Source organism: Equus przewalskii, chromosome 1 (assembly GCF_037783145.1).
Source record: "Equus przewalskii isolate Varuska chromosome 1, EquPr2, whole genome shotgun sequence".
Lineage (NCBI taxonomy): Eukaryota > Metazoa > Chordata > Mammalia > Perissodactyla > Equidae > Equus > Equus przewalskii.
In genome coordinates, this window is record NC_091831.1 from 131985049 (window position 1) to 132057137 (window position 72089).

At 41.7% G+C, this 72089-nt stretch overlaps 1 long non-coding RNA gene across 10 annotated transcripts; it reads right to left on the bottom strand.

The window, feature by feature from the left end:
* Positions 1-558: 558 nt before the first annotated feature.
* On the bottom strand, positions 559-28965 carry LOC103546757 (uncharacterized). 10 transcript variants are annotated; one of them, XR_011541010.1, is made up of 7 exons: positions 28663-28963; positions 27925-27974; positions 24677-24853; positions 21846-21895; positions 20578-21374; positions 17053-17163; positions 7196-7419 (listed from the first exon to the last, which is right to left on the bottom strand). It is a non-coding gene; the product is annotated as an uncharacterized lncRNA (long non-coding RNA). The 10 variants fall into 10 exon arrangements; XR_011541021.1 differs by lacking the exons at positions 7196-7419; positions 17053-17163 and adding an exon at positions 1016-1986 and having other exon boundaries at positions 28669-28956; XR_011541007.1 differs by lacking the exons at positions 7196-7419; positions 17053-17163 and adding an exon at positions 1511-1986.
* Positions 28966-72089: the final 43124 nt, after the last annotated feature.

The following is a 72089-nucleotide window of genomic DNA, read 5'->3' on the forward strand; positions in this document are numbered from 1 at the left end:
ACATAAGGCTGTTATGTCTCCTTAGGCTTTTTAAATCTAGAACTAAATTATACACGAAAAAGCAAAAACAGAGAATTATGGAACAAGCACTAGGTTAGTGCTAATAGATGAAGTTTTAGCCCTGGCTCTGCCACTGACCAGCTGCCTGACATTGGGCACAGCACCCACCTCTCTGAGCCTGTTTGATCTCCTCTATAGAATTCAGTCACTTACTATTCATTCTTTCATTCAACACATACGTATTGAGTGCTCAGTATAGCCTGGTTCTTGCACTGAGCACTGTTCTAGAAAGAAAGTGAGCTTCCTGAAATTGAGAGAATCCCATAATTCTAATTCTTGTAGATTATCTATGCTAGGATCCATCTCTTTGTTTCCTCTTCATTTTCATGGCACTGATTTACGGAGGATAAAAGACCAGTTGTCCTGTAGAATGTATCACAATTCTCGAGTAATTTGATTTTTTCTCCTTTTGTGATGTCATTTATCTTGTTTTTCTACCTCCTATATTTCCTGTAACTTGGAAGTAGTATCTAAAGACTTGACTAGATTTGGGTGAAATATTTTTGAAGAGAATATTTTATAGGTCATGTTGGGTACTTTATATTGCATCTTGTCAAGAGATATACAATGTCTGGCTGTCCTATTTTTGTAGTGCTAGGACTGATCTTGGGTCTATGTCACATAACCTGATGCCCCACGTTTTCCTCTTGTGACTACTGAGAAATCTGGTGTGGGAGAGCTAGTACTTTGACACCAGGTGAATGTAATTCCCTATCAACATTTCCCCTATTGTCCATAAATGATTCTTGCTTGAATCTACTATTTCTTTAGGGATTGCCAAGTGGTGATTTTCTAATTTTACCATTTCTTCTACATTTACTACTCAGTATTCATCCATAAAGAAGACCATACCTCACCAACTGGAGCTTAATGCCTAAAATAGAGTTATTTACCTATTTTCAGAATAAGGAGTTGGTGTAATGGCAGACTCCAATTATAACAAGTGAGAATCTACTTGCTTGTTTGCTTGCTTTCTCTTTTTGAGTATCATTGTGGACTCATGGATTTTTAGATATTCAATGAGCTTCAATCCTTTACAATCAGTTATTCATTTTGATGCTTAAGCTGTCCCAGCTTTGTGGGTGTCCCTTCAAGTTGGGTCAATATTTGAAGACAAAAAGTGCTGGAAAGACATCCTCAGAAGAAAAGCTACCTAAGAATTTGGCTGTGTCTGGTATTGGGCTAGATGTTGGGCACAAAGGGCCACATTCAGACTTGGGTTCTTCTATTGACACTTAAGACAGAAGTCTTGAAAGTCTTAGTGAATAATCAAGAGCAAACTGCGGAGTGAGCAGGTTTGCCTTTGAGTGTGTCCTCCTTCACCAGGCAAAGGGAGCAAATTGAGTCAGCCACGGCGCCCCGAGGATACAGTCAGGTAGCTGGTTCAGCAGATGGTAGCCAATGACTCAAATCTACAAATAGGTAAATCAGAACCGAGATGTGGGGTGGGTTTCAATTTTTCTGCGTGTGTTCTGTTTCAGCTGTTCTCCTAACTGCAGTTACAAAAACGAAATCAAAATGATTTCCGCATTGGAGGCATCAGAGTTGGGACGAGGTGGGCTGGAGGTGAAGGGGAATTGAGAAACACAGGTGTTGGGGAAAGAATGCTGTGTTCTTCCCTGAGTACTTATAAGCTGTGTGGCTGAGGCAAGGCAGCTGGCTCTCTTCTCTGGGCAGAGCACCAGTTCTCCATCCACAAAATGGGCCTGAGGCCTGCCTGACTGAGGCTGCGGCGATGGCCAATGGCCATATAGCAGATGTGGGAAGCGTTAGACTAATTGGAAGACTCATTATTGTTGGATAATTATCAGTAGGAGGATCCTGGCCAGTTGTCCTGTAGAATGTATCACAATTCTGAAACTGTCTGATGTTTTTCCCCTGTAGTATCATTTATCTTGTTCTTCTAGCCCTTGTATGTTCTGAAACCTGCAAGTAGGAGCAAAAGCTTGGGTAAATTCTGGTGAAGTGTTCTTTTTTGTTGTTTTTTTAAAGATTTTTTTATTTTTTCCTTTTTCTCCCCAAAGTCCCCCAGTACATAGTTGTATATTCTTCGTTGTGGATCCTTCTAGTTGTGGCGTGTGGGACGCTGCCTCAGCGTGGTCTGACGAGCAGTGCCATGTCCGCGCCCAGGATTCGAACCAACGAAACACTGGGCCGCCTGCAGTGGAGCGCGCGAACTTAACCACTCGGCCACGGGGCCAGCCCCTCTTTTTTTTAATTGAGGTTATGATAGTTTACAACACTGTGAAATTTCAGTTGTACATTATTATTTGTCGGTCATCTTACAGGTGCACTCCTTCACCCTTTGTACCCACCCCCATTCCCTTCTCCCTGGTAACCACTGATCTGTTCTCTTTGTCCTTGTGTTTGTTTATCTTCCACATATGAGCAGAATACTACAGAGTTTGTCTTTCTCTATCTGGCTTATTTTGTTAACCTAATACCCTCGAGATCCATCCACGTTGTTGTGAATGGGATGATCATTTATCATTTTTTATGGCTGAGTAGTATTCCATTGTATACATATACCATGTCTTCTTTATCCAGTCATCAGTCGATGGGCACTTAGATTGCTTCTATGTGTTGGCTATTGTGAATAATGCTGCAGTGAACATAGGGGTGCATGACTCTCTTTGAACTGCTGATTTCAAATTCTTTGGACAGATACCCAGTAGTGGGGTACCTGGGTCATATGGTATGTCTATTCTTAATTTTTTGAGAAATCTCCATACTGTTTTCCATAGTGACCGCACCAGTTTGCATTCCCACCAGCAGCGTATGAGGGTTCCTTTTTCTCCATAAGCTCTCCAATACTTGCTATTTTTTGTCTGGTTTATTATTGGTGAAGTGTTTTTGACAAGAATATTTTGAAGGCCTAATTACCTTTCAACTTAAAATAATAACAATAGGTACTATTTCTTCAGTGCTTAACTTATGTAACCCTTTCAACTACCTCTTTAATGTAGATGCTGTCGATATTCCCATTTTACAGATGAGAAAATTGAGGCACAGAAAAGTTAAGTAACTTGCCCAAGATTACACAACTAATAAATGAAAGAAAGAGAATTTGAACCTGAGTTTTCAGGCTCCAAAGTTGGAGCTCTTAACTGCTCTGCTGGGAGAGAATACTTTCTGGAGAAACCTGTAACAGATGTCTGCATCATTTGATTCCTATAGCACAGATTGGAATTTTTAATTTGGGCTTCTACAGAGAAGAAGAACATTGGAGTTGGTGCTTCAGCCAACAAGAGGACCAAAAGCAAATTGTTCCATCCAAGATGAGGCTGTCCATATCTTTTTTTCGCCCTACAGTCACCTTGTCGAGTGGGTACCTGGAAGGTCTTGACTATCTGCCTGGAAAAGCAAAGCTGATGCTTTCTGTCATTTGCTATAATTTGGAAGACCCAAATCCATACTTCAGACAGCTTAGTCTGCCCTCCACAGACAGGAGCATCTCATTTCGGGGCAGTATCGTCCAGTGGTTACACACACAGGCTCTCCACAGAAGGTTTGGGGTTGAATGGGGCTCTGCAGCTTTACTTGTATTTTACGTTAGAAGAACTTGTCTAGGGTAGTGTTAAGTGTGTGAACTTGAGAGCAAGGCTGCCTGCGTTTGCAAGCGACACAAACAAAGCTTGGTGCATGGTAATCACTCAATAAAGGGCTGCTATTGTTACTGGAATGAATGGCTTTCTTAGCTCAAAAGTAGGTTATGAAGAGAATCTTTGGGCTCCTCTCTAGAGATTAAGACCAAGACACACTAGGCCAGAGATTCTCAACGAAGGTTCTAATACCACCTGCTGGGTGCAGCCTAGTTCAGGCGGGATGCAGAGTATTCAGAACAAGGATGAGGAGCTCCCCTCCCTCAGCCCTGCACACGTGTCACACCTGTGTCCTGGGACAAGCTGGTGGTAATCCCCACTCCCCCTGCCAAACAGCGAGTGTCTTTGAAGCACAACTTCCTGTGGATCCTGCCTGCTGTGCCGCTCAGTGTCTTGAAAAGAGCTTTTAGTCCCACTGACCCAGCTTGAATCTCAGTCTCCCCACAGAGTCACTGTGTGACTTTGGGCAACTTATCCAGCTTTTCTGAGCCGCTTCTCCCCATCTGTAAAAGAGAGACAATACCTATCTCATGGGTCATTGTGAGCACCAAGAACTAATAATACATAAAACACAAGAGCTTGGACCTCCAGAGGGTCCCTCCTCGACTATAACCACCTGCCAAGACTGCTGAGAGCATCTGGGAGACACCCAGGAACAAACAAGTCATCTTGAGTGCTATTTTTAGCAGGCAGAGTTGAGATCTTAAAATAGTGAATTTTTTTAACTTACTTTTTTCAGTCTGCTAAGCATTTCCCCCACCAGACACCCTAAACAGAAATGAGATAGTGTGAGAATCGCTAATTTCGGAACCGGAAGATTCCAATAAAGGCACAGTTGATTCTAAAAGAGTAATTTGTTTATCCTTTTAATCTTAAAACATGTAAGGTTGGATTTTTTTTTAAATGCTCAATCTAGAGTAGTCAAATTCCTAAAGACAAAGTAGAAAGGCAGTTGTCAGGAGCTAGGGGTAGAGGAGAAAGGAGAGTTCTTTTTTAACGGGAACGGAGTTTCAGTTTAGCAAGATGAGGAGAGTCTGTGCATGGAAGCTGGTGATGGTTGCACAACAATGTGAATGGACTTAATGCCACCGAACTGGACATTTAAAAATCGTGAAAATGGTAAATTTTATGTTGTGTATTTTGCCACAGTTAAAAAAAAATGTCAAAACATGAGTGGACATAATCTTAGTTCACTAAGCCTCTGAGTCCTGACAAGGCGGCTAGATGGAGGCACATCTGGCTCCGTGTTCTAGATTCTAAAAGCGCCAGTCACAGCCGCTTTTCAGAAGCAGCTTTCCTGTGTGTGGTCCTGGGGCGCCGGCTGCGGCCGGTCTCGGGGCATTCCAGGGATCTGGACACTTTTGTTTCATTTCTAAACCTGAGTCCCGCTGAAAGGAAGAAACCTATTTGTTGAGGACTGTGCTAAAATCAGGTTGGGGAGAATTTTCAGGGAAATAGCTCCATAAATTGTGCGTAGATGCAAAACTAACAGGCACATGAAAGATTTGTATTTTGAAAACAAAACCCCAGTGGGATTCTCTCAGCAGAAAATGAAAAGGTCTTCTTAACATTCAGTTGAACTATTAGAGCCATTTTTGCTGTTGCAAGCACTAATGCAGGTACGGACACTGCCGCGGCCCCAGATTGCAGCGCCGCAAATTAGCAAGGTTTTAACTTGGCTGCAAATATCAAGCTGGCTGCTTGTCATTATGCAAAAAGGGATGGGGGTGGGAGGGGGACCAGCACCTAGCGGCAAAGCACATTATAATTGTTTAAGCAGGCCCCACAAGTCATGCATTTCAATTATTTGTTCAAAGCAGCCTGCAATTAGGAGTTGCAAACAAGGCTTTTGAATGCAAAGTCAGACAATTAAAATGTTTCATGAGTGCATTAGAGAAAGAAGTTCTGAATTAGCACTTTGAATACACAAGACCTCTTTTTCTAATCTCTAGTCTCTTTCACCCTTTGAAGAAAAAAAAAAAAGAGAGAGTGAAAGGGGAAAGAGATGTTTTGGGTTGTGGTGGAGGTGATTTTGGTGTTTACTTATTTATATCAAATGCCTGACTAATCCAGGGAAGATCGAACCATCCTAATCGGCCCCTCCTACATTTCAACGTCTCTTGTTACTTGCCAGATCCCGGTCCCGAGCATAATGGCCCAGGTGCCAAAACCCCTCTCCCAGGGGGGTTGTAAATCACTTTAAGCATCTCTCCTCCCTCTTCCCTCACCACTCCCTACTCTGTTCTTTGAAGAAGCGGGTCTATTTGAAGCAGTGATTTGTGACTTTCCCATATTAAGGGCACAACCCTGGGCTGGTTGCACTGACACACAGGATGGGAGGAATGAGCGCCCCGGACAGTGTTGGGATCAGGGAGGAGAGAGGCCGTGTATCCTGGGGTTGCTGGTGAGCAGAAGCTGGTGGCTCTGGGGAAGCATGAAAAATACACTAACCTGCCTTCCTTCTTTGAAGGAAGACCAGCTGCTAAATTCCTTCCCCTCCCCCACACGCATCTCCACCCACACATCCCCTTCCCCACACCACAAATACCCTACTGATATTTAAATTTTATTTTATGACTTATTGCACTGTAGGGCATCTTTAAATTTTTTTAACCAGAGAGCACACTTTTAGGAGAGGGAGGGTATATCTGACATAGGGAAAAAACGTGAACATTCTTCTTTCAACCCGTTTTCCCATGAAATAGTAAGACTTCCTTGAAAGCAAGCAAGTTATTTGTGCAAGGAATCAACTGCGAGTACAAAGCAAGTGCTTGCAACCCAAAGCACTTTATGCTATTGTTCAACGTGTGAGATTAACCAGGAAAATCCAGACAATTTATGGTGAAAATGGCCAGCATATCAGTAAAATGTGTGTATGTGTCTGTGCATCCAGTTTAAGTCTGGTGAGTGGGAGCCTTAATTTATCATTTCCTCACTGTAGCTGATTTATGAAAACATCCCTTAAATAATCCTACTTATCTTCTTTTATAAAGAAAACTTTTTTTAAAAAAGTTATGTAGTTTGGGTTGGGGACAGTTCTTGAAAAAAGAAAAAGAAAGCGCACTCCCTATATGGATATTTTGAATATTACTTATGTAATTCTTTTTTAATTACTTTGCCTCCAAGCTATGACTGAGGATTCAGAGCACTGTTACAATGGCAGGTTTCTGATAGGCTTGATGAGTCCTTGTATGATCAATACATTCTGTTAGTTGGAAAATTATGTTTTTCCACGGGAAGTATTTCTATTTATGTAGGTCTATGTAAAAATAAGTTGTTTTTTCAATTAGGGCATGCATAACTAAGGATGCTGACATGATAAGTATTAAAATCATGTCATTTTAATATTTGAGATCTTTAGGTACAACAAAATAATTGCTTTGTTTTTTTAGTTGGCACGCTTTCAAATCTCTGGCTGGCTTGCTTTCTTTTTTTTACAGCTCTGACATTTTAAATTATCTTTGAAAACGCTCGGTGATAGATGGAATCATTTCAGATTGATTGGATTTTTGCCAATCTGTTTTTGAAGGAAGTGCCTTAAAAAAAAAAAGTCTTTTATTTTAAAATCAAAATAGCTACAGATCCTTTATCATAAGCTTGTCTCAGGTACTTTACAATAGAAAGGGCAGCGCGGGGCGGGCAGCAGCTGTGGGGAAGCCCTGCATAAAATCATTCTTAGGAGCAAAATGATTCTTCTCCCAAAATGCTCTGAACAACATCTGCCCAGTGGGAATCTTGAATCTGAAGGTGAAATCCGCTGAAATAAATGATAGATGATATGTTAAACTATTGGAAAATAAATTATATCAGATTTGATGATTTCTGTATTATTTCACAACTTTTGGACCTGCTCCTTTGTTTACTCATCAGATTTATGAGTACTACTTCTAGAGCTGGTTCTTCTTCTCTAAAGAGGTAATTCAATCAGATGGGGTCCCTACAAGGTGTACCAAGACAGCTGGAGTTAAACTCTAAGCCTGAAAACCAGCTTTCAGGCGTCCTTGATTTGACTGGAGGTGGGGGGGCGGGGGGGGCAGGGAAGAAAAGAAATGTCCGCCAAAATATTTCCCTCTCAGGCTACTGTCACAAGTAGATAGTCCTCCTGAGGGTGAGCAAAAAATAAAAAGCAGTTGCTACTATGAATAAGGAAGAGAGAGAGAAAAGACTTTCTAGTTTCTGCTTTTCTAGAATTTGTTTGAACTTTGAGCCTGGCAGGTAAGCTGGAGATGCAGCCAAGCCTTTTTCAGGAGGAAGCTAAGGGGAAGCCACCCCCCTGTCCCCGTATTACCGCCATTTACATCGAACGTTTCACTCCAATCCATTTCACCATCAAGAGGTAGTGGGAATCTTGCCACTAAAATGCCACCATCTCTGGAACTCAGGGCTGGAAGCCAACCAGCCCTTTGGATATCTCAGTAGGAGGCAGAGAGAAGTTTCTGTTGAAGGACACCAGTACAAACGCCTTTTATGCAAGGGGACATGGGAATACTTCAAATTATCTACCTTCAAAAGCCGAGTGTTTGAGTCGCTACCCGAGAACGGATTCCTGAGTCTGTGAAATGGAAAAACAAAGGTGTTCAGGGCTGGGTAAAGGGACGAAGGCTTTTCCCAGCTGTAGAATTCAAGGATGATGAAAGAGAGATGCAACAGAATATAAAACAAATTGTGCACTGGAGGGTGGAAAATACAGATTTGAAAGTTAAGTGTCTGGAACAAGAGAGAGATGAGTCACTGGAATTTACAAGTTACTATAGGAAACAAAGATAAAGAGATCATGAGAGGAGTAGTAACGCTGGTAGCAAAATGGCTTTTTGTTAACTGCAAAACTAGATGATGGCAGAACCTGTTCATCAACCAGGAGAGGGGTGGTAATTATGGAAGACAACAGCAGATAATAACATTTACGGAGTGACCTACAGGGACAAAATTGGGTGTTTGGCAATTATGTCAAATGGTAGCACAGATTTTTCTTCCCTTTCAAAATGGTAAATCAGAGAAAATTAGGTCTGGAGGGTGTTGTGTGTCTCGCAGGGGAGACAGCAAAGCTTGGTTTGCTCCAAGGCAATGGTGTTGCAGCCACAGGGAAACTGTTTTTCTCTGTCCCAGATAACATGTTTCTCTTATGTGAAGGTAGAAAACACATCTGGCTTTTTGAACTTGTGTTTGTGGATGTAAAATGTAATACACGGGAGGAAAAGTGCATAAACACCTGTATAAACCACTACTCCGGTTAAGTAACAGAACATTGCCAGTGCCTCAGTGTATCCTTCTCAACCCCAAATGCCTCCTTTCCCCAGAGGTACTATCCCCACTTTTATTCTAAGAATTCTTTTGCTTTTCTTTATATTTTTATTACCTATGTATCCTCCTTAAACAATATATTTTAGGTTTGTCTATTTTTGAACTGCATACATCTATATAGATAGAGATAGAAATGAATCAGGTCTGCGTTCTTTTGTTCACCATTATTTTTGTTAGATTCATTGACATTGTCGTGTGTGGGTGTGCTTTGTTCACTTCTATTGCCAGATCACATCCCGTTGTATGAATGTATCACAATTTATCCATTCTGTTGTTGGTGGACATTTTGGTTTGTAGCAGAGATTAATAGCTAATCAGCACCCCCGTTTTCTCCTGGGGACCTCTTCTTCCTGGGAACATCTGGACTACATTTCCCAGCCTACATTCCAGAAAGGTATGGATGTGGGTTCTGGCCTGGCCAGTAAGAACCTGCCATGTATGATTCTCCATGGTCTTTCCTCACCATCTAGGCTGGAGATGACCTCTGGTTGACCTTGGAAGTGATGTGTGGAAGCCACAAGGTAGAGAAACCCTGGGTTCCTGAATCACCATTAGGATGAGAGCTGCCCAGGAGAGCTCCCTGAATGGGAGCATCCACATTGGGCTATTATGGGAGTAAGAAATAAACTTTTATTGTGTCAAGGCCCTGAGATTTCATGGGTTTATTGTCACAGCAGCCAGCCTCACCTTGCTTCCAGTTTTGGCCATTATAAACAACGCTGCTATGAAGAGTCTTGAACACATATTTTACTGTGCATAGTCTGCATTTCTGCAGTGTATATACTTGGAAGTGGAGCTGCTGGGTCAAAGACTATGCGTATCTCCAACTTTATGAGATAATGCCAAACTCATTCCAAAATCGCTGACCAGTTTACACTCTCATGAGCGGTGTATGAGAGTTCCTGTGCTCTACAACCTTGCCAATGCTTTGTATGGTCAGAATTTTTACCTCCTGCCAAACTAAAAGGAATATAGTAGTATCTCACTGTGGTATAAAATCTGCATTTCCCTAATTACTGAGATTGTCCACATTTTCATGTGTTTATTGGCCATTTGAATTTCCTTTTTCTGTAGTCCCTGTCCAAGTCCCCCCCCCCCCCCCGGCTTTTTCTCCCCCAATCCTCCCAGCACATAGTTGTATATATATATTTTTTAGTTGTGGGTCCTTCTAGTTGTGGCATGTGGGACGCCGCCTCAACGTGGCCTGATGAGCGGTGCCGTGTCTGCGCCCAGGATCCAAACCAGCAAAACCCTGGGCCACCGAAGGCAGAGCGCGCCAACTTAACCACTCAGCCACAGGACCTGCCCCCCATGCAAGTTTTTGCCAAATTTTCTCTTGGGGTGTCTTTTTCCTGTGGTGTGTAGGATTTCTTTATATAGTCTGGATACTAAGTCTTCATTAATTTTACATATTGGTGATTATTGTCACCCATTCTGTGGCAAAAACTGTCTTTTCAGTTTTTTTATGCTGTCTTTGCTAAATATAGTTTCAATGTAGTGGAATTTATGATCTTTTCCTTTATGGTTAGTATTTTTTAAGTATCTTGATTAAGCAATCCTCCTCTATCCTGAGGTCGTAAATATGTTCTCCTATATTATCTTATAAAATCTTTATAGCTTTGTCTTTTACGTTTAGTTTTTTAATCCATCCATAATTATTATTTGCATGTTGTATGAGATAGGGATCCAGTTTCACTTTTTCCCAAATGAATACACAGTTGTTCTAGGATCATTAGTTGAAAAATTCACCCTTTTCCCACTGCTCTGCTTTGCTACCTCTGCCATATTTCGTGTCCATGTATGTAAGGGTCTGTTTTGGAGCTTTCTAATTTGTTACAGTGGTCTCTTTAGCTCTATACCAATTCCACTATATCTCAATTGACATAGCTTTATAATGCCTTAGTGTCTGGTATAGCAAGACGTCCCAAGAATTCTTTTTTTTTTTAATTTTAACTTTCTTTCCTTCTTTTTCTTTTTTTTTTTTTCAGGAAGATTAGCCCTGAGCTAACTACTGCCAGTCCTCCTCTATTTTCGCAGAGGAAGACTGGCCCTGAGCTAACATCCATGCCCATCATCCTCTACTTTATATGTGGGATGTCTACCACAGCATGGCGTGCCAAGCGGTGCCATGTCCGCACCCAGGATCCGAACCAGCGAACACTGGGCCGCCGAGAAGCGGGAAGTGCAAACTTAACCGCTGCACCACTGGGCTGTTCCCCCCAAGAATTCTTTTTTCAAAGGTATCTTGGATTTTTGAAGCCCTTTGTATTTCTATTTGAATTTTATGATCATCTTGAATTATTCAAAAATAACCTGTTGATATGTGAACTGGGATATCATTAAATCTGTAAATAAATTTAGGGAGAATTGACAACATTATGGAGTCCTCCAACTCATGAATATGGCATATTCCTCCCAATTTAGATCATCATTAATGTCTCTCACTTGATTTTTGTGGATTGATTTGTATCTAGAAACTTCCCAAAGTCATGTTAATTCTAATAATTTATCTGTAGCTTAAAAAAAATTTCTACTTAATCATATTATCCACAAATAATGAGCTTTATTTCTTCCTTTCCAATCCTGATAACTTTTTCCTTCTTTTTCCTTCTGTATTGTCTAGGATCTCCAGTACAAGGTTTAATGGAAGTGGTCATAGCAAGCATCCTCATGTGATTTTCAATCTCAAATGGAAAGTATTTAATATTATACCGTTAGATGTGATGTTTGCTCTAGGATTTTTATAGATAGCCCTTATCAGACTAAGGAGTTTCCCCCCTAATTCTGGCTGGCTGAGAATTACTTTATCAAATGTTAAACTGGCATGCTGGTATAAATCCCATTTGCTCATAATGCATTATTAGCCTCCTCAAATATTGTTGGATTTTGCTTACAAATAATTTTACAGGAAATTTTGCCTCCATGTTTATGAGTGAGATTGGCCTATGATTTACCTTTCTCGTCTATGATTCTTGTGAACTTTTGGAATCAAAGTTAGACTAGTTTCATATGAGCTGGGGATGTGCCCTCTTTCTCTATTCTCTGGAGGCTTGTGTCAAAGTGTAATTATATCTTAATTTTGTGTTTGGTAGAACTTGCTGCAGAAGCCAGCAGGGCCTAGCATTTTCTTTATTAGAAGATATTTTGTTTTGCTTTCCTCCCCAAATCCCCCCAGTACATAGCTGTATTTTTTTTTTAGTTGTGGGTCCTTCTAGTTGTAGCATGTGGGATGCTGCCTCAACATGGCCTGATGAGCAGTGCCATGTCCGCACCTGGGATCCGAACTGAGGAAACCCTGGGCCGCCCAAGTGGAGCGCACAAACTTAACCATTCAGCCACAGGGCCAGCCCCTAGAAGATTTTTTAAACTATTAATTCAATTTATGATTTTGCAGCTATTCGGGTTTTCTATTTCTTCTTGAGTCAGTCAAACTTTTCCAAGACTGTATCCATTTAATATAAAACAGCAAAAATATAGGCAGAAAGTAGTTCATATCATCATTCTCTGTTAATTGTCTGAAGAATACAATTTCATCCCTCATGTTGCTTATTTGTGCCTTTTCTTTTTCTTGATTAATCTCAGCTGTGACTTGTCAATTTTATTAACCTTTTCAAACAACCCACTCTTATTTATCATTACTAGTGTATATTTCTTTTCTATTTCATAAATTGTCCCTTATCTTTATTAATTCCTTCCTGTTGCTTTCTTTGAATTTATTTTGCGATTCCTTTACATTTGTTTTTATGGCCATTATTTATCTAATTTAATACTCACTTGGTCAAAGGAAATAATAGTGACATCATCAGCTATCTCATGGGGTTGAGGAGAGATGAAATCTTGCTTAGCGTAAACTCTCGTTAGAAGTTGTACAAATGAAGAATCATGAGCTCCAACATTGAAGATGCTCATTCAGATATCATTTATTTTAAGAATAGATGAGAATAAATTCAGATGTCATTTGTTTTAAGACTTAGAAAGGAATACAGAAGTCCCTCTGCAGCTTAGGGGTTCGGTTTCTGATCATTGCTATTGTAAAAAAATTAAAATTAAGAAACTTGGGACTCAAGGTGAAAAATATGATGGGGAGGCAAAAGAGGAAGCAAATCTATAAAAGCCCACTAAATAGTAATATATTCACTAAGCTCAAATGACAGAGACAACACCTTCAATAAAGACCATCTCAATGACCTTTTACATACTTCAACTAGTAATAGTGAAATTGTATCATTGGTTTCCAGTGACTATCTCTTGTTCTGTAGAAACTTTTTTTTTTGCAGTTTCAGTAGAATACTTGTAAATTCATTATGTGTCTGTGACCATGTCTCTGTGTGTGTGTTTATAGATATGCATACTAAGCAGTCTTTTTTCCTGGGTGTTGTACTTCTCTTAACGTCTGATGCTTTTCTGAATTCATTGTTTGGGAATTATTGAGTTCACCTCCAACAAGTGCTCTTACATTTGTGACTCCACAGACACTATTGGAATGTATATATAAGCCCTTGGTTGATTGGCTGCTTCCTTCCTTCTTTCATTCCTTCCTTCCTTCCTCCCACAAACACCAACTGAGTGCCTACTATTTACTGTCCAGGCATAGTTCAAAGGACTGAGGATATAGCAATGAACAAATCAGAAGAAACCCAGCTCTTATGTAGCTTACAAATCTAGTGGGAGTAGGCAGACAACACCAAGATAAATAAATAAGATATAAATGTCAGAGGGTGATGAGTGCTATGGAGAAACATCAATCTGGTAAAGAGGACAGAGGGTGCCAGGGAGTGGAAAGTGGGGATGAGGTAAGTTTGCAATTTAGATAGTGTAATTGGGGAAGACCTCACTGGGAAGGTGACATTCAAGTAAAGGCTTAAGGAAAATGGAAGAGGAGCATATGGGGAGTCTGGTGCAGGGAACATTCCAGGTGGAGATGACAAATACAAATGGCAGGTCATGTGTCCTTGTGGACTATTATAAGGCTTTTAGTCTGAGGAAGATGGGGGGTCATGGGAAAGTTATAAGCAGACAAGTCACATGATATGACTTATGCTCTAAAAGTATTGCTCTAGCTATTATGTTGAGAGTAGGCCAAAGGAGGGCAAGGATGGAGGCAGGGAGACCAGTGAGGAGGCTGTCAGGATAGAGTCAGATTCTAAATATATGGTTTGAAGAAAGAGAGGACAGGATTTATTGATGGATCAGATGAGGAATGTGAGACAAAGTGTGAGGTCAAGGATTGCTCCATAATTTTTTGGCTGGAACGATTAGAAAGATAAAGTTGATATTAACAGGAATGGGGGCAGCTGCGGAAGGAGCAGGTTTGGAAGAGTAGATCCGGAGCTGGGTCTGAGATAGGCTAATTAAGGATGTAAAGCAACGAAGTGAGACAACTGGATATTTCAGTCCAAATCGAAGTACAATGTAGGTGGTCACTATAAATTTGGGAATTATAAGCATATAGATATTTTGTCCAGGTTTATTATAAAAACGTGTTTTCCTTCTCCATCAATGACTTTATCTCACAATGTTTTCCTCCACGTTTCCACCTTCCCGTTTTTTCTAACTATCTCGAAGAAGAATGACTTTACTCTCCTGGAAACAAAAATCTGAATGTGGCTATTAGATAAGAAACAGTTCAAATGTTCACCCTACAATATCAATTTCCTAGAAAACATATGAATTTCCCATCATAGAAATATAGATTTAAAAAGTAAACCATAGCAAAACAAATATGTAATTATCAATTATCTACAAATCCATTATAAACTTAACTTTAGTCAGTAACATAAGGAGCAAGAATTTAGAAACTCTAAACTCTTAGGCTCATTTGGTGCCATCTCTCTAATTTCAACTTAATATCAGTCCCTGCTAACCTCAAAGTTGCTTCAAGAAGAACCTTTACATTCCTTCATCTGTCTTGCTCATGGTTTTTGCATTAGTTTTTCTTTTCTCGGCCTCCGGAGGACAAGGCTACCTGATTCAACTGTGGAGCCAAAAAAGTCTTTGGTTCTTCTCCCCCCACTGCTCACACTGTATAAAATGTTAATCACACGTGACTCACTCTTAGCTCTCACTCAATCAACACTCCAGATAAAACTCCGCCTTGCCATTCTCTAAGTCTCTTTCCTGATGTTGACCAAATCAGAAAAGTCAGAGGAAAGATCCAAATATTCTCCTGTCTCCTCATCTGCCTAATGGTGCAGCGGTGATAGCCTTCTAATCACGAGATATACTGGAAATATTTCAATATAACATCTTTCTATACTTTCTTCTCTATCTAGGTAGTCTACTTGCCTCTCCATCCATCGCTCTATGCTTCCATTTATCTGTCCACCTACCCACCCATCTATTGAACAACAATCCAAGGTTCTTTATAATTTCCAAACTGCTTTTACTGTGGTCTTCTCACAGCAATGTACGAGATAAAGGAAGAAAAATCTGTGTATTTGTGTGGCCTAGGCCCGATGAATATACGAACAAAACTGATTATGTATTTCTACTCATCCTCCCTCTAGTTTACTCCTTCTCTCTCCTTTCAGATGACCCAACCCCTAGCATATCTAATCCTGTTCTTTTTTCCAGGTTACATGGTATGTTCTAGCCATCGCCACAGACACCTTTTTAGAATTTACTACTTTATCTCCATGTCCAAAGTTATACCCAAACTCCCCCAAAAAAGATCTCTAGGGGCCTGAAATCTTGCAGGTACTAAGTCTGTCATGTAATCTTCAGTAAAAAAAAATTAAGGAAAACTGGAATCTTACTTTAATACTGAGATCCCAGTTCCCTCTGATCTCAAAGCCTTTCCATGGTAATTCTCACCTTCCTCCTTTTGTCTCGTTTTCATGATAGGTGTCACTCACCATGCCAAAGCTAATCCCTCCCCATGGTTTTGAGCCCACACCCACCTCTTCTGAGAGTTTCTCTTACCTCTTCTGAGATTCTCTCTTACCTTCCTTGCATCTTGAATCTCTCCTCTGCTGGCTCCTTTTCTCTGGTCTACAACATGTTTAGGTGTCTCCAACTCTAATACATACCTTCTGTGTTAGTTCCTGCTAGTGTCGCCATTCTTGCCACACACATTACCTGCTACTGCAACTTGCCCACCGTCTTGTCACTCCTTACCCCCTGCAGTTGGGCTCACACCTCACCACTCTCCTGACTGCTCCTTTCCAAATTATCAGAGACCCAATGCAAAGGCCTTTTCTTGTGACTCACTATCCTCAACTCTGTAGCATTTAATACCAGTTAGTTTGACAGAAAGAGCTGTTGACAGTTAAAGCAGAGTTTTGGTGGGGCAAGACTGCCAGTTTGGCAAAAACTTGGTTTACTTATGATGATCTGGTCCTTGGTATTATACGAGAAACTAGACTTGTTCTATGCACCCAGAGATGAGAATAGCCTTGAAAAGAGGTTGACACTCACTAAACTCCCAAGTGGTATGGAAGGCCAAGTTATTAACACAGCAATTTGGTAGGGGGAGCTTCTTTCTCTCATGGAATTTAGCATTCAACAAATATAGTCACAATGTGCCTTGTAAACATTAGCTGCAAGGTGCTGTAGTGGAATGGAAAGGCTGTAAAATTAACTAGACCTGGGCTTGAATCTGATTCCATTTCATTGGCTAGTTATTTAATTTTGGAGATTTGTTTAGCCTCTCTGGCTCTCAGTTTCTGTATCTGTAAAAATAAGTGTATTATCGATTTTGGAGGATACTTGTAGAATTTATCAATAATTTATCAACATATCACTGTAATATCACATAAAAGGTGCCTAATATCATCACCATTATCACCAACAAATATTTGAACACTCAGGTGTGCCAGTAGCTGACTAGGGTACAAACTGCGATTAGTGCATTCAGCCTGTGTTCAAGAAGTCTTCTGTATAGTGGGGATGGCAGAGTCAACCAGTCCAGCACCATGTAGGAACTTGCGTGGAATACGTCAGTGGCCTTATGCATGCACAGAAGAAGTACTGCTTATCTGCTTGGGGTTTCCTCTCATCTTTGCTGGACTAACTCATGCCATCCTCCACATCTCAGGTTAAACAGCCACTTTGCCTGACGCGATTTGCTGCCACGTGCTCCTGTACTTACTGTTTCGTAGTATTCAGCATGCAGGTAATTATTTGTTGAATGTCTCTTTCAGACTCTTAGCTCCATGAGGTCAAGGACTCCTCTCTCTTGTTTATTGTTGTATCCCAATGGCTTAATGAAGTGCCCAGCACATAGTAAGAGCACAAGAAACATTGCATTTTAGTTGAATTGAGAAACTAAGGGGTTTGGTGGTGCTGTATGAGGGAGTGATTGGAGATAAGTGAAAAGATTTAGGGACAAGATAATGAAGAGCCTTTTTTGCTATAAAGAGTTTGGACCTTATGTAGCAGAGAATGGTGAACCATTGAAAGGTTTTAAGGAGACATGGATCAGACTGGAGTTAACAAAAGTTCAGTTAGGTACTAATGTGATGTGTTATGGGGCGTATGTGTACATGGGTGAGGGGAAGACAGGAGTCCAAGAGTTCAGTTAGGAAGAGCTTGCTGAAGACCAGATCCTGGAGACCTAAACCAAGGCAAAGGCAGCGGGGATGGAGCAAGATGTTTGAAGGTCAGAATTAATAGGATTAGTGAACAAGTAGATGTGAGAGGGAAGGAAGAAGAAAAAGTCTAGGTTGACTTCAGGTTTCTAGCTTGTTTGGTGGATGGTGGGGGAAGAGGGATTCATCGTAATCAAAAGGTGATTACAAAAAGACGTGACATTAGCCTTAGTTTTCCCATCTGTAAAATGAAAATTTTAATATCTCCCTTTGGGGGTTGGGGTAGTATAAAGTACATGACACTGAGCAGAGACAACACTTAAGTTGGTCTCTCTGTTCCAAGCCCCCTATAACCAGGCTCTGGCAAAAAGAAGAAAAGTAGACTCAGTGGGGAAGACGGAGGTTTTGGTTTTGCAAACTTTGAGTTTTAGACCTCTTTGTGGTAGTTACATTTAGAATACACAATAGCAGTTCTTTAAACCAAAACTAGGTCTTACGATGTTGTAGGTCTCTATAGCTCTTTGTTTAAGAGATTTTTCTTAGAGAAGTCATGCATTTTTTTCCCCTTCATAGACGTTGAAACAGAGTTGCCCTGTGGAATACTAGAAAGAGCATAGACTTTGAGATCAGACCTGATAGAGAAGGAATGTCTAATTCTGACTTAGATTCATCACTCAAGAATGGAACTGATGATTGTTATCACTCAGGATGTAGAAGGATGAGATCCTTGCAGGAGGATGCATATCAGGATGCTTGGACTGCACAGCCAATCAATAAATGTTAATTTCTTTCCTTTATAGTCCTAAACCACAACACAATTTTTTTGTTTTTTGCTGAGGAAGATTTGCCCTGAGCTAACATCTGTGCCAATCTTCCTCTATTTTGTACGTGGGTTGCCACCACAGCATGGCTGATGGGTGGTGTAGGTCCACGCCCAGGATCTGAACCCACAAACCCAGGCCACCAAAGTGGGGCATGCCAAACTTAACCACTACGCCACGCGGCTGGCCCCATCAACCCAAATATTTAAAAAAAATTTTTAAGAACCACTTAAACTCCCAAAGGCTGACTTGTAGTCAGTATGCACTCTTTCAGCCAAATTTCCACTTCCTCCAGCTACACTACTCAACAAAGATTGTTTATGATAATGTGTTGACCAAAGGCAACGTAAGAGATGGAATCAAAGGCCAACTCACTAACGTTTGGGGCAAATTAGAATACTGAAATAAAAATGCGTGTTCAAATTCAAATTCAATACGAGGAGTTAAAATGGAAAGCGTAATTCAATTATCTCTCAATTACCCAGAACACAGTTTGTCACAGGGCCTCCTGACTCCCCAGCCTACTTTGCACAGCTGAGACTAGAGGGCAAATCTGAATGAATCTGCTTTGCTGCTAGTTTTGTTTGGTGACAGCATCTCTAACGTCATCCTTATTACAACGGTGCATAACTTTGCAGAAGACACACTTTTCCAGCAGGAAGAGAAGAATAACTGGCTTTTTTAAACCTAAAATCTTTAGATTTTTAAAGTTATGAACTGTTACCAATTATCACTCTTTAACCACCTATTCCTGTCTTAATCCACCGTAACCAAGGGGTCAGCTGTTTGTACATGAACTTTTGACAAGTTTAAATTCATATCATAAAAGTCAAATTAAACAATAGATGTTGCTCAATGATGCCATTATTTTTTTGTTTAAGAAACAAAGAAAAGATATATGACAGTGAGAACTATAGCATTTTCACTGGAATCGCATGTAAGCAAACATTTTGGAGCATATCACAAATAATTTACTTTGTGGTGGAATTATAATTCTGTTCCTTAGAGGAGGCATTTCAGGCAGAATTAGGCATTCTCTCAGTCAAATTAGTCGATTCTGGAGCCTCTGTTCTTTCTAAGACATTACAGGTTAAAGATGTTTTAAACATGTTTTAAACATGTTTTCTTCAAAAAAGGTTTCAAAAATCTGCGTATGTGTGTGTGCGCGCGTGTGCACACGTGTATGATGTGTGCGGTGAGAGGCATGGCAGGCCACGGTAACAAAACAGTCCTTTTATGAGTAGATTAAATTCAGTTACTTTGAGGAAAATGAATAGTTTTTCAAAGATTAAATTAAGTTTTAAAAATAAATCTAAGCTTATAATTTCTGTGAAAAGACACTCTTGGTTTGAAATGGGGTAAATGGCCTAATTTTCTCGCTCTCGTTAGTAACACAATATCACGGTTACAATTTTATGAACTGACGAGATCCTGACATAGGAGAACAGACGTGGATTGGCCAAAAAGTGTCTAAAACTAAAGCTGCTAATTTTATTATGGCAATTTTAAAAGAGGTATCAAAAATGGCTGTTATAATTTGACTTTGTGATAAAGTAGTTGAACTTTGGTAGTAAACAGAAAAGTCTATATGTAATACTGCGCCAATCTGACCCCACTTCTTATATCTCACTGTCATTTCCTTTCTTTATAACTCGGGTGACCTCTGCCCTGGATGGCCTGGGACTTCCCTGGTTTTAGCACAGAAAGTTTCTCTCATCCCAGGCAAATAAGGATGATTAGCCATCCTATTTATAACCCTAGATATAAAGTAGTCAATGCCTCTTAAAAAGCATTTAGAATATTATCCAAAATCTCTTTTTTCAGAAGGAGAGGATGATAAACAATGTTTTTTCTTTTTTTTTTGGTGGGGGGGAGGGTTCCTAAAGTATTTGTCATTTGAATTTGGCACTTTATATCAAAATAGAAGACATAATATTTGCTTTTCAAATCCGAATATTCCTGATTTTGAATCAGGCGCGTCACTCTATGATCTGCCCCCATAACCCTTCCTCTCCCACCACCCCCGTTTTTATGATCTCATTTTCTCATGAAGTGTAGTCTGAGATACAAACTTAGCAAAGTGACTGAGATGGGCAGGCTCTCGAATGCTCTGTTCATAGAATGAGAAAACCAACATCACAGGCAGTCGGTCATCAATTCTCTGCCAAACTTGCAGGACCTCATCAACCTGAGACCCCTAAGGCGGTGAGCTGAGACTGGGCACTGAGGAGACCTCTCAGTGCGCCAACAAAGTGGTCAAATCACCTTCGCTGGTGAGTTCCAGCTCCTCGAGTTAAGACTCTCGTCCCCGTCCATTTTGGCTCTGAGCCCCAGCTGCAATTCTCTCCCTGGTTGTGCGTCCCTTTGCTCCGGAGCGAGTCCCTGGTAGGCCCTCTGTTCAAAGCGGCCGCCGGCTGGGAGTCACAGAGGTTTATGGTCCGTCATTGCTGGCATGCCCTGTTCTCCCCAGCGGCTGGAGCAGCGCTAGGGGCAAAAGGTGACTAGGTCACTTCTACTCCACCTGCTTCTGTTGTTGTTTCTTTTAAATCCTCTTAAATGGACTTTTAAGTGTGAACTTTGCAACCACGTCCTGGCCACAGAACAACCTCAGAGGCAGCTGCAGCCTGTTCAAAGAGATGGGCTCGTTGGGAACCCCGGCTCCCGATTTCTGTTCACAAGCTCTCACTAAGCTGGCAACAGGCGGTTCGTGCCAGTGTTAACTGTGTGCCTCGTGAGTGCGTTCCTTTACCCAAAGGTTGGCTGCTGGAACCACTGAAGTCTGAATTTCTCCCTTCCAGGGATACACTGGGAAGTCAGAAAAATGCCAAAGCTGGGGTGGACTTTGCAGATGAGCTAACCAGAGCCACAGCAGTTCCCTATAAGACAGGCTGCATGAGTGGCCAATTACTGAGTCACAAATTGCCCCTTTTATAGTGAAAACTGAGACAGTGTAGTGGCTCCAAGCAAGGACAGTGGAGCTAGTCTGTCTGGGTTCAGTTCCTGGCTCCCCTACTTATTAGCTGTGTGACCTTGGACTTCTCTCTGTGCCTCAGTTTTTCCGTCTGTAAAATAGAGATAATAGTAGTAGCTGTGTCAGAGGCTTCTTTCTGAGGGCTAAATCAGTCAATATCAGGAAAGCACTTAGAATAGTGCCTGACATCAACAGCTACGTAATCCTTAGCTAATATTAGTGTTATTAGTTACCAACCTAGCAGCCCATCAAATAACCTGATACGGGCCTCAGTTATTGGGATAACATTCATAAAGTTTGCCACTATGGATCCTCATTGCTGCAATGGGCTGAATAAATGTTTGTGCCCCCCCCCCAAATTCATGAATTGAAACCCTAACCCCCACTGTGATGGTATTAGGAGGTGCGGCCTTTGCAGGTGATGAGGTCATGAGAGTGGGGCCCTCGTGGATGGGATTAGTGCCCTTATAAAAGGAACTCCAGAGTGTTCTCTCACTCTCTTTCTGTCCCGTGAGGATACAATGAGAAGTTAGGAGTCTGCACCCTAGAAGAGGGCTCTTACCAGAACCGGACCATGCTGGCACCCTGATCTTGGACCTCCAGCCTCCAGACCTGTGAGTAATAAATTTCTGTTGTTTATAAGCCACCAAGTCTTTAATGCTTTGTTCTAGCAGCCTGAACAGACAAAGACAGTCGCCAGTATTTTTGCTCTTCCTATGGATCCAATTCTAAATAAACATTCTACACATTTTATCTCTTTTAAACTTTATAAAATCCAGTGAAATTGGTGCTATCATTATCTCCATTCTAAACAGGAGGAAACAGGCTCGGCCAGGCTAAATATGATGCCCAAGTTCACCGGCCAGTAAGTGACAGAGCTGGGACTCACCCCTAGGTGTGATTTTTGGATGAGTTGATACCACAATGGGTTGAAATTTTAGAGGATATTATGATGGGGTGGATTTATTCTGCATCTGGGATGAATGTGACTCTTTGAGGGCTGACTGTAGGAGCTTGAAGAACAGTCCCCCAGTGACATCAGGTCCCAGTCCTTGGAGGCTGTGAACGCTACCTTACGTGATAAGAAAGGACATTGCAAGTATGATTGAATCAAGGATCCTGAGATCAGGCGATTGTCCTGAGTTATCCAGGGGGGCCCTAAATGCAGTCATAAGTATCCTTATAAGAGGGCGCAGAGGGAGACTGGCACACAGAAAAAGAGAAGGCAATGTGAGCACAGATGCAGAGATTGGAAGGATGTGATCACAAGAAAGCCAAGAAGGCTGGCAGCCACCAGATCCTGGAAGAGGTAAGGAACAGATTCTCCTCTGAAACCGCTGGAGAGAGCGTGGCCCTGTCATCCCCTCGATTTCCACCGAGTGACACTGATTTCAGACTTCTGGCCTCCAGAAGTGTGAGAGAATGAATTTCAGTTATTTTAAGTGACCAAGTTTGTGTTCGTTTGTTACAGCAGCCGCAGGAATCTAATACAAATGGTTAACTGACATTTTGATAATCGACATTTTGATCTGCCTTTTTGATAGAATTCCAAGGATGTGGATGTTGAATAAAGCTTTCTCCCTCTGCACGATTGTGCCTAAGTGAGCGAGAAGTCTGTTACACTCAGCAGTAGTTCCTAGACTTAGCTGAACACTGGAGTCACCTGGGGAGATTAAAAGTCCCTAATGCCCTGCCACAACCCTGACCAATTTCATCACAATCTCTGGAGGTGGGACCCAGGCATCAGGACTTTTTAACACTCCCAGAGATTCCAAAGTGCAGCTTGTTTGGGAACCACTGACTTCAAAGGCAGATACGTCTCTCTTTCTGCTTGGACCACTGCCTGTAATTCTGGGTGTGAATTTCCGACGGCCTTCGCAGTGGCCTCACCTGGTTTACCGTGCACCTCAATCTAAATGCCTCAGAAACAAGGCCCCTTCCTTTCTGTCTGCAAACTTGCTCCCCATCCTGTGTGCCCAGTGTGCGTACGGGCACCGCCAGCTTCTCTGGGGGTGACCTTGACACTATGTGATTCCTCATTCTCTACTCCCGACCTTGCTCCCCCCACCCCCAGACAGACGTTCCTCCCATCTGAGGCCCTGGGGGGAGAGGGGAGCGTTTGAGTGGAGGGGACCGGTGGACTCAAAGTTGAAGGCTTCCCAGCCATCACACAGAGCTTCTACTTTTTAAAAAATATCTGATTAATAAAGTTCTATGAATCATATCATTTGAAAAATGAGTTCTGCCGCTTAAAAAAAACAGAAAAAGAAATGAAAGCAGTATAGTTGCATTACACACCCTGCATCTCAAACAGAAGACATATTTTCATGGGAACTGAAATATGGGGAGCTGCTTGGAATGGTAAACTTGATAACTTACTGTATCTGGCCAAACAGCAACAGGGAAGCTGTAGGTGGAGGTTCAGACACAAAGCTGTAAGAAGTCTGAAGGAGAAGATCACATTCAAAGCCAGAAGCTACTCCTCACTACAAAAACAGGAGATACCCCTTCCTTTTCACATATGAGTAAACTGAAGCTCAGAGAGGTTAAGACACTTGTCCAAGGTCACACAGCTAGTAAATAGTGGCTCCTAGATTTGAATCTGGATCTTGCTCATCCCCAGGCCCCCAGGCTTACACTCCTAGTTTGGTCTTTCTATTTTCATCCAACCCAGTGTTTCTCAAACTTTGGTGTGTGTAAGAATCACCTGGATTGTTTGTTAAAGATGCCAATTCCTAGGCCCAGCTGCTGGGAGTTGTTACAACAGGTCCAGAGTGGGGCCCAGGCACCTATGTTTTTTTTCATCAAGCATCTCAGGTGATTCTCATGCAAGCAGGATACAGACCACGCTCTGAAAAACCTGGTGTCTGTTTCTGCAGCATTTGTGCATGGGGAAGATGCTCTTGGCTTCAAGAACCTGTTGAGGTAGAGACAATGAGAAGCCTACCCTCCATTTTCCAAAGAGAGCGACTTTGGGGGCTTACGCTGGCTGCAGGGTTGGAGGACGGGGCTTCTGCTGGCATTCCAGCAAGATCCTACCAGGGGCAGGAGCAGCTGGCTGACCCACTGGGAGCACCTGATTCCTTCCCACCCCCTTCAAAATCCCATCGAGCCCACATTCTGTAGAGAGGGGGTGAAATGATTTTAACATTATCAAGAGGACCGAATTTTAGGGTACAATTTTGCAAGGACGGCCAAATGCTGCTGCAGTGGCTGCAGTCCCCTTTGCGGCCTGCCTGAAAGAGATCATTAAGAACTCACTTATCTGTTGATCTGGCTCTCAGCTGCAGGAGCCTTCTGCTACGGAGGCTCCTCATGGCAGCTTTGAAGTCCAGCGCAAGTGTGAATTTATTGTTTTGTAAAGACCAGATTCCTGAACAGGTCATAAATTACCTTGTTAGACAAAGGCTTCTGGGGAAATGTAATGTGTTGAAATCCTTCAGTGGGTGATTATCCTAACACATTGTTGGGAGAGCAAATAACTGGCACACAGACACCAAAATCCAACAGCTGCCAACCTCCAGAGATGCTCAGCCAGACTGGGCTTTGAAATCCTAGTTAACCTTTTTCCTAGGTGAGAAAGAGGGAGAAAAGAGAGAGAGAGAGAGAATAGCAGTTTAAAAGAATTCCTTCCCATTCCTGATCGTGTTTAGAAGTCTGTTTTGGGAATCCAGTGAAATATAGCTAATGACCATTAAACGGATTTTGGTGGTATTATTCTCCTGGATGACAAGCAGATTCCATTTCATTGTTGGTTCATTGTCTTCCTGTGCTCACACTTTTCCTATCAGTCTAGGTGACCCTCCCAGACTTATAAATGGCACAACTAGCTCTGTGACACTGGTCACTGATTGGTCGTGATCGGATGAAACTTAGGGCCACCTCTCTTCTCTCCAGACCTAGTGTGAAATATCAGCCTCTGTTAGGAACCTCATCAGCCTCTCTTCTCTTCTACAATCGAGTTTTTGCTATTTCTGGCTAGATGCAGGGCCTTCAACAGACTCAATGCAAACTGAAAATAAAATCAGGTCAAAATCTCGATTGTAGTCTTTTAGAGTAATATTTAAAAATGTGATTAGAAAAGTAACAGACGCTCATTGTAGGGAATTTAGACAACATGGAAAATACACAAAAGGAAAATAAAAACTACCCCAAAGCCCATGGACCAGAAAGAGCCACTATGTACATTTAAACTTAAAAACGGGCTTCTGCCGGACCTGTTGCTTTCTAAGGTGCTTTGCCATGCAGCTAGATGTCACAGACATTTGCTCACATCATTGAAAACTCGTTCACAACATCTTCTCCAATGACTGCAAAGTAGACCTACTCCTAAGTTTGTCGGTTAGAAGAGAGTGCTAGTATTTCTCAAGTACTGACTTGGTTAAGGGCTATGGAAGATAATTGCCTTCCTCTCTGTGGGTCAAGAGCACCATTCATTTGTTCAACAAATATTTATTGAGCACCTACTAAGTGTCAGGCACTGTTAAAGATGCTAGAGACACGGCCCGAATAGGACAGACAAAAATCCCTGCCCTCACCCAGCTCCAGTGGAGGGTAAGAGAATATCCTTTTTTTAAAAATTGGTGAACTGCCTTTTAAAACTGAGGATATTGATTGTATACATCAAACCCCATCAAATAAAGGCCACTGGTGTTATCTAAAATCCTCAGGAATGAGTGTTAGTTACCATAGAATACTATGTTTCTTGTTTATACTCCATCTACCATAGGACCTGGTACACAGTAAGTGCTCAATAAATACTGGTTGAGTGAATAATTTATGAGGATGTGTGTCAAACATAACTGAAGCTGGTTTGCTTCTCAAAAGTTAGGACTTCCTCCTGGAATTCAGGAAGGGAAATAAAAGCTAAATGGCATCGTAGCTCTTCTCTGCTCAGACGTTTGTCCACGTAGGAGAGGACACACGGAATCAGCCCCGTTGGAGTCCGTTCCAAGCCTGAGATTTCTCCTCGTGGGCAGAGAGTGCTACGCTCAAGTTCATGAGACAGTCAGCGCGTGGCACCACAACACTCCCCTGGAAATGAAGGGGCTAGGTCAGTGCTACCCTGCTCAGATATTCTCAGGCGAGGAATGAGAATTGCCTTATTAATCTCAGCAGCAAAGGAAACAATTTTTTGCAGACAATTGTGAGCTTTGTGGAATGCATGAAAGTCTGCTGTCCTAGAGCAAGACATAGTATCTTGGATTCAGAGACTCAGAAACTGGAAAAAGCAGAGATTAGATCAAGTTCTTGTCACCTATTTGATTTGTGTCTGATGTCTACATTTTGACAGATAATTAGCAGGTCATATAGAGTACCTGGGAGGCACTGAGATATTACAACTATGGGTAGCTGGCTCTGAACGGTAGACCGTATGTTAACAGTCATCCTGCAGTTGGATTGCCAGATATCTGACACTTGCGAAAAATGATCATAGAAAATGTTTGAGTTTGCTTTAAGGCAGGACCTAATAAATACATGTGCATTGTGGGAACTGGAGCAGTAAATCTGTTATTTTTACTAAGGACTAGCAAACTCTTTGAGAGCCCAGTGGAGGGTTTGCTGAACTAGAGAGGGTGGAATAAACTATGTGAATGTTATTGAACGAAATGTTAATGAAGCAGAGTTGGTTTCTATAGGTGAGGGGCTTTTGGCCTCTGGAAGGGATGCAGAAGAGCTGGCTAGTGGTTTGATGGTCAAGGTTTCCTTTATGGAAGAGGGAGACATAGTCAGGGTTCATTTCAGGTCAGTTGTACGTCAAGATCTCCCCCCACTTTTGTGCAATTTGGGCAATAATAATCAACTTCTATGTAGAAACGCCTGGGGAGTGAGAGTTACTGCAAGGTAGTCCCAGAACTGGAATTCAGGCCTGGAGCTTGTGCTCCAAACCCTTTACTCTTTACCCAGCTGTTTGAGGGCAGATCCTGGCTGCACAGGCCGGGGTTTAACCCTGGGGTTCTGCCACTTAATCTTGCTCCTTCTGGGTGAGTTACTCACCGCTCAGTTTGACAAGGAACACTTGAAGGGAAATCTTCTCTTCTGACTAGAAACCCACAGGTAATGATTAGAAAAGCAGACTTTCTTCAGATCAAATGAGTTTTAGAAATTCTATTTCTATGTTTAAACTGGTGGGAATGCACATTGACTCTAGGCCTTCTTGTACCTTTCCATGTGGCTGTTTCACAGACATCTCAAATCTGCCATGTTGAAAACATTCCCCCATTCACATCATAAATCCACCTGGGACCATCAGTGCCAGCTGCTGCCATCCCCACATCCCATTGGATGGCAAACTCCAGGATAGTCATTGTGTTGACTTCGTTCATTACTACACCATCAGTGCCTGGCAGAGTGCCTGGCACACTGCAGGCAGTGTTTGTTTTACAAACGAAGGATTGTCTCATCCTTCTATCTCTAGTTTATCCTTTTTCCAGGACCTCCACACACTATCACCAGCACTGAAGTACCATCCCATTTATTACCTACTTAACTATCTTAAACGGCTTCCTGTTGCAAGGAGGATGTATGAAGGCCCTCCTGATGTGAACTCAGCCAACCTTTCTAACCTCAGCTTCTACCCTGGGCCCTTCTCAGAGCTCTAGCTGAATAGAAACAGCCCAGTCTTCCCAGGCATGCCATACCTTCACACTTCTGTGCTTTCCTGTGCTCCTCCTTCAGGCTGGAGATCAACCTGTGAAGAACAAGAAGATGCCTATCCACACCCCTCCAAAAAACCCCAGAGTTTCTCAGTGCTGGTTAGCATCAAAATCATACTACCTTCTATATTTTTCAGAGGAGATAGTCAAGCAGAGGGGCCCCTGCATTCCCACATAAACGTGTTGTTGGAAAATGCATTTGTCAAGAGGGAAATATTTGCTTATTTGAGTAGACCTGTCAAGGTCACCTCTAAAGATGAATGAAATTTTTACTGTCCGGAAAAACAACCTGACTTACAAATGACCTGTAGGAAGCTCCTGTTCTGCTGCATTTACTCATGTCTTATCTGGGGACAGTAGCAATTTTGTAACCAGATGGAGTTCTGTCCCCTAAAGAGGGTCATGTGTCGAGATGACTTGGGGTTAGAAGTAGTGTGCTGAACACAGAGGTTGGGAGAGATTCTCCAGGAAGCTTCTGGAAGAGAGTTGAAGAACACTAGGAAGAAGAGTGGGGAGGACAAGATGCCTAAACTCTGCTCAAATCTTAGTCTTCTGGCCTGTGATCCACCTCAAGATTCGAGCTCAAGTCCATGGACGTTCTTTAGGAACATCCAGGGCTACAGAATTTGTTTCCCATGGCACCAGAACTTCTACCTTCCAGTTTCTGGTCAGCTCTCTCCCCCAACAGAAGAAAAAACCCCAAACAACACTTCTCCTCCCTACCCGAACCTGCTTCCTTCCTTCTCCTCTCAAGAAGTCCTTCTAGTTCACCAATCCCATTAGCTGAGCTCTCAGGCGGGCAGAGCCGAATCCTTTTGCTCACGCAGAGTATGTCTTTGGTCACTTCATTCGTACCCGTTATCATGACAGCAATATGAGAACTTCATTTTGTCCCTGTCTCAACTTAGGGATCCTTCTCCTAAATTGTAGGAAGAGGAGTATGGTACATATCTAGGGAAAACCTGAGCTCCCCAAAAAGGTGAGGTTATTAACCAAAGGGTCAGTTGGCAAATTCTTGGGGAATTTGAAACTCCTTCGTCATCACAAAGAGTGTATTTTTCTCAGGTTCTGAGTGAATTGGTGCTGTCTGTATGTTCTTATCCTTGAAAGCTAATTTTGCATTTTCCAGTTTCTTGGTGTGGCTCGTCACCCCTCCTCCGACTGGCCCTTCATCTCTCTTGCTCTCCCTTGGGCCACTGGATGTCAGCGAGAAGAGTCTAATGAAGACTCCTCTTTTGACAATGCGAGTCCCTGTGGGTATCTGGCAGGTAAAGAGGAGGTCATGGAAGCAGCAGCATTGCTGTTTAGTCAATATTTCCTTTTGAAGGTGTGAAAGCCCCCGCTCACCAGCCTGCCTTCGCTTGACAAATGATGAAGATAATGAAAGTGAAGGTGCAGAGCGGAACGGCCAAGACAGTCTGGGCACGTCTCTCATCACCACCTGTTTGGTGAGCTTGTGTTTATTCCCCGCCTTTGAAGGGCTGGCAGGCTGTGTGAACGTGAACTGGGCCTGGGCCTGCGAACACCCAGATCCCGGAGCAAATCGAGGTGGGAAGACAGATAAAGGAAATGCTTTCAAACAATATTGCTTTCTCTAATTAGTGCAGACAGAGAGCCCCCCGAGGAGTTTCAGGTGACCTCAGCCTTGCAAGGCGCAGGTATTTCTCAGAACCGGCGGGACCGGAAACCTTTTCACTTTGTACAGTCTGGTCTGGGAATCTTGAAAGAATCCGTTTTCTTTCGACCCACAATGCTTCTGGGTGTGTATGTGGTGGTTTGGGGGTGGGGTGGAAGATTCTATGAGATGTTCATTCTCACTGTTGTTTTGGTTTTGATCTATTCCATGCAAGAGAAGTCTGCATTCCTAGGTCCTTCTGTTTGAGACTCTACTGAGAGGCTTCAGGCTGCACTGTGCACAACCTCTTACGGTCAGGCCCTGCAAGCTTATGCTGCTTCACCTTCCCTTTGCATACCGTGGAGGAAAAATCATAATGCTCACTGTGGGCCAAAGCCTTTGTTATGCTCAGGGCTTCGGAAGATGGGATTACTACAACACTACGGAAGAGAAAACTGAGGTTCACAGAGGCTAGCAACTCTCCAAGGCCCCACAGCAGATATCTCATCTAGTCGGAACTTGCTCCTAGGCCTGTCTGGCTCTCAGCTGCCACACCACGCTGCCTCCCTTGAGGAAAGGATGGTTGATGTGGGATATGTTGGAACAATGCAGCCTCCTGAAATCAGCTTTGCCTTTAAAGACAGAAGTGACAGGGGCCAAAGAGTGCACAGGACTGGCTGGACAGGGTTAGGAGTCACATGTGTCAGGTCCTAGTTGGACTGGACCACTCCCTGACCACAAGAGCTCTAGACAACCACTGGAACTTTCTGAGCTCACGTCCTCATCTGGAAATGGAGCAAACACCCTCTGCCCTTTCCACTTTACAGGATGATTCTGAAGGAGGTTTGTGGACTGAAAAGTACTTTATGACTGTAAGGGCTTCCTGGATGAGACATTTTCAAAAAAGAGCTGTGATTACAGGAGTAACGTAGGCATATTTTGTTTTCTTATGATAGGTCCCTGATGTGTTTTTAGATATGTTAAACTTTCACAGAGTCTCATCTTCAAAAACACAGTCCTGTAAGATCCTAGGCTTTTTTATGTCTGAGTTATAACGAATAAATGAACACCAATCCTTGTAGCGGGCAGAAGCAACTTCCTTGAAAGTCTTCTCGTGGTGGGTGTTCTGGCTCAAACGCTTCCCAGTCTGGTTAGATAAAAAAAATTTAGTATGACCTTCTTTTGTATTGTTTATTGGCCAATACGTTTCATGCCTCATTTGCCCTCAAATTCACATTTTTATTCACCAGAGTATTTGCTCTGCCTTTGTGTGTGCGTGTGTGTGTGTATGCCTGTGCGCGTGTGTGCTCATGTGCTCACTACACAGTCACAGAAAACCTTTGCACCTTAAACACTAGCCAGATGATAGGATATTTATTTTTTATTTTGCCAAACTATGTGATTTCTATGCATTGTTTTAAAACCAAAAGAGGAAAAGAAAAACGATTAAGAATTTTGCTTCAAATGAGCAGCCTCTGACATGCCTAAGATGGCGAGGGTCAGTTTCTACTCCATGCAAACCTTTTAATTACATGCAGCCTGAATCGGGGCGGCCATCTCTGACCTGGAGCCTCAGACCCAGTGTCCTGCCCTCTGATGGCTGCCATCCACCAGTGCCCATCCTTGACGTGAGTCCCTAATTCTGTCGTGCCCTCCCAGCAGGCGAGGGGGCTGGAGCCGGGCTGGTTTCCTTGCAATTAATGAACAGCAAGAGCGCATAATTAGGAAACTCCTAAGGAGGACTCCCCTTATAGCGAGTGGCGAGTTCAGCTTCTCTCCCTCCTCTTGCCAGTTCCCATCCCTACAGTCACATCTCATCGAGTTTGGGAATTTTATCATTTTTATTGGGACTCTTTTTCCTAGAGTTTATTTTTACACTGCCAGAAGCTTTTTCAAATTTTAACCTCGGGAGTGGATCATTAAGTTAATCACACTTCTCTTGTTTTGTCTATTCCTTCATCCCCCTCTCTGATTCCCTTGCATGCCTTCACAGGTAACCATTTCCACGTGTTTCTCCCGTGTGTGCGTGAGAGAGAGATACTGTGATCTTGTAAGTGGCCAGGAGCTTTCATCACTGATTCCTCCTCTGCACCGACTCGCTCAGGAGCCCTCAGTTCACCTTGGATGTGTTTTTGTTCTGTGGCAAGAGAATCACATGTGTATACACACGTGTCTGCCATTTTCACCAGGAAATGTGACCGGAGTTCTTAAAAATTCTGTCTCAATGAGTTTTTACTCATCTCTCCTGAGAACTCACCCACCTGATAGAATTTTAAGCTTTAAAAGGTACTTCCTGTGATTATTCACTCATTGAGGCAGAGGAGACTGATGCCAAGATGTGATGGAACTGGGAGGTGGAGGGAACTGAGTGACGGTAGATGAGGCTGGGAGATGAGCCACCTGGGTCTGACACTAAGTCAGTTACTAGGCCCTTGAGCAAATTTATAAACCAATCAAAGCCTCAGTTTTTTAGTCTGTGAAATGGACTTAGTATCTGCATGTTAATGTGGAGTTACAGTTAACGAAATAATGTATTGACAAGCGCCAAGGTCAATGCCTGGCGTGCACAAAAAGTCCAGTAGGTGTTGGTTGAATCAGAGCATCTTTCTTTGGAGTAATTTGAAGTTCCCTGCTGAACTCAGGTACTACAGAAGAGCCCCTTACCTGGGAGGACAGCGAAAGATAAGTACGAATTGCTGCAAGGTGTCCCTTATCTTTGCCTCAGGAGGAAGGCAGAGGTGCCAGGAGCAGCCATGGGCCTGTTCAGAGCTAGCTAACAGAGGTGGGTTGTGCAGGAAAGCAGAAGCAACGTGAAGATATCTTTATATATTGTTTCATATTGCTTCTCTATTGCTCAAGTGGGGACACAGTGACTATCTCTGAACTAGCAGTTGGGAACTTGAATCCAAGACCCAACTATGATCCTTGGTTTCCTCCCCAGTCAGAAGCAGGTGTGTGCGCGCGTGCCAGCATTGCTCAGAGGGGCAGTACAGTTCCTCACTGCATGTGACAGGCCCCGGGACTGTAGAAAAACAGCACCCCAGTCATTGTTACACCAGGCTCTCTCCCCATCCCACATGCCCCCTGGGGGAAGTGCCCAGATCTCCGAGGTCCCTTCTGGTGCCGACTCTCAGTGAATCTGTGGTACTCACCAGCATGGGTAAGAAAGCATTGTCGTTTTGGTGGGAATAAGTGGTCATTTCATTTATTTACTTCCAAATTACCTGCATGAGAGAGGGCAGGTTGACCAAAAGAAGACATAGGCTGACAGAACAGCAACCAGGGCGACTGCATTCACTTCGTGAGCCCGACTTCACTCTCTGCATTTGAGAGAAAATCACTACTGCACACCGTTCTTGTAGGACTGAACTGTGATGACATTCACTAAGGTAAAAACACAGTGCCTGGCTTTTACTGTGCGTTCAGTCAGTTTTGCAAAGGATGATAGTTTCGGTGATTATCAGGAGCCCAATATAACCTTTTTGGATAATAGACAGTACATACATCTACGGCATCATAGAGATTGTTGGCTTCTCTAGATGACACTGAAAATGGTTCACAGTCTTACCCCCTGCCTCTTACTGTGGCTTTGTACACTTTGGTGCTAAAGGTCTTTTAGGCTGGACGAAATCCCCAGACTTCTTAGCATGGGTGAGAAGTTGCTTGTGTATACTCTGCAACAAGAAAAGGGAATGGAACGAGGTTGGGAGAGCCCATGAGGGAGGCTATTCAGAGCTTTGCCTTACCACCTCCCAGAAACCTTACCACACTTCTTTGCTAGATTCAGATGCAAAATAAAGTTGTTAAATGGAACAGGAAAATGTCCTCATCATTTTTTGCGCTGAAGTCCATGATATTTACCTTCAGATCTGGATACACGGAAGGCCGCCTCCTCAGCTGCTAATGGGAGTCATGCTGGAGGGACAGCGAGCAGCCGCCTCTGACATTTAGAGAACTAGACCAGATGCTTTTAGTATATTAAAATCAGATTTTTGATTTATATTTATGTATGTTATTATCCTCTTTTTTCCTCTTAATTTTGTTCTTTGTATTTATACAGCTGCATTGTGCTCTGACCACGGTCACTGTGATTAGCAATATTTATTTAAAATTAGGGAATATTTGGCTGTGATTTCATTTCCCCCTATTTTCAGCTGCCATCGAGTCAAAGGCCCTAGTGATGTAGGCGGCCCAGGAAGAGGATTGAACCCACGAGCGCTTGCTCATTTGAGTAAGACTCTGCTCTCTATTACTACTTCAAAAAGCGAACTTCCTGTTCTCTAGGGTTTGTGTCTGCAGGTGTGGAGGTAGCCTTTCTCCCTGCCCACTCCTTCACCCAGGGCAAGGACAGCCATCACCAAACCCTTGAAGTCTTCAGAAACTCCATCGTGGGAGGGGTGGGTCTTCTCCTGCTAGTCCACCCATTCTGATAAAGAATTTCAAGGAAGAGCTTTCCCTGCTGCCTTTCCAGGGTCAGATGACACTTGAGCGTCACGAGTGAGGTCTTATCATCTCCAAGGTGACAAGTTGGGATGAAATATTCACCGGGCAGCTTTTGGATGGCTTTCTAATCACTTCTGGCTTGACACTTTGGAAAATTAAAAAATAAGAGGAGTTTCTTTTCAGGTTGAACATTTACAGCCTTGCCAAATTATCCTGTTTCTGCTTCTGGCTTCCAATAACAGCAGGCTTTGATGTCAAATGTCCACAGCGTGCTTGGGGCATGAGTGTGGTCTGTCTCCTGTGACCAGGGCTCCCTGAGGCCCCCGGGTGGACTCTCTGAGACCTGGGCACAGGGCTCCCTTTGCGCTTCTTTCCTTTGGGGCAATGATTAGGTATGTGGGTGAATCAATTTGGGCTGCTAGCCTGGGGTTGTTAAAAAGCAGGTGTTGATCATGGGAGTAATTACCAAGGACTGCATACCCCAAATGATTTACAATCTGAGATCTAAAGCAAAAAATGAGTTCTCACACCTCAGATCTGCTGCTTCGCTCCTTCTGCCTCAAACGTGCTGCCGATGATGAATGCACCTCAAGTGCCTCACCTGCCGGGAGGCGTTCTGCCGCCTGGCCGGCCGTCAGGTATCTCTCATGATCTACACATATGGCAGGCGCCACGTACTAAATCCACACAAAGGGCCATCCCCACCCTTCCCCAGCTCACAGTTTATAATGCTCAGTCTGAAATGACCTTTAAAAAGCCAGATAATATTTTATTTACCTTTTTTCTTCCATTTACTGTTAAATGTTAATGAAGGTAAGAGATTCAAATTCCTGCTAATAAAACACTTTAATTGACTCAAGTGTAACCATAACTGTAAATTGGCTACTTTGTACGAACGACCTTAGCGCTCCCTGCCCCCGACTCTCCCGCCCGTGCAATTTTGGAAGTTGGCAGCAAACACAGGCTTTGTTCTTCCTGGGCTTCATGCGCAGCCCCCCAACTCTCTGCTCCAAGACAGGCAAGCAGGAGCCACTTTGGAGCTCTCCTTTCTGTGGCATTAACTACCCTTCACCCCTCCCACAGGCTCCCTCTATTGAAATCCTTCAGATTCAAGGCCCATTCTAAGCACCACCTCCTCCAGGAAGCCCAGTTCCCTCTCATCTGCCTCCAAAGAGCCACAGCATTTTGAGACTTTCCTTGTGATGGTTCTCACTTTGCCTTTTGTTATAGTAACTTCTGCAGCTGTCTTATCTCCTTACTTGTTAGAAACCCGATGCATGGTCAGTGCTCAGCAATATCTATTAAGTTGAATTAACTGATTTTTCTTCAAAAGATTGGCACCTGAGCTAACATCTGTTGCCAATCTTCTTCTTCTCCCCAGAGCGCACCCAGTACATAGTTGTATATTCTAGTTGTAGGTCCTTCTGGTTGTGGCATGTGGGACGCTGCCTCAGCATGGCCTGATGAGCGGTGCCATGTCTGCACCAGGATCCGAACTGGTGAAACCCTGAGCCGCCGAAGCGGAGCGTGTGAACTTAACCACTCGGCCACTGGGCGGCCCCCCAGAAAAAAATTTTTGTTGCCCTGTGCCATACCAATTCTCTAGGGCATTCGCAAAACCATTTATTAAATGCTCTTTGCCTGGATTTCTTAGGCAAGTCCGCTCACTATTCAAAACTTGTAATAACTTGCTGCTTTAGAGAAAGAATTTCAAAAAAGAAGAAAATCTACACCTTGTAGTTAAAAAAAAAAGTGAGAGGAGCCTCTGTATGATCTTATGCAGGCTGATGTGGTGTGGTCAGAGAAAGAACAGGGCAGGGGTTCTCTTTCTCTGGCTGCACCTCTAAGGGCAGAGGCTGCAAGCTTAGCTATTCCTTTGCTCAGCGGAGCTCTGGTGGACCGCGCCCTCCCAGCACGTCATCTGGACCATAGTTGGGTGCGTCTGCAATCCTCTTCCAACTCCAGACAGCTGCTGCTTTGAGGTGGTAGATGGTCCGGCTCCTGGACAGCAGCATCTGTCTCCAGTGAGCTCTGGGCTGCTGGTGGAAGAGGTGGCTTCAGCCAACGACAGTATCTGAAGGAGACAGAAGAGCAGAGAGATTAAGACAATGGCCATATAGTTGCTGTGTGATCTTGAGTGAGTTATTTCAGCTCTCTATGCTTTGGTTTTCTCCTCTTTAGAATGGGGATAGTTACAATACCTACTTCATAGAGATATTTTGACAATTAAGTGATTTAAGTGCAAAGGATTTAAGTGAAAAGCTCTTGGAATAACCTCTGGCACACAATAAATAGTAAACGTTAGCTTTTGTTACTTTTCCTAGTCTAGAAGCAGAAGAATGGTAAAAAGAAAAAAAGGTGTCTTCTTTTTCATGAAAACAGCCCTGAACTTTGGAAAAGGGATTCCCTGCTCGTACCTCACCAGCTCCCTTCAACTCACCCACATTTCTTCCCTAGGAATCCTTCTACTCCAGGCCCATTTCAAGAACCACCTCTTCCAGGAAGCCTTTCCTGATGCCCCATGCCCTCTCATCTTCCTCCACTTTCCCCCAATGTTTCGACACCCATCGTGGGCATTTCTTCTCAGCATGACCTGTAGCTGCCCTCCAGTTTCTGGGGGTCTCTTTCCAATCACTTAAGTCAGTGGGCCTCAACTAGGTACCTATGGAATATGTCAATCCTAGAGCTAAACAAAGATGTTCTGCTGCTGAGAGCGAATACGTCCTTTGTTTCTCCATTCACAGGAAAACAAAAATGAATGAATAGTGTTTCCTCAACTTTAGGTTTTCCTCCCATAAATTCTACTTATTCTGTCTGCTCCTACTTCCACTTAATTAGCAATGACTGTGACTCTCAACCCTCCCTCACTAGGGGGGATGTTTGCAACCATTGGCCTCATCTGGGGAGTGTTAGCAACGATCAGTGCTTGGGCTACATCCCTGCACTAGGGGTGGGGCCTGGGCATCCGAAGAGTTTTAAAAGTTCCCCAGGTGATTCTAATGTCCAGCCAGGGCTGAGAACCAGAGATCAACAGTGATCTTGTCTAAGAGAAAGCAGATCGACGAAGAGCAAATGTAGATTAAGTATACTAATAGGAAATTTTGGAAATGGACAATCTGGCTTAGTTTTATAGTTTAATAAGTTAATATGTGCTCATGGCTCTCCATTTACATAGAAAACACCTAACAGTCCTCTTTTTGGCTTGTTGATGATTTCACAGCTCTTTTCTTTGGGGCTGCGTTGTTTCATGGCATGCTCTTGTGTTTTACCTGCTGAAATTGCTTGACTTAAGCAAATGTGTCTTCGGGTTGGCAGTCAGGCTGGCAAAGCTTTTGGAATCATCGGCTCCTGTTAGTGTGGCCTAGTTACTTTTGTTCTGTTGCCGTAGCTGCAGATGTCTTTGCTTTCATAGCCTGTTTATTAGTGTAGCCTGTTGGCCACAAGAGGGACAAGAAGAGTGTGAATGGCTTAGCACAAACACCTCCCCACTCCTGGGGAAAAGTAGAAAACACATCTTCCCTCCAAGATGGGAGAGCAGCCGCCTCTTTATACAGCATGAACAGACCACAGTAACTAGGATATTTGTCACAAACGACGGTATGGAAAATATTTTTACCTACAAAGAAATGTGGAAGAACGGGATATGCCCCAAGTTAGAGCACCATCCAAACTCTAAGATTCCTGCCAAACTAGCCTGGAGTGCTCAGCAGTTGTACTGGAGACAGACGCAAGTGAAGCGTTGTCATGGGTCCTGTGTGAAGGTTTAGGTAAATTCAGAAGAGATATGAAAAGCAATTCACGTATTGGAATAAATTCAAGCATTAGGCTCCAACTAATTTTATCAGGAATTTAAGGAAAGCTTTATGGCCCATTCATACTTTTTTGTATTTGTAGAGAAATAGTGATAGTTTTCAGTTAACAGCTTCAATTAATCAATTCCCAAACATTTTGTGCCTTTCACTAAATAAATACTTATGTGTGTTCCCACAGCTAGTTCTTATAAGTGAAATTCCTGTTGCCTAGCACTCAGCATTCACTTGTTCTTGCTCCAACAATGAGAAAGACTCAATCAAGAGTTAGGCCTGATCATTAATTCAAAAATATCTATGGCATCTACTTAGCCCTCTTGTAATACACCCATTCACATTGCTAACCCAGGGCTCAAGAGCCTATCTTTCCATCTTTTAAAATGACGGAAAAGTTTGCGAGAGTTTGATTTCGGAATCCTGGTTAGGAGAGACACCTATAGCAGAAGAGCGGTGGGAGGGGGCTCAAGGCAATCATCGCGATAACTGGTTTGCTTGTTTCTGTGTGCTGCTTTAATGCCTCTGTGAGAGAACCCACCTCCCCGCCCCCCCACCGCCCTCGCCCCCCGCAGTGAAGCGAGGAAACAAAGCCTGGGAATGCTATTGTGTGGTTTTATCTGCCTTCAATCTCACCCTTACTACCTGTAGCTTAAACATGACAGGAACAACCCTATAAAATGAGCTTCTTGGGGTAAGACAGGAAGAAAAATGTCAAGAAGCCCCCCTCCCTCCACCCTCTTCTCCGTCTGTGTTCATATATTCCTGCTTTAGGAGTTTTTAGCCCTCTAGACAAAATGCTCTGGGCCTCTTATTGGTTTAATAAACAGACCAAACTCTTGAGGACAAAAGAGGACAAACCTGCCCACTGAAAATTATGTGACTTGGGCTCTTAAAAAGCTGGTGTTCGACTAGCCGAATAGAGCATCCTGAATGGAATAAATTGATCGTGTCCCTCACCACCCTCTTGTCTACACAGCTCTCAGGGCCTGTGAGACCAAGTGTTTACCGTCAGCAGCAACCCCAGGCATGCAGGATCGACTGGTATCTTGCTGGGAAAACATTTTAGAGGTTTGGTGGCTTTGAGGAGTAATATATCTGAGGTTAACGCTTCCTGGACTTTAGGGACATGAGGTTTTTTCAAAAGGGTTTTGCCTTCAAATATGGAAAATAGGCCCTTTGTGGTGAGTGTGCTTTTCCTGGTACAAAGACTGAATTTGTAAACATCTGTTTGTGGAAAAGTTGCATGTTCTCAACATCATGGCATGATCTTCTAAACCAATACATAAATGGATCTTTAGTGCACATAGAAATCTTTTGCATTTGAATATAAAAATCCATTGAGGGAGGGAGAGGGGAGAGAAAGAAATGGGTAAATAAATACAAAAACTCTTAAGAGCTTCTGGGCTGGTTTCAAGAACGCCCCACAAAACAGGTTTTCATGGTTGCATGGGGCGGTGTGATCCCATTCAAGTTTCTTTCCTTTCTTTAGAATTTCTGAGGAAGCTGTTGCAAATGGCTTGGGGGCTGTTCCTAAAATAGATTTGAGAGATGAAAAAATGAGAGAATGCATAGACAATCTGAGACAAATGATCAGCTCTGATACCGACGCTGAGATTGTAAGATGACTGCTGTGCCTTGCCAGAAATGAATATTCAGGACGCCCCTGCTGGGTGCCTTTTCCTATTTGAACCAACTACTCTTTGGGCCATGATTCACTTGTTAGCAAATTAAACACTCTTTGCACACAGCAGAGCAACTTTACGAAGTCGGATTTTGAAGTGCAAACATCTTTTCTGCTCTGGCCACGGAACCTGTCACAATCTTCATCGGGAACTGAATTAAGTTTAAAATATCATCAGAGGGTGTTGATCTCTCTTGGGCCTGGAGCTGTCCTCTGTACATCCGGCATTTTTCTGTTGACACTGCATATCACTTAGCAACAGGCCTGAAAGGCCCTATATGCATTGATTGCACACTATTGTCTTTAAAGGGTGGAAGTGTTAACTGAATAAACCCCCCGGGTGACCGCACGGTCATTCCTCTCAAGTTGATAATGTGTTTACATCAAAATATTGTTTATTCCATTCTCTGATCTCCTGATTTTTGCATCTCTGGCTGAAGGAATACAGTTAATTCCCTACATGGTGGAGAACCCAAATCTACTCTCCTGACACGGACCGATGAGAATGGTTTTCTTCCTACTTCTCCTGATAAAGCATTAAATGCATTTGACAGCTAACTGCAGACGATAACGCCAACTTTCTCTTGTGGTTCTCAGAGGATGGAGAAGTTACAAGCCTGCAATTGCCCCATAAAGAGAAAATATTCCCTTTGGTCTGTGAATGGTTCTGAAATAAACGGCAGGATATGTTACATGGCCGCGAAGATGTTAAGGCTTTAAAATGGATGGCGGGCTCTGACATCATCTGAATGAGAAGGAAATATGGCCTAACCAAGGGGTGTTTTCAGAATGAATAAAATTTCAAAGTGGAAATTCTTGCTTGAGAGGCAAGAGGAGAACACATTTTTGCATCAATAGCCATGGCTGAAGCAATAGACTAGACCAGTGGGTCAAACAGGCATTTTAGCTCAGACCTCTCCCTTTTACAATGATGTATTTCAGAGACCTTCCACCGAGACAGCGTTCTCACAAACGTCTCAGACAATGAGGGCATGTCAGCTGAGGGATTGTACATGTAGGCAAAGACCAGATTTGTGGGTTTGGCGCCCACCTGCGTCAAATCATGTAGTGGAGACAAAGTGTGGCTACCTGCTCTCCAGCTTCTAGTTTTGAGAAATCTGTTTTGCTCCTTTGTGAGTTTCCACCATACTACATCAAGCTGAAAACGGAGAAAGATAGATCAATATGTCTTGAGAAATATGCCAACAAGGCAAGCGACTTCAAAATCGACCTACTGATTATATTGCCTTGGCATGACTTTCTATCTGGTATAATAGTGCCAAAACGTTCTTTGGTAAATGTTAAAGTTTTTTCTTTCCACAGTCCTCCTCATCAAATAGGAAACCTACTTAAAATCAAGAATCAAATTCTATTAATGTTTCCCCTTTGATAAAAGCCTCAGGCCTTGACTCCATGCCTTGATAGAAAGAAAAATGCAATCCCGGACTTTTGGACATAGATCCATATGAGTAGGGAGATGAGAATGAAAGGGGAAAAGATGGAAACCGCCATGGATATTCTCGTTAGCCAGGAGGAGGTGCGGGAATACCTTCATTATTAGAAGTAAAAATATTTTAAACTAATGTACAAGTTTTTAAGTGACACCCATCTCCTCCTGCACCCCTGTGTCCCGGAAATGTCTCGTATCCTCTCTGCAGGTCTAGTCACCTTGGCCTGGTTCAGCTACTGAGCAATCTTACTTCTATAAACATTTCACTGCTACCAGTTGGATTTTTCACAGCATTAACTTTAACTACATGGGTGTTTGTAATGGAATAAAATTTTAAATTGATGTTTTGCTGTATTGCTGGTGAAAGAAGTGGACCTCGAATGAGATAGATGCGTGCCTCATTTCATGGGAAAATTATTATCTCATGGGCCAAGTTTAAGTTGTAGGCGCCTGTACCTTCCCTGAGAAAGTCTTTAAAAATACACATCAACAAAACCCCTACTTTTTGCATGAAATTCCTCAGCAGACTTCCAACACATATTCATTTAAAATTGATTTTAAATATGCACAAGCTTGAATCAATTGAGTAGAAAATAACAGGTTTCAACTCGAACATCTGCACAGACCTCACTCGAGTGAAATGACTTTGTGGAGAACCCAGGAAGTAAGTTGGAAGAATTTGCTCACTGTCCCTTTCAAGGGGCTTGCCACTTCCTTTACATTGAAATGCATTTAAGGACAAAGCTCCTAGCTTCTGCCCCGCAATCAAAGGCTTCCTTTATAAGAGGCGGATTATTTAATTGTGGTTTAGAGTACCCCACAAATGGCACAGCCACTTTGAACTCAGTTGAGTGGGTGGTGGTGGTTTGTAAAAATCATTGCATTACCTGACTCCTAAATTTCAAAAAGAGGGCTAGGAGCAAACGTCACTTGCATGGCAATGAGTTCTTTCCTACAGGACCCATGCCTCCATATAAAACATCTTCCTTTTTCTCAAAATTTTATCCTATCTAGATCTAACGATGTTGATATTAAAATAATAATAGGGAGAAGGCTGGAAGACTGGGGGCCCCTCTTTATAGTTAAATGTTATCTGCTTAGACTAATATTGCAATTGCCACCCACTGACATAATTTGTTTCACAGTCACAGCTTGGCAGCATGAATCAAATGTTGACATTCTAATTTCATGCACACATGGGCGTTTGGCTGAGCAGGCCCGCAGCCTCCAGACCATTCTCTCTGTACCTGTGTAAATCAGGCAGACAAGGCGCGCTCTCAACAGCCTGCCTGCGAAGTTGCTCTCTTCTGTTGAGAGAACTTCTGAGCTTGCTGCTTCTCCTCAGTGTTTGTTTGTTTGTTTTGGCCTCCCACCTTGCAGAGCGTCTCACAAACACTCTTCCTCCTGTTGGCAATGGGATTTTCTTTTTCTTTTTTCCCCTTTTAATTGCAATTTTTAGAATTTTCCTTAGGATCTCAATTGGCAGGTGATTTTCCTCATTGCTTTCTAAATCAGTCACGAACGCCTCTTTGAGAAAACACCGAGGAGAGTAAGTAGGAATGAGAGGAGGCACATGGATGACGGGAAAGAAGAGAGGCTGGTTTCCCTTTGTTATGGGCTGGATTATGCACCCCCAAGTTCAAATGTTGACTCTCCAACCCCTGGTTAAAGATGAGACCTCTAAAGAGGTAATTAAGGTTATATGAGGTCAATTAGATTAGGGCCCCACCATTAGGACTGGTGTCCTTATAAGAAGAGAGAGACACCCCAGGGAGGCACGCATCCAGAGAAAAGGCTGTGCAAGGTCTTAGTGAGGTGACCCTCTGCAAGGCAAGGAGAGAGGCGTCAGGAGAAACCAAACCTGCGCACACCTTAATCTTGGACGTCCAGCTTCCAGAAGTGAGAGAAAATAAATTTCTGCTGTTTATGCTTCCTGGTCTGTGATATTTTATTATGGCAGCCCAAGCAAACAAATACAGTCTCCCAGTTAAGGGCCAAGCTTCCTGTGAGTGCTCTGCTGTTGACCCCGTGGCTTCTAGAACCACCTGAGCCCATGGCTCCTCCACTAGACATTATCAGTATGAAGAGAGTTTTAGGTCCACAGCCATCAAAAACTTGAATAAAACCAGCAGAGCGTTTCAGGGCAGCCCCTGTTTGACCTTCTACTCTGGAAGGATTAATGGCTAGCCTTTTGTGTTGGGAGAGGATGCTCTGACCATATTCGGCCTGATACGGGGGAGTGTTGTTTCCCAGTCCCGTGCTCGTACTTGGTCCTTGTAGGCTGTGAGTTAGCAGGGAGTGGCAGGGAGTCAGCGATAGGGGTGATACTGTTGGCTGAGGCACAGAGTAGAGCAATTCATTTATACAAGGATGCACCCATATCTATGTCTGTGGTCCAATTGTCTCACCTTTGTCCAGCTTTGCTTTCGTTTTCGTGGGGTCAGTTTTTCCTACTAATGGGATGTTTCCGAAATGAGCCCAAACCCATGCTCAGTGGGAAGTTCTTCCCACAAATTATTTGTCACTTAATCATTTGGTCACCAAAGACTTTTACATCCTCCTTGCTAGCCATGCGTTTTGCATGGGAGCACAAAAATACTCCAAAGACTTTTGTCCCCCTTAAAGAGTTGATACTCCGGAATCTGTCCCACATAGAAATGTTGAAAACTATAGTATTTTTCACTAAAGAGTAAGTCATGTAATCTGGAGAAAATTGGGGACCCAGCTTAAGTGCTGTCTTTGGGATTTGTCATTTCCTTTCCTTGGGCTTTAGTGTCTTTACTTGTAGAACAAAGGTTAATCTCTCTGATCCCTTTCAGTTTAAAGATCTGATGATTCTTTTATTTTAGAAAATAAAATATGTCACAAAAGTCCCAGAGAACAAGGAATGAACATCAATGATTCAAATTCAGCTCAGCTCAACAAAAACATACTGAGTTCTGCTGTGTGCCAGGCACGATGCTAAGTGCCGAGTCCTCAGAAATGAATAAGATGTAATCCTCAACCCCTAAGTAGAAAGGGAAAATTGAAATCAAACTTCAGGGAAGGAAGAAAGTCTATGACAACAGAATTATTGTGTAGCATCTTGTATATCTGTTTAGTGGCAAATGTTATTTATTAAATTTAACTTGGTTTATAGAGGAATATGGAGCGAGTATTAGCTTGGCCCGTGGGAATAAAACTTAATGGCTGTGTGGGGACCTGGAATTGGCCACCCCAAGATATGTCTCTTTGGCATCAGGATTATTTGAGGCTGATTGCTTTTGATAAACTGGGACAGGGAAGGAGGCTCTGAGGAATGAAGCTTGCCCTTCCTTAGGACACATTTACATTTGTAAGGTAAATCTCTATCTGTAAAACGTGCCTCCCTCTCTGTACTAGGAACAAGAAAGGCGATGACCTTCTCTCTAGAAACTCTTAATCAATACCAAAGGCAAGGACTTAAATCTGCATTTTATTGTGCTAGTCTGGTAACCTCCTGTAACTGACTTCCCTCCCCCTCCCAACGTTGGCATCTCCTTAAAGATTAAGCATCTTTCTTTAGGCTGGGAACCTATTGCAGCGCTCATCTGTGACCCCCCGCCCCCCAGCCCGAGGCAACACACCTGCCACCCCGTGGCGTTCACTGGGACGGCTGACCTATCTGTCGTTTCCATCGAGTTCTGTGCTGACAGAGCGGCCTCGTGACTATTGTAAAAGGGACATTTCAATCACATGTGAAACACCCCGTTTGGGGGCTATATAACCACTATGTGCACCCCACTTCTTCGGTGCCCTTTCTTCCTTTGGGAAGAAAGGCCCTGGGCCATGGTTCCTCATAAAGCTTTATTTAATTTTCTCTTGCTATTCTGTCTCATGTGAATTGAATTCGTTCTCCGGCCAGACGAACCCCCATTTGGGAAGAGGAAATGTCCTCCTCCCCTACAGCTGCTAATTAACTGTATGACCTTAGAGGAACACATGGCCTTTCTGGGTCAAGGTTATCTTCTCTTTTAAATACAGGGATTGGACTATATTTTGTAAGGTCTCTTCCAGTACTAACAGTCTATAATTATGAGACTGTGAACTAGCTAAACAAACAATACTCTTAAGAACCCCCAAATGTAGAAGAAATTGACTGAACTCCTGGAAACATGTTTTCCCTCATATTTCTGACATAACTTGGTATGATCCTATCTTCATGTTACCAAGACATATTTGTGAGTCAATAAAAAATACCCAAAAGACTAACTTACATGAGTGGCAGTAACTAAAGTTCTCTGAAGGAATTCATCACTGTTGAATTCTCTCCTTTCCACCACCCCAAACTTTGTATTCCTTTACCTCTTGGTTGTTTAAAGCTGTATTCTGAATTTTTTGTTGGCATGGTGCTGCCATAGTCATCTTCTTAAATTGTGCCTGCACACTCCCTTGAGAATGTACAAGGGCTTATCAGATTGAACTCAAGCGTCTGGAGTGGTGGTTCAAGGCAATGAAACTTGTGATTTCCCTTTCTGATTTAGAATTGTAACCCCCCCAAAAGAAACTGATCTCATCAGACCGGGGCTTCCTCATCCCCTCCCACACCATCACTCAAAGCTTTTTCCATCTCCAAGCCCCTCTTTCCTCCCTATACTTCCCAGGAGGTCCAGGTTCAAGATTCCACCTCCTTCTTGAACCGAGGTCCCATATCTAACTCCACAAAAGTTTCTTCCTCTTTCACTCAATCCAACATTCCTTTACATAGTTTAGCTGCCTCACACGTGCTTATATATTTCCTTCATATGCTTCTCTGACTTATCTATGAATCATCTGGATTTCTTCTGTCAGCCAGAATGGAAAGTCTTCCAACACGAACACCATGATTTCCATGTTTTTTTTGCACCTCCCATGATGTGTGGCTAAGTACACAGTGATGTTCAATAAATGTTTATAAAATTCAATTAAGAAAATCTGAAAATGGTGTTTTGATTTATTTTTAGTCTAGCTGAATTTAGTCTAATCAACAGTGTTTTCTCATTACTGTAGCTGTGAAAGAGGCATGATGACCAGCAAAAACCTGGGGTTTTGAGTCAGATCCATGTCCAGGTCCCAAATCTGTTAATTTACTTTGTGAATCATGAAACATTTATTAAGCAACTACTGTATGGGAGACGGGGGGCTGGATGATGGACAAATAGATAGAATATAGTCCCTGCATTTCAGAAGGTCAGAGTCTAGGAACTGTATTAATTTCTCTGAGCTTCAGTTTCTTCAACTGAAAATGAGAATGGTAACTATTTCACTGGATTATTGTAGATACTTCTATAATTAGTTTCATCTTCTTCCCTTTTCCTTATTTCTTAAGGGCTTTAAATTAAGAAATTGATTCCTTAATGGTTCTATTTTTTTTCTTCTTTAAATGACTCTGTTGTGTGTTCATTTTGTTCTAAAATTAGCCATGAATCTGAATCTACTTACATTATTTTTAATTTTTGATCATACATGGCCACATAAAAAATGAAAAAATGAATCTAGGCATTGATTCTGAGACTGACCTTAATAATCTCACTCATCAACGATTAGATTATCTTTGTGCATTATCTTTTTACATGACTTCTTTGGAGGCCCAGCCTCTGGAAGATAACCTTTAAAATTCAGAGAAATAAGAAGTATGCCTCAAATATGAATGATCCGTCCCTGATATGGCATACTTTAAGTTCAGACTCGGATTGGTGAGCTATCAGAATGCAGGTGCCTTCCAGAAGGAGCTGAGGGGAAAACAGGCCATAACCTAGGGATCAAGTGTTGCCGAACGGGTGGTGTGATCAGTGAGGCCACATTAGGAGTCAGAAAAATCCACCTTGTCTCTGAATTCTTTGACCCCAGCCTATATTTCTCTCTTGGAAGAGAAGTGCTGCTGTTATATTAGAAAAGAACCTGGTCAGGGTCGGCCCCGGGGCCGAGTGGTTGAGTTCGCACACTCTGCTTCATCAGCCCCGGGTTTCGCCGGCCCAGGGTTTCGCCGGTTTGGATCCTGGGTGCCAACATGGCATTGCTCATCAAGCCATGCTGGGGCGGCATCCCCACAGCTAAAAATACACAACTATGTACTGGGTGGCTTTGGGGAGAAAAAGGACAAAAATAAATTAATTAAAAAGAAAGAACCTGATCTATCTACCATGGTTACCATTTGTCCCAGAGGAGAAGCCGTGGAACCAGATGCTGTGCTACAGAGCCTCTTTCTATGTCACCAAGAGGCATGGCCACGCTCCTCTAAGATGCTGGTTTGGTGAAGAGAAGTTCCACTTGCCTAATCAACCAACCATATTGTTGAATTTTACCCTAAATATTTGCTGAGGGTCTTTGAACTTTGATCTGTGGTACACGCAACAAGAGGTCAAACTTGGACAAACTGGGAGAAAGGCCTGACTTTGTGATGAGTTGAATTGTAGCATGTTTAAAAAGTGATGCAGTGATTCGGTTTCCCCATGTCTGGGATGAGGAGGTTGGAAGGATTCTTCTAGGACCCATCCTCAGTGATCCTGAGAGTATAACATCAATGAATGAACGTTGCTCCAAAGTACCTAAAAAGGGGGAAGAAATTGACGGATGTTTCAAAGGATGTTTTCCTCATATTTACGTGACGTAACATATAGGGTTAGTACTAATACCACTAAGACATTTGTAAAAATATAAAAATTCAGATCTTTACTAATTGCTATGATTCTCCGCCAGGTACCTCACCTGTGGTGCTACCAGTCTCTCTCTTTCAAAGGAAGGTCCAAAGGCTACCCCTCCTCCAGCAGGAACTGAAGCTCAATAAACGTATGTTAAATGATGAGTGAGGACTAAGAACAACAAAACCTATAGAAAATTTCATGATCTGTAAATGCTATTTTTTTTTCATTATTAGCAAACTTCTACTCTTCCTTTCAACATAGCTCAGTCATCACCTCCTCAGGGAAGCCTTCCTTGCTTGTCTGCCCTATGTCAAATCTCCAGTTTTGTACTCTGACGGCGTGATAGGTCTATTACTTGTAGAATGTAATAGCATTGTACTTTTGCTGTTTGGTTTGTGAGGTTATTTGATCTTGTCTCTCACCCAACTAGGCTCTAAGCTCCATCACATAAGGCCCCAGCTCACTCCTGTATCTCTAGTGGGCAGCACAGTGCCTTGCCACTTTGTGGGCATGCTATACTAACTATATTTATTGAAGGAAGCAGAGAAAAGAACAAAGAAAGGAATAAAAATATAAGTATTTTCAATAACCTGAACTAGAGTGGCAGAATAGTGCCCAGCTGGATTCAGATGGCTTGCCTTGGATGAATCAGTGAAAACAGTTTGTGCTATTATGGAGCCTTTCTGTGTTTAATGAAATCTGAGAGGAGATACAAAGTTGCCTGTCATTCTTTAGGTTGAATTTCTAGCCTTCGATTCTTCCAAAAGTATTTTAGGCTTTTACCGGTCTCACTGTTCTTATGAGTAAGGACAGTATCAAAACAGATTATCTAAAGGAAGCACACACAGCATTCCCCACCCCACCCGCAGCCCACCGCCCCCAGCATCTGGGTTGGGCTTCATGTTTCCTGGCAACTCAGGCAAAAGCGGAAACACGTACTTTCACACAGTTTTCTTTTTCTGACCAAAGAAACCATTCAGATTCATCAGCAGATATATATTTTCCTGGCACCAAACTCAAGCAGAAATTTCTGAGAGGGTGGCTCACCCTGTCAGAAAAGCGTGTCCGGCAGACCTATCGAAGAAAGGTCTGTCCAGGGGCTGGCCCCGTGGCCGAGTGGTTAAGTTCGCGCGCTCCGCTGCAGGCGGCCCAGTGTTTCGTTGGTTCGAATCCTGGGTGCGGACATGGCACTGCTCATCAAGCCACGCTGAGGCAGCGTCCCACATGCCACAACTAGAAGGACCCACAACGAAGAATATACAACTATGTACTGGGGAGCTTTGGGGAGAAAAAGGAAAAAATAAAATCTTTAAAAAAAAAAAAAAAAAGAAAGGTCTGGCAAGCAAGGGTTAAGATGACATTACAATCAAGCAAAACTCTTCCACCTTTTGAATTTTGCTTTAGGCAGTCACTTCTCTAGAGAATACCAAACCAAGGTCATCCCAAGAGGATGGAGCTCTTTCGCTTTGGTTTAATGCCTTGAGTTTCCTTGACTTCTTCCAGGCTCTCCAAGCCCTCAGGACTGCTTCCAGTCTTCTGTGCAATGAAAACCTGAGGCTAAGAGTGAAAACGACCCCCTGCAGCCCTTCCTTCTACCGAACCATGAATACTTGTCTGCTGTTGACATCTGAGTATTTCCTGTGACACCAGTATATACTATCAGTATCTTATTAAGCAAAAGGAAGTATGTTTTTCCTCTTTGCTCTGTTATTTATTTATCCACCATCTGGCTGGATCATAAGATGAAGTCTGGAAGTAAATTTTTCCTTCTTCTTTATGCTAATGAGAATCTGGCAGAGGGGTGGAATAAGCCAGGGGCTGGATGAAATCTCTAGATTAGGTGAAAGGAAATCAGTGCTTCCCTGATGTGGCAGGTGAGCCACCCAAAGGCAACTTGCATAGTTAACAGGCAAAGGTCTACACCTGGGATGATGGGGAGCCTGATGTGTTCCGGCTTTCTGCTGCTCTGCCAACTGGTTTGTGGAGAGGCGATATCTCGCATACTCTGCCACAGTGGCACGAATGGGGCTTCTCAAGCATCTGGGCTGTCAGTGGGAGCCCATGGGACATCAGAAGTGAAGAAAAGGCAAGAACAAGCTGTGACATTAGGCAAGGGGATGTGAGGATTCCAAATTAAATCCAGATAAATTCACTTTCCTCCTTTCAAATAATTTTTACCTCAATTGGGTCAAATATACAATAAGCGGACTATGAAATGTTATAAATTAGGCCCACCTACTAGGTCAACAGAAACTAAAAAGGCCTAGTGCTACATTTAAACAACTTAATGCCAATTATTTCTTCTTTGCTGGGAATCTTTTCCGTGCTTACAAACGGGAAAAGGAGATAGAACAATCTGAGCCGATAAGGAAGAAATCCATATTGCAAGGAGGGAAATTTAATAAGCCTTTTGGTCTGTTTTTAATTATTGTCTGTTGTTTAGGAAGTAAACTGATCTTTGGTCCTGCTAACATTCTTTTAACTTCTCTTGCCCAAGGTCATGTCCAGTGGCCACCCTGGGAGATTCTAACTATGTCAATGCCATTTCTTGCACACTGGGAAAGGGCGAAGTTCTTTTTACTTAAGGTTATTTTAGCCCCCTTAATTTATCATTTTGAAATGTACCTTTTTGAAATGAAGCCTCAGATCATAAGAAAAATGAGCAAAGACTCACATTCACCTGGTATGTGGCTAATTGAGAGGGATCTATTCAAATGAACCCACCTTTACTAAGCAGAATCCTGCCAGCTGGCCATTTAAACTCAATCACTATCTATAGAACTTGGTTACAGCAAATTGAAAAACACACATGCTGGGGAAATGCCATCAAGGTGTTCCAGACACCTCAGGTGAGTCCTTGACATGTTTTCCAACTTGGGGGTGGCCCCCACCTTGATGCCATTTGACAGGTATGATCCCTGGTGAAGCCATTAAGAGTGAAATGCATCTTTAAGAGAGGATTATCCTTCTATCAAGGCAGAGTTTCTCAAGTAGAGGTAATCTTACCACCCTCCAGGGAACACTTGGCAATATCTGAAGAGATTTTTGGTTGTCACATTGGGAAAAGAGTGCCAGGGATGCTGCTAAACATCCTACAATGCATAGGACAGTCCCCACAACAAAGAGCTATCAGCTCAAAGAGAATCTTCCTCCCAGTGTGTGGGAACATCAGATCCTTCTGTACCCATAAACAGGCCATTCTCACCCTAAAAAGTATTTCAGTGATGTCTTCAGCAACAATTGTCACTCCTCCCCGAAGGTTCTAGTGCTCCATGAGCACTCCAGACAGTAAATGCAGACTTTAAATGATTGATTAAAAAAAAGAGAGGAGCCTTCTAAACCATTTGACTCGTCCTTGTCCTTAATCTTGATTTGCCCCGTAGGTTACTCTTATCATAAAGACAGTACGAATGACTGTCTCAGCGCCTTTCCTCATTAACGCTGCTAGAAATTGATGAGTAGCTCTTAGGAACTGTGGATTTTTTGGCAAGAATTATAGCCCCTATTTATTTTGGAGGACCCGTGCAGCTTTCTAAGTAAATATATGTAGAAAATTCCCCCCAAAATAAACACTACAAGTAATTGCCTGATGTACGAAGTTGACATTTTGGCTTTGTGACTTGCTCTGATATGTAAAAATCTAATTTTCTCCATGGAATGATGCCACTGCAAAATTGTGAGTAAATTAGAATCAGTGGTTTACTTAGAATTTGAGTAATAGCTTCTGTTATGATGTATCAATATTTATTTACAGTTTCTTAAATTGACTCAAATCCACCTGGCAAGTGTTAAGTACATGAGTAAATATGGCAGCCGAGTGATAGAGGCTTGAGTTTTTTCCTTCTGAGCTCATGTGACAAAAGTCCCTTTGAGAATGTATTTGATGATTGAAGTTTTGGGATCTTGTGTATACTTTTTCTGAAGTGACAGGAAATAAGTTCATCAGGTCTATAATAAATTCAAAGTTTATCTAAATCAAAAATTCTTACTGCTTTACCATCTCCTCATTGAGACAAGACGCTGACAAGAGCCCTGAGGAGTGCTTCTTTGAACATCAATTTCTATATCTAGATCTTCTCAATCGGTATACATGGCATTAGAATGTCATAGCAAATGGCGAAACCATTGGAAAAATCTACCTCTTGGATGTACATTTGTAATAATAAAAAAAGTTTCAAATTAGATGTAGCAACATCTCCAAATAAATACTTAACAAAAAGTTGCTTATTAATTGCCATCCCAAAACAGAAAACAAGGGCCTTTGCATGTTTAGGTTAGTCTGTCTTAAGCTCTGGTTAACATTCCAAAATTAATTTGAGACCTCTAAAAAAAAAAACACCCACTTTGAGCTTTTATAAATTGGCAATTACAAAGGCCATGTGTCTGGGACTACTTGCAATCATTTTTATGGCTGATTTACAAGTAGAATACATTGTCTTGGATATCAGTGTTTCCTTCTTTTAAATTTATTTTGAAGATAGGATGTGAATAAGTGTATGGGGATGCTCATCACGGAACTGGCTATATGATAAACAAAAGATAAACAAAAAAACATTTGACTAAATGTTCAAAATTGTGAAATTAAATAAATTTCATTATATCCACATGATAGAATATTATGTAGCCACTAAAAATGATGATGTAAAATGATACGGATGTGTAACAATGATGATGAACTAACTAGTAAGTAAAAAAAACTGGTTAGCAACAGCATGCGTAATATTGTATAACTTTTGATATGTATGTTTGTGGTAGGCAGCCTCTAAGATGGCCCCCAGTGGTCAACACCACCTGGTATTCATGCTCTTGTGTGATTTCCTCATCCTCCACACTGGATAGAGCTGACCAGTGTAACAAATAGGACATGGAGTGTGGCTTCTAAGCAAGAGTATACACAACATTTCAGCTTCTGAATTGCTTCTTGTATCACTCTCTCTGGGGGAAGCCAATTGCCACATCATTGAAGTTACTCAAGCAGCCATGTGAGAGGTACAAATAGCAAAGAACTGAGGCCTCCCGCCAACAGCCAGCACCAGAGCAGGGGTGTGAGTGCGCCATCTTGGAAGCAGATCTTCATAAAACCCCAAAGAAGTCACCTTAGTTTCTCTGACTCTGCCTCCATTAGGGACAAGATTCATCCCCATGTTTCTCTATTGAATGGGAGAGACAAAGGACCAGCTGGAAGTGTTTGGGTTGAGAAGATGCCCATGAGACATGAGGGGTCACGAAGAGCCTTGCCTGATAAAAATCTCTTCCTCCCAGCCTGCCGCCATTTGAGGCATCAAATCTCTAGCAAGCCCCAGCAAAAGATGCAATGTTCATCCTCTAGAAAGGGGAATAGTAAGCCCTTCAGCGTCCATTGCCAGATTGGTGTAGAATCATTTATCAAAAGTTTCAGAAAGTGTATCAGGGAGTTTTCCTGGAAGCCCTGGTTTGTGAGGTGCATTTTGACGGGACAGAGGCAATGGTATAGTTTGTTGCAACCAAACTTCCCACAAAGCTTGGACTGAGAGAGTGTAAAATGTAATTGAAGGGGGGCTGGCTCTGTGGCCGAGTGGTTGGGTTCGTGCGCTCCGCTGCAGGCGGCCCAGTGCTTTGTTGGTTCGAGTCCTGGGCGCGGACATGGCACTGCTCATCAAACCACGCTGAGGCAGCATCCCACATGCCGCAACTGGAAGGACCCACAATGAAGAATACACAACTGTGTACCAGGGGGCTTTGGGGAGAAAAAGGAAAAATAAAATCTTTAAAAAAAAAAAATGTAATTGAAGGCTCTCACTGAAGCGATGCCAAAAGGAAGGACACATTGAAAATGCTGCACTTAATATGGTGAGACGTGGACCACTTCCTTTTTGGACTTGACTGAATATGGGATGTAGTATGAGTTAAAACTACTTATTGTGGGGGGAGATAATCGTGGGTAACCCCTTTGTTGTGCCTTGGCCTATTTTACTTTTAAAGCTGCACACAGCCAAATCCTAATTTTGAAGTGTCTCTATGATATAAGCTAAATCCTCAGTTTCTGTGGCATTTTTATGACAGTCTTGACTTTTAAAGTGGAACCAAATTTTATTTGGAAAATGAGCCAACCAAGCATGTCTCTGTTAACAAATTGAGCTTTGATGCTCTCGATCTGTCACTCTCACGTCTAAGGTTTCAGTAGTTTAAGATGGATAGAGGCCTGGGTACCCAGCACTAACATAGAGTTGGAGTGGGGGAGTATGAGGATGGGGCATCTAAGGGAGGAAAAGTAGATTGTCACACAGATCATGTCATACAAGTGAATCAGGAGACCCCGATGTATAAATCCAGGCTACCAACTTCAGAGGACAGTAGAGATGTGGAGAAACGTGTTGATTACTTATATGTGGAAGGGGTCCTGAACCTTAGGTGCTTTGTTACTTTGCTGAGCAGAAAGGAGTCTTACGTCCATAGGAATTGTGGTTGGAGGCTGAGAAGTCCAAAATAAGCCTCCCAGTGGCACTCTTCCTAACCTGCCGTGGAGTTTACCAGCCTCTGGCTCCAGTATAAGTGGGTGGTCAGTGCAACGCTGGACTCTGGTAAGACACTCAGATGTTGCCATTTGCTCCGGAAGACAGCTAGTCTGTTTTTTGCAAGAACAGTTGATGATGCACATGTTTCTTCTCAATTGTAAATAATTCTTCTGTGTTTTTGTTTTAAAGTTGGGGTAGGAGGAAGGTGGGAAATATAAATTTGTTGCATGAGGAAATGACTTAAATACAGACATGCCTCCCTCCAATCAACAGGACGTTTTGTTGAAGAGAGCAATTGGTAACTAAACCCTTTTAAGTAGCTATAAAAGTTTCTTTATATTGACTGAATTACTTTAAAGGCTGGGTTTATTTCGGTAGAACTGGATTGATAAGAATTACAGTATAGAAACTGGACTGCCTTTCGGAGTAATGTAAATTATAAATAAACATGCAAAGACTTAACGATAACGGTAAGAAGAACAATGCATTCAGAAAGCAAATAGAAAGATGTTGGATTAAAGAGAATGAATTGAACACGTATATTTAACTGTAATCCCTCCAAAACTCCTTTAAAGTGGTATTAAAAAATATACTTTAAAGAATAAACAACAAGGACAGTGAGTATATGAAAGGAGATGATTGCAACAAAATTTTGGAGGCTGGAAAGCAGAAGGACAGTGATAAAGGTATCAAGTATCTTTTGTACATCATTTCAAATCTTCACAGCCTTAGGCAGGGTGAGAGCTGGCAGATATCTATCCAGGGCACTCTGGGCCTTTCTGAGTGATGCAGAGTCTTTCCAATGCCTGGGGACATAGCAGAAAGAGAAGAATCTTCTGAGGAGCAAAAAGAACTGTCTAGCAATCCAAAAGTTTGGCAGTCTGGCTTTAAGCAGACATAGATCTCCTATAGCTAAGACATGAGTGGCTGGGCAATAAAGCACAAAGAGATCTTTAGAGTCTCTCCAGTGCTCAGATCCCAAGGCCTGCTGAGGAGAAAGCTCTAATCCCTTCCTCAAAACAAAACATTTGGGGCCAAGGCGAGTGAATCTTGCTAAAGCTGCAACAAAGTCCAACTACAGAATAAATGGACTCAGGCCCCCCACACTTGTGGACTGACACATGAACCGGTATACCCTTTACTGGAGGTAAATATTAGGGCATTTTCTACTATTCTTTAACACACAATTAGTGGCATACAACTAAAATCGAAGAGATATGTGAAGAAGCAAGAAAATAAGAACTGTGGTTAAGAGAGGTCAATAGAAACAGACCTATCTGTTCCAGATGTTGGAATTATCAGACTGGGACTTTCAAACAAGCAGGCAAAAATATGTTAAAGGATCTAGTGGAAAAGGTGGCCAACATCTCCTTGAATAGATGGAGAAAATCGGCAGAGAGCTGGAAACTATAAAAAAGAACCAAATGAAAATCTTACAAACGAAAAAAAGAGATCAGAAATGAAGAATTTATTCAATGTGTTGCACAGCAAACTGGACACAGTAAAGGAAAGGCAGGTCAATACAAGTTATGCAAATTCAAATATAAAGAGAAAAAAGTGAAAAAATGAAACAGAGGACCCAAGATCTATGGGACAATATTAAATTGTTTAACAGACAATTGATGTCCTAGAAGGAGAAAAGGAATGGGGCAGAAGAAATGTAAAGAGGCAGTTGTAGAGATTGTTCCAAAATGTATGGAAGAGACCAACTCACAGATTCAAGAAGGTCAGAGAAGCCCAAGCGGGATAAATACAAAAAATCTAAACCTAGGGATATCAAAGTCAAATTCTTATGAAAACCAAAAATAAAGAAAAAATCTTGAAAGCAGCCAGAAAAAAAAAAAAAGACACATTATATAAAGGGAACCAACTATACAAATTGGAGGTGACTTTGTAGAAACAATGGGGCCAGGAGACAATGGAAAGTCATCTTTAAAGTATTGGAGGAAAAAAAAAATCTAGAATTATTTTTAAAAATTTAGAATTATATACCAGTGAAAATATTCTTCAGGAATGAAAGCAAAATAAAGACATTTCAGACAAACAAGAGATGACAGAATTCATCTCCAACAGACCTTCACTGAAAGAAATGCCAAAAAAGGGTATTCATTACAATAACAGATGGAAGCCCAATTTTGCAGGAAGAAATGAAGAGCATCAGAAAGAATAAATACATAGGTAAATGTAAAATTTTTTATTATTGTATGTGAATTCAATGTCTTTAATAACAATGTAATGAAGGTTTATAATATATGTAGAAGTGAAAACCATAGCAAGAGCACGAAAAGGACAATAGAGAGGAAAAATGGAACTTCTTAAAGGCAATATTGCCCGTGAAGTAGTATAATAGTATTTAAAAGTAAACTGTGATAAGTTAAAGATACATATTGTAATTTCTAGAGCAATCACTAGAAAAAAACAAACAAAACCAAAAAGAGGTTTATCATAAAGTCAAGAGAAGAGATAAAATATGGAAGTATTCACAGTTTACTCAATAGAAAGCTGGAAAAGAGAGAAGAAAAAGAACAAAAGTGGAGACAAATGGAAAATGAATGCCAATGTGGTAGACTTAACCCAATCATATTAACAATTACCTTGCATTTAAATGGAATAAATGTTCTTAATGAAGAAGTCAAGATAGGGGGCTGGCCCTGTGGCCAAGTGGTTAAGTTTGCGCACTCCACTTCGGCGGCCCAGGGTTTCACTGGTTCGGATCCTGGGCATGGACATGGCACTGTTCATCAAGCCATGCTGAGGTGGCGTCCCACATGCTGCAACTAGAAGGACTTACAACTAAAAATATACAGCTGTGTACCGAGGCACTTTGGGGAGAAAAAGGAAAAACAAAACCTTTAAAAAAAAATAAGTCAAGATAATCAGACTGGATTAAAAAAAGCAAAGACCTAACTACACTTGGTTTACAAGAAAAAAACAGTTTAAATATAAAGACGCAGATAACTGAAAACAAAAAGGTTGAAAAATATATTCAAGGCAAATTGTGAGCATAAGAGGAAATCAATACACATTCTACAGACATTAAAATGTTAATAAAGGTTATTTGACACAACTTTATGCCAATATATTCAATAACTTAGATGAAATGGAAAAATTCCTTGAAAATACAGTTTACTAAAATTGTTAAAGGAAGAACTAGAAAAAAATCTAAAAAATCTCTATGTAAATTAAAGTAATTGAATTCAAATAAATGTCTTTGTATTCTTCAGATAAACACCCAGAAGTGGAATAGCTGGATCATATGGTAGTTCTATTCTTAATTTTTTGAGGAATCTCTAAATTGTTTTCCATAGTGGCTGCACCAATTTACATTCCTACCAACAGTGCATGAGGGTTTTCTTTTCTCCACATCCTTGCCAATACTTATTTCTTGTCTTATGATAATAGCCATACTAACAGATGTGGCATGATATCTCATTGTGGTTTTGACTTTGCGTTTCACTAACAGTGATGCTGAACATCTTTTTATGTGCCTGTTGGCCATCTGTATGTCTTTTCTGGAAAAATGTCTATTCAGGTTCTCTGCCCATTTTCTAATCATGTTGTCTGTTTTTTTGTTGTTGAGTTGAATTCTTTATATATTTTGGATATCAACCCCTTGTTAGATATCTGATTTCCTGATCATCAGAAGAATACAAAAACACTGTTCAAAAGGATATATGCACCCCTATGTTCATCCCAGTATTATTTACAATAGCCAAGATATGGAAACAACCAAAGTGTCCATGGATGGATGAATGGATAAAGAAGATGTGGTATATATATACAACGGAATACTACACAACCATAAAAAAAATAATGTTGCCATTTGTGACAACAGAGATGGATCTCGAGGGTATTATGCTGAGTGAAATAAGTCAGAGAAAGACAGATACCATATGATTTCACTCCTCTGTGGCTCTAAGCTAAACAAAACCAACCAACCAACAAGACAAAATAAAAACAAACTCACAGATACAGAGAACAGATTTGATGGTTACCAGAGGGAAAGGGGCTTGGAGGGCGGGCAAAATGAATGAAGGGAATCAATTGTATGGTGGTGGATGGTAATTAGACTTTTGATGGTGATCACTGTAGGATATATAGATGTCAAATTATAATGTTGTACACCTGAAACTTATATAATGTTATATACCAATTTTACCTTAATTAAAAAAAAATCTTTCCCACAAAGAAAATGCCAGGCCCCGCTAACTTTACCGGGAAATTCTATCAAAATTTTAAAGAAGAAATTAATATCAATCTTGCACAGACTCCTTCAGAAAATAGATTTCTCAACTTGTTTTATGAAGCCAGTATAAGCCTCATAACGAAAATGACCAAGACATTATAAAAAAGAAATATAAAATACAAATACAAATATAAAATATGAAAAACAAATATTTTTCATGAACTTAGCTGTAAGTATTCTTCATGAAATATTCAAAAAATTGGATCTATCAATATATTAAAAAATAACATATCATGACCAAGTAGTGTTTGTCCCAGGAAGGGAAGGTTGCTTTAAGATTCAAAATTATCAATGTAATTTACTACGTTAACACAATAAGGGAGAAATATCATATGATGATCTCCAGAGAGGCAGAAAAAAATCTGATAAAATTCAGCACTCATTCATTAGAAAAAGTACATACATAAAACTAGAAATAGAAGGCAACTTGGTCTAGTAAAGGGCTCCGAGATTGATGGTATTAGGTACCTCTGGAAGTGGCATGAAGATAGGATTAAAAACAGGAAGACATTGAAAGTTTGTTGAAAAAGCGGTTAGCCTTTAGATCTCCTCACCAACTCCGTGCATTAGGATGACAGCCTCACCGCTGGCCCAGCAGAAGTTTTGAGGTTTGTTCTCCGTAGTGAGAAGACTGAGGCCTGTGGGGAACTGGGCACAACTGGGGGTGGAGATTTAGTGAAAATTTGTGTGGTGAGTTTTAAAACCTAACCTCTCCCTCTTCAGCTCTTTTCACTAATTTTATTCTTAGAATGCTGACAGCCAGCTTTAGATGCTAGGCAAGAGATTAGAAGATTCTACTCTAAGAATCCAGCTGGCCTAAAAGAAAAGTCCTAAAGATACTGGCATCAAAGTTTCCCTCCCCCCCCCAAAATGGCCCAGTCAGAGTACCATTTATGGTATTCTAATAAAAACCACAGTCAGCAAATCTCACGCATTTGCACAGATTTTCCAATCAATTTTCTTAATATCCCACTATTAAATATGAAGAAACAGTTAAGGACTAGTAAACTGAGGAAGCTTATAAAGTGAATGACAGAAACCAAAATAACAAACAGAAAACAACTGGGAAGAATAGTGGCTATGCAGGAAGACGAAAACTTAAGAAAAAAAAAATCTTATTAATATCCTCTGAGGTAAAAGAGGACTCATGAAACAAGAAGAGGGTGTTATTTTTTTTTAAAAATGATTAGAGAATAAGAAATATATTTTTGAAATTAAAAGTATTATATGTAAATGAAAACTCAATAAAAAGCTGGAATATAAAGTTGAGAATCTGTGGAAAAAAAAGAAAAAACAAAAACAAAAAATGGAGATGAAGTAAATGAGAGAAAATGCAAGAAAATTATGATCCTACATTTGAATAAGAATTTCAGAAAAGAATGGCAAAAATGTGGCATATCATTGTGAAATTTCAGAATATTGAGGATAAAGAAAAAATCCTACAGGCTTTGAGAGAAAAAAATAAAAACAAGTCACATATGAAGACTCACGAATCAGACGTCACACCACCATCAGAAGCTAGAAGACAGTGAAATGATATCTTAAAAATTCTGAGAGTATGTGTTTGCCCACCTAGAATTCTATAACTAACCAAACTATCAGTAACGAAAGAGGGTAAACCAAGGGCATTTTCAGAACTTCAGGGGCTCAAAAACATTAATATTTGCAAAATTGGTTCTTTTTTTTTTGCTTCAAAGAATTGATTTGACTTTGAAGCAAAACCTTATTAATTTTAAAATTACATCTGTCCAAATTAAGTAAATTTCCTGTTATATCAACTCACTATTATTAACATTGAATTCAAAGGAGTATTGCCTAAATTGAAAAGCAATTCTAAATTTATCAATATTAACAAAGTGATGTTTACATTGTTCTTATAGTTTTTGCAGCCAATTTACCTAACACTGTTGATCACAATTGAAACAGGCACCTTGACTTATGTTTTAAAAAATCTGTGAAAACATTAATTTGCTATATGAAAAATTTCAATTTCAACATAAGTTCTTTTTCTTTCCATAGAACTTAAGTTTAAATCATTCCTATGCAATATGGTATAGTTGAGAAAACCTAACTCACTCCCTTTTTTTAGTTCAATTATTGAATGTGGTAAACACTCCTTTTGTTTCAAAGAAAAATCTTAAACTGGAGTTACCAGAACTGTAAATCTTTATAAAAGTCGTTCACAACTCAAGCAATGAGTGTCAATAAAGACCACGTGATCGCTTAATTCATTGTCTTCTAGTTCTTTCAACAATTCCATAAACTAGTGATTTATGGCACTTACATACTGAATGATTTGAACAACTATTTGCGATACTTTTCACAGGAAAGCTCAGCAAAAATATTTTCAATTATGTGTCACACAATGGGAGGAAGCAAAAGGGAGTCAGTCCCCTGTTTTAAAATTCTAAGTCCAAATTTTTGATCTAACATACCTGGCCCATCATCTGTCTTGTTAGAAACTAATTTTTTCATGTCTAGCTGAAACTCCTCTTTGGCATTTGGAAAACATCTAAAACTACCTACCCATTGAGTCTGATTTTTTTTTTTTAAGGTTATGAATAGACAACATTTAAGTAACTTTGGAAGTTCTTCAAGATAAAAGTATACCCAGCGTGTTAACTGGGTAATGTCTCTTACGTCATATAACTTATCTAAAGCTACAGAAAAAAAAAAGTACATGTCATTTTTCCAATTTCAAATCAGTTGATCTTTGACCTTGTTAGAAAGGTCTTCCATTCTATAGAATCTTATCGCCATTCTATAGAAATCTTACAGATTAAGTCTGGTGACTTAATCGACATTTTTCACAAAATATCTTTTAGTCTTTTCCTCATAATTTTCTAACAAAATTTCCATAACTGAAATAATTTCTTTTACCATTTCTCCATCTAAAAATGATTTTCTTCTTTTCGTAAAAGAATTCAAGTCATTTTAGAGTTGGCCAAAGTTACAAGCTCAGATCATGTTAAAAATTGTTTGACACATTTTTGTTGGATGTTTAATTCTGATTTCATATAACTAATATCTTCCATTTTTTTTAGCTGTTGAGAGGAAACATCAAATTCACTGAGTGTTTGTTTTTAATGGCTCTTAGTGTTGTCCACTTGGCTATCTTTATTTTTTACGTAACGGGTTTTTTGTTTTGCTCCATAGCAGCCACGTGCAATGGCCATATGCCTTGAAATCTGAAACATACCTTCTTCCAGTCTGTTGTTTCTTTAATGTCCAGTTTCTGCATGTCCACTCAATTCCACATCAGGATGATGTCTTCATTTCAAATTTTAAAATTTGTCAATACTTTTTTTTAAACTAGAAGCATAATTTAATTACACTATAATTAAAATAAGGATTTCAATTTAATTACCAATTATGATTTACACAGGAATCACTATAACTTGAGCTGTCTGCATTTTATATTCAAATAAACACATTACAACGTTACATTAGTACATAGAAAAACAATCACTTGAGCTGAATCAATCTGTCCACTGGCTGGATTAGCAACGTATTTCTGTATAATACTAGAAATGATGTCAGTGCCCAATACACACACTGCAATATGATAATAGTATCTTATGTGATGCAACAAAGTGGAGGCCTACCAGTATGATGAAGTTGTGTTTAACAGAAAAATATTTTACACTGCTTCCACTTTTACGTTTAAATCTAAATTAGTTAAAGTTAAGTATAATCAAAATTTCAACTCCTCCGTCGCAGTCGCTGCATTTGAAGTGCTCAGTAGCCACATGTGTCTAATGACTACCTTATTGAACAGCACAACTATAGACAGCAAGAGAATGAGAACCTGTTAGGGTACCAGGCAATTTGTTAGGGACTTTCAAAGATAGGATCTCAATTACTCCTCAAAACAGTCCCACGTGTCGTTATCTACATTTTGCATAAAGAAAGAGGCTCATTGAGGTTCAGTGACTTGCACAAAGTCAGACAGTTAATCAGTGAAGGAACTGGTTAGTCTGAACCCAAAACCCACGTGTGTAAGCCATGATGACACGGCCATTGCTCAGGTATAGTGATGTATATATACGACCACTCAGGAAAAACAGGATGCTTTTTCCTTATCTCCCGATCCCCTTGTAAATTTTCCAAGCCTGTAATTGTTGTGACAATTTTGTATGAGTAAGTTTACTCAAGAAATATATATAGCCTCTTATGGTCCAGGTACTATTCTACTGAACAAAAGCAGAGTCCCCACCTTCATGGAGTTTACCATCTTATAGGAAAGGAACAGAAAATTACAGAACAAAAACAAAAACCAACACTTTCAGTGAGATAGTTCTCTCAAAACTAAAATTTGTGAGCTTGCTTAAAGTGAAGCTCTCCAGGTGATGGTGCTTTTTGAGATTTTTAGAACGAGGATAGGCTATCTCCTCTGACCACAGTGATTCTGCCAAGGGTGGTCACGCAAATAGTTGCTTAGTAGGAGCTTTTGTTATTGGATGGGAAAGAATTGCCTCCAATTCTGGGTAATTATGTTCATTCCTGTTTGTCCACTGTTATCCTGGGGCTAACGTGGTCCAGCATCTCAGTAGAAGTGGGCAACGGGGCAAAGGGGCACATGGTGAAACTAGAAGGGCAGTTTCCTCCCAGATGGAGAACATCAGACTGAAGAGGGGACTTTGTGTTCTTTCTAGGGAAGCACAGTTGGATCACCCTATATGAGGATACTGGCTCGATCAGTAGAACCGTGATCTTACAATGTGCTGTACCTATGGCTTAATTTCAGACTATTGCAAGAATTACAAGAAGGCGAGTTTCCTTTGTCTGAGTGGAGCAATCAGTTACATAAAACTACCACCCATGGTTTAGGATGCAGCTAGGAAGCACTGGGGCTGGGTCTTCAAGAGTAGAGATTTAGGGGCCGGCCCAGTAGCGCAGTGTTTAAGTTCGCACATTCCGCTTCAGTGGCCCAGGGTTCACTGGTTCAGATCCTGGATGTGGACATGGCATTGCTTGGCAAGCCATGCTGTGGTAGGCGTCCCACATATAAAGCAGAGGAAGATGGGCACGGATGTTATCTCAGGGCTAGTCTTTCTTAGCAAAAAGAGGATTGGCAGCAGATGTTAGCTCAGGGCTAATCTACCTCAAAAAAAAAAAAGCGTTGATATTTATGCAAATGAAAGGATTTTTCTTAAACAGCCTCAAGGGAGATGACTCTTACAGAGTATTTTAGAGTTCAACCAGTTCATTGTACAAATAAGGAAACCTAAAATTCACAGAGGTTAAGTGATTAATCCAAGGTCATACAGCATATTCATTCAATGAGACTGGGACCTCTACATTTTCTTTCCAGCTAATGAATTGTGGGCGAGGAGAGGAAGAAGAGAGGAGGTGGGAGGGAGAATCGGAGGAAGCTAAGGATTGTGGGTGAAGCGGGGTAAGGCTGGGGTTTAAAATCTACTCCTGTCCTTTCTACTCTGACGTTAGGCAGGTTTCTTAACTCTGCTGAGCTTCAGAATCTCATCTATGAAATGGGGATGACACAGACCTCCTAGGGTTGCGGTGAAGATTTCTTGAGATGATGCATGTGAAAATGCCTCAACCTTTTGAAGATAAGACTTTTCCTTTACTCACTATCTCAAAATACCACTTCCTTTTATTGGTCTTCAAACCATCCATTTCAGACTTGGAGCTCCCCTGGCCCCAGCCTTAAGCGTTCTGGATTGGTGGATTGAACCCGGCCACCCTGCACCTGCCCCAACCTCTCCTGGGACTCTTTGTCTCCCAAGACTCCCCCAGTTTTTCCCCAGGGCCCGTTCCTATGGTCACACCCTGTACCAGCCTCTTCCTTGTAACCCTCCATCTCTGGCCCATCCTAATTGGGGTTCCAACAATAGGAAGCCTTTACAAGTATTTGGATAGTGTAACAGGCTTCAAAGTGCTTTCTGGCAGACATTCTCCCCTTTGATCCTCACAACAGCCCTGCAGGGGACACAGGGCAGCTGTTATCATCGAGTTTTACCATTAAGGAACCTAAAGTGCAAAGAGGCGAAGTGATTTGCCCAAGGCCACAAGCTGGAGAACTGCTTGGTGTGCAAAAAAGAACAAAAGCTTTGGGATCACGAAGTCCTAGGTTCAAGTCTCAGCTTTTGCCCCTTGCTAGCTAGCAGTGTGGCTTTGGGTACAGAGCCTTCCTGAGCCTCAGTTTCCCCATCTATACAATGGGGATATTTGTTGTGTATCCCGCAGGATTGCATATTTTGTATATGCAGTACTTAGTAGACAGCAAGTATTCAGCAAGCCAAACCAGAATCCAGTGCACCTCACCATCTCTCTGCACTGTTTCTCAACACTGCTACAACTGGAAACAAGCTCTTGAGTCTCTGAACTGCAGGAGCATTCGTCGTCTTTGCTTTAATGCCTCAGAAACTAACTCTGGCTGACAAACAACAGATAGGATTTTGCCAAGACACTGTTAAGGTCACAAAATGAAAGAGCTGAAAACTCACTTCCTGGGAAGGAACCATGGCAGCCCCAGGGATCTCAGCAGCCCCTTGGGGACAGTCATTGGATGACTCACTGCCAACTCTCTTTCTTCCCCGTGTGTCTCTTGCCACTCAAAATCTGAACTTACAGAAGAGGAGACCTGATTGACCTAGCTTGGGTCATGTGCTCACCATGTGGGCAAGTGGGCAGGGATGGTTGGCGGCCCACTGGAACAATTTGGAATGGGGCAGTGGCAGTTTCACAAAGGGAGAAATGCTCTCAAATAAAGGATGTTCATTACTTAGTCCTCTTGTAACTCTCAAACCAACTGTCCTGTGTGGCTGGTTGTATTCATTTGTGCTTCTGTCTTAACATTCAACTAGACCATTAGTCCTGGGGCGTGGGGAGGGAGTGGGTAGGGGGACACCTCTGTCTTATGCTCAGATTTAATGTGGAAGCCCAGAGACTGGCCCAGTGCCTTGCATATAATTGGTGCTCAGTAAAAATCAGATGATTGATAGATTTTGTTGATTTTGTTATCGTCCTTCGTCTTTCCAGTCCAAAACTCAAATTAATTTAGATCTTTCCTGACTTGTCGCAGCTCCTAAACCTCAGAACTCCTACCTACATGCAGCCATCAATGAAGCAATCAATCAATAACAATTCACCGAATAAGCTTGCTCACATGACAACAGACCCTTCAGGCCTCACCACTTCCCATCACGACCCCTGGGTGAGGTGCCAGGTGTCTTGCCAAAGGACTGATTAATAAGTCATTGTAATTGAAGCTGAGTACAATTAATTGCATAATTTTGAACTCTTCAAGTTTAATTCCACAAAAATTACATCACAGAATTGGGGCATGATGAAGTATTTCTAGCAAAAGGAGTAAACAGAACTTGCGTCCGCACTCTTCATATTTGTGACATGTTATGCACATACCAAACATGGCTCTTGCCGCTTACTAAAAATTTGCCAAGCTCAAATACATACATGAATTCCTAAACCCATAGCCCACCGTTGAAAAAACTAGACACCCTTGTCTTAGTCAGGCCCGACCTTTTGCTAATGTTGGTGACACCCTCTTTAAATCTAGCCTGGTTTTATTCTTCGTGTAGCCACAGACCCCAGATAGGTTCATATCTTCTTCTTCTTTTTTTTAATCTTATTTTTTCTCTCTTTGCAGTTCCCTTAAATTTGTTCTTTCAAATGGTTATTAACTTCCTAGAGGACATGTCAGAAAATAGCTGATGAATAAAAATAGCCCTGTCCTCCCTTGACAAAACTTTCATCCGATTGAGCAGGCAGGATTTTCGTGAAGAAAATCAGAGAAATTAATTAATTAACTGTAACTGAATTTCACCTCTTTAACCTTAACTCGTGAGGAAACCTGAGCTAAATAAACATCTGACCATTCAATCTCTTCCACTTAAGGTTAACTTGAGTTTATTATTCAGGCTACTGCCCTTGTGTATTAGGCAATGCATAAATTACGCATACTAATTACCCTGGATGGGGCACCACTTTAATGAATTCTTTTAATTAAACTGCAACACAGTGGTTTTGCACAGGATGGTCTATATTTCATCCTTAAACTACGTTAACCTTCATCTTTGTCTGGGCAGCTCACACGTCCAACCGGAGAAGGTCTGAGTTTAATTCGTCTAAGTACATACAATCAGCAACACCTCCCTGACTATCATAGGAGAATTTGAAAAATGTTTCTCTTCTGCTTCGAGGTTAAGAAATTAGATGCCTCTGTGAAAAGTTATGATTCTGCTGGGGATACTAAGGTGGGGAAAAAAAGGCAAAACAAAGCAAAATATTGAAATGATGGCATCAATCAGCATAGCACTGTAGTTGTTCAAGTATAAATAATAGAAGTCATATTAACAACGGCCTTACTAATATGTGCTCCTAAGCAAGGGGCACACTTTACTTTGTGATCTTTATATTACAGAGTTTATTACCTGCTTCTAGGTAGTAGAATTGACTGCTTTGGGTTTTATCTTCCTAATATCTGAAGAGGGGAAGTGGTAGGGGGAGGAAGGGAGAGACCCAAACAGCCAAAGGGCTATGTAGATACCAGGAACTCTGATAATCCCTAACTTAGTCAACACATATTGAGCATCTACTGTATTCCTAGCACTGTGTCTGGTGCCAGAATATCATGGTGATTGAGAAATGATCTATTTGCATTTTTTTTTTTTTAAAAAGGAACATTTTCACATACAAGTTTGTACTTACACAGACAAATTCGAGAAGATACACAAAAAACTTTCGCGAGAGTTTGCTTTTGGGACGTACTAGGGATCTGAGTTGGGAAGGAAAGGTACTTATTCTGTATGTTTTCCTTCTCCTCCTCCTCCTTCTTCCACCTTTTCCTCCTCCAATTCAAAAAACAAAAAAACAATAAAAATATCAAGAGAGTTCACAGTCCACTGGGAGAGACAAACATATCCCAATTTAATGTGGTAAGTGCTATGATAGGTGAACATGTGGATTATTCTGGCAACGCAAAGGAGGGATCAACCAACTTTGTTGGGTGGAGTCAAGGAAGGCTTCTCAGGGGAGGTGGCCTTGAAGTTGGATCTTCAAGCATGAGCGTGAGAGTTTTTCAGGCTGGGCGTCAGCTCTTGAGTAATGGAAGGAGAATGATAGCATAAGATGATTCCATCCACCCTAAGATTGTTCTCTCTCAGAAATTCTGTCTACAGATATGCTCCTGCAGGACTTTCCTGATGACATATGTAAATGGTGTTTAAATCATTCTAATTTCTGACAAGATGATTGAGAGTGATACTTTGTCTATGATCCTTAAGAAAAGTTACTCACTGAAAAACAATCAGATATGCCTGAAATTCTAACTTCAGAATTACTCCAACAGTCCTTGTAAATTTTTCACCAAGTCCTAATTTAAATTGAAATTTTATACAAAAGCAACTGACCTGTGGGATACAACCAGTCTTTATCTTGATGAGAAAGATCAAGAATATAGGGTATTTTCATCAACAAAACCTAGCTGTTCATATCATATCATTACATTCAGAAATGGAATTCTCACTCTTTCCTGACTTCCACCTTATAGCTACACTAGAGGAGAGATGAGGAAAGTGAAGACCAGGATGGTCTCAAATTCCATATTTTACCATTGATGGAGTTCTTTGGGGCAACAAATTCCCTTATTCTGAGACCATTAAGGAGCTGTGGTATGGACTGGGTTGTTTCAAGTCCCACAAAGGAATCCTGCCTCCAAGCCACAGCAAGTTCTGGAAAGAGGGATTTGGTAGAACTTGGCTCTCTCCACCTCTTAGGAGCTCCATGTGCATATACAACGACAGGGGAACAGGCTCGCGGATTTATCTCATCACTACCCTGATGCTGGTGTGATCAATACCTTTCAGTTGTTTACTGAGCCACAGCTATGCGCCAGATGTAGGGGATACCAAGATGAATGTCACCTAGTTCCTGCTGTCCAATAGCTTATGAAGAAAAGAGACTCACAGACAATCCACTGTAATATAGTAGAATGTGCTCCGCTAGCAAGCTGAGCCAAGCAGAGAGCAGGAAACCAGGACTCTGCCCCGTGGAGCTGGGAGGGCTTCACAGAGAGCCTGAAGACCCCTAACTGGAGTGCAAATATACCTTTGAAATGGGAGATATTCTGAACTGCTTAACTCCTCTTTTCCATTTTAGACCAAAGAAGCAGAAGAAAGAGAGGATGGCTGACACGGATGGGTAGAATATAAAGGGAGAGAATCCTATAATTGGTAGATGGCTGACCCCAAAGGGGAGATTTTTCTCTCCCCGATCCTCTTGGCAAATTTAGGAAGCCCCACAACTTGTTGAATAATCTATGATGAAAACCAGGCTCCAGGGTGATTTTTCATGATGACAGTGATGGCTCTGGAGTTACACAACCCAGTTCCTCTTTGGATGTGCACTGTGACCTTGGGCAAGTCACTTAGCTTCTCTAGCTCTCAGCTTTCTTGCCTACAAAACTTGGATAATAATAGGACCTACATCACGGGGTTGTTGATGGTGATTAAATGAGATAATGCATGTAAGGTACTTAGCAATGTGTGGGCACCTACTAAGTAATGAGAAAGTGTTAGCTATTATTATAATTAGTATGAGTAAGGTAAGTGCATCTTGGACTCTAAGCAAGAGGGTTTTATTGCCAAATTTTCAAAATGAATCAAGGAATCTTTCCAAAGCTGATAGAATGTAAGCGTGTGAGTTATCGTTAACGCTATAATCACAGGGGCATGTAAATCTGCAAAATACATACATGCACGTATTCATTTCAGTTTAGAAACCAAATTACTGCTACAGATGACCCATTTGAAAGGCCTGAGGTGAATTCTTAACCACCACAGAATGCTATTTTTATTGATGGACTTAAAAGCTGAAAGGAAAGTGTCCATCCTTTCTGACCCTGTGGATTCCTCAGAAGGGAACCGTCCAGCACAGAGGGGAAGTGTGTGCTTGCTCTCCAGCGTGCCCGTGAGAGAGGGCAGATCCCAGATAGCAAGAGCAGCGCTACGGAGGGAAGGCCCTTGCCTCCAGGAGGGCGCACTCAGCCACAGAGGTGACCAGGAGGCAGCCACCTGGGGCCACCCACTCCCCAGAGTAACTCCAGGCCTTGTGCTTTGATCTCTTTGTGTTTCTCCTGGCTTCCCCATGGTGTTTTCTGCCCCAGGCTTTCCATATGCAGAGTGTCTTCATGCTGTCCTCCTCCTAGGGAACATATGTTGTGACATGCCATCTGGCCTTTCTGCATCTCCCCAGCGGCCATGGTATAAAAACCTGCCTGTTTGGCAGCTACAAGTGCCTGCAGTCCCTTTGGTCTTTTTCTTGGGCTGAGAGTTTTTCATCAATTGGTGTAATTAGGAAGAACTAAAGCAAGTGTATGGATTTAGGACTACATTAGGACCATGAAGAGAGCCTCACCTTGGAAGAGGAGCTACGTGGCCAGGCCCAGCCGCAGGCTCCTGGGCAAATGCGGTGCATGGGCCAGTGGAACTGGTCTACCAGTTTACAGCTGGGCACAGTGTCACACAGCCTTAAAGTTCAAGCTGTGTGAGGGAAGCGTGGTGCGTTGGTCATGTTTACTGACATCCAGAGCCTGGCTGAGGGGCAAGGAGGCAGCTTGCTGACAGAGCAGGTATCTATTGGCTCTCTGTGATGGAGAAAATACCAGAACTGCTCCCATCCTGGGGTCGGCATCATTTGGGTTGCTTCTCTTTGAACAGAGTAAGAATTGCCAGTTGCTGAATGGCAGTTATTTCTGGAAGGCATGGACGGAGAAGGCAAAATCAAGCTCCAGAGAGTTGAAAATAGAAGATAAAATTTGAAAGTGTAAATTCCTGTATGTACATGCAATGGAATGCTGAGCAGCTAGAGGAAAGGATGAGGAAATGCTTATGCACTGATACAAAAAGAATTCCAAGATGTCACAAGCAAAAAGAAAAAGGAAGTTGGAAAATAACAGTGTATAGACTCTTCTACCATTTGTGTAAAAAGGTTAGGGTGAGGCAGGTGTGTTTGTATCTGCTCGTATATGCATAAGAGTGTCTGGAAGGATACATAAGAAACTAATAATAACGCTTATCTATTTGGGGGTGGCAAGAAGAACCTGAGCTGATGGGGGACAGCATGGAAGGAATTTTTACTGTATACTTTTATTTATTTTAACCTAATTTTCAAATGTAGTACTCCTTCAAAACAATAAATAAATTGAAATATCTTTAAAAGTTTCAAAAGTGACGTTATAAAACACATTGACAGGCCAATGGAGATCGCATACTAGTAGATTTATAAATACGTTTTTATTAGTTTGTTTTCATGCACATCTTTCCACATAAATAAGGCTATTTGAGTTCCAGCAATATCTTCCATAGCTGATTATCATATGATGGAATAACTTATGCGTTGCATATTTTACACCGAGCATTTTTCCATCAAGAAAAAAACCCAAAATAAATATAAGTTGTATTAATTAACAAATTCAGGGTTTGAATATAGTTATGCGGTTAAAAACTAGAAGGGACATTAATCCTATGTCCTTTTTTCTGTGATTCAACTAACATTCGTTGAACAAGTAGAATGCACTGTTGACAGTTTGCTATATAGTCCACAGTTTTCACTGCACGAAGCTGAGTTTGGGTAGTATATAGATCATGCTACATCTAGACAAGAAGAGGTGGGGCTCAGGGACTTTCCTGAAAGATTCTTTACTTAGTTAGTTTGTCCAGGAAGATTATCAATTGGTTCTTGCAGGTTCGAGGTTTTTATTTTCTAACAATACCTCATGGGCATTAGGAAGATGACCAGGATGCTGCTTGGGATAAGCTATATACTATTTACATACTAGCAGAGCCAAGGATATTTATGTTCCTCATGCTCTCTCTCTCTCTCCCCAAAACACACAGATCTAAGCATAGGGCTTCTTGTAATAAATCCATTTCTGCTTCTCTAAAAAATTATGGAAATCCTTACTGTAGTGACTTTGTACTGCGTAAACTTAGCTAAATTGGAACTCATTTTCCCAGGATTCCTTTCCCTATAGGGTTCCAGGTTAGGATTAGCCATAAGAGAAATTTGCATGAGATTTGGAAGGCAGAAATGAAGTAGTATTAACTTTTAGGCCTTGAAGGTTGGTTTTGGGTGCTAGGCACTGCAGTAACTCGATAGGTTGTCGTGATTTGCTAGCTCTTCTCGTGGGTGTGGGTTGTACTTGGGCCCACAGCTCCTATGGCTCCCACCAGATTTCCTTCTTCAGTTTGTCCAAGTCTTGGACTAGGTGCATGTGCAGCTCTGTGACAAAACATACTAGATTTTTCCTATAGGTCATCCACATCATTGAGGATGGACACCTGGAGAGACAGATGCAGGTTCCAGTACACCTTCCTGGCTTCTTGTTTTCCCTTGTTCTCCACTTCATGGTCAAGTCCTCTTTCCCAATTACCAACCCAGCTGAGCATGCCAAATTCAGACCCAACACCAGACACAGAGGCCACAGCCTGGCATAGACTTCTCCACTTGCTCCTACAATTGCATAAGGTCTAATCCCTATAATGAATGCTTTATCCTATATCTCTTATAGCGATTCTGCTTTCTGATTGAACTCTGACTGATGCACTACCCAAAAATGTCCAGGGACGTGTCTTAGTGTTGTCATTCCTGACAGCACAGCAAACCTAGGCATTAGTATCTCCATTTTGCAAGTAAGAAAGCTGACCCTAGAAAGAAAAGTAAGCCACAAAGTTGAGAACCTAACTCTCATTCCAAAAGTCCTATCTTTCCACCATACTATATTGCCTTG